At 37.3% G+C, this 60,948-nt stretch overlaps 5 protein-coding genes across 5 annotated transcripts in view; 4 read left to right on the plus strand and 1 right to left on the minus strand.

Annotated features, from left to right (window-relative positions):
• The window catches only part of tlcd4b (TLC domain containing 4b), a 19,404-nt gene extending 10,366 nt beyond the window's left edge, over window positions 1-9,038 (plus strand). The window contains exons 4-7 of the mRNA XM_053515391.1: window positions 4,940-4,998; window positions 5,082-5,176; window positions 5,303-5,376; window positions 5,454-9,038. Coding sequence (XP_053371366.1) covers window positions 4,940-4,998; window positions 5,082-5,176; window positions 5,303-5,376; window positions 5,454-5,793 — 568 coding nt within the window. The 3' untranslated portion in view covers window positions 5,794-9,038. The remainder of the gene's footprint in view (window positions 1-4,939; window positions 4,999-5,081; window positions 5,177-5,302; window positions 5,377-5,453) is intronic.
• Window positions 9,039-21,812: 12,774 nt separating this feature from the next.
• Window positions 21,813-39,210, plus strand: cnn1b (calponin 1, basic, smooth muscle, b). Its single transcript, XM_053514458.1, has 7 exons — window positions 21,813-22,075; window positions 25,286-25,407; window positions 25,871-25,937; window positions 28,838-28,975; window positions 33,584-33,700; window positions 33,965-34,111; window positions 34,736-39,210. Exons 1-7 carry the CDS (start codon window positions 22,016-22,018, stop codon window positions 34,973-34,975), a joined length of 891 nt encoding a protein of 296 aa, XP_053370433.1. The 5' UTR covers window positions 21,813-22,015; the 3' UTR covers window positions 34,976-39,210.
• Window positions 39,211-39,514: 304 nt separating this feature from the next.
• elof1 (elongation factor 1) lies at window positions 39,515-44,488 on the minus strand. The gene is made up of 4 exons (XM_053514459.1): window positions 44,397-44,488; window positions 42,740-42,870; window positions 40,184-40,254; window positions 39,515-39,959 (listed from the first exon to the last, which is right to left on the minus strand). Exons 2-4 carry the CDS (start codon window positions 42,853-42,855, stop codon window positions 39,895-39,897), a joined length of 252 nt encoding a protein of 83 aa, XP_053370434.1. The 5' UTR covers window positions 42,856-42,870; window positions 44,397-44,488; the 3' UTR covers window positions 39,515-39,894.
• Window positions 44,489-51,212: 6,724 nt separating this feature from the next.
• Window positions 51,213-54,557, plus strand: LOC128544978 (transmembrane protein 205-like). The gene is made up of 4 exons (XM_053515291.1): window positions 51,213-51,285; window positions 53,223-53,331; window positions 53,694-53,857; window positions 54,104-54,557. The coding sequence occupies exons 2-4, from the start codon at window positions 53,232-53,234 to the stop codon at window positions 54,404-54,406; spliced, it is 567 nt and encodes a 188-aa protein (XP_053371266.1). The 5' UTR covers window positions 51,213-51,285; window positions 53,223-53,231; the 3' UTR covers window positions 54,407-54,557.
• A 1,555-nt stretch (window positions 54,558-56,112) lies between these two features.
• Window positions 56,113-60,731, plus strand: LOC128544088 (transmembrane protein 205-like). Its single transcript, XM_053514048.1, has 4 exons — window positions 56,113-56,224; window positions 58,895-59,003; window positions 59,983-60,146; window positions 60,334-60,731. The coding sequence occupies exons 2-4, from the start codon at window positions 58,904-58,906 to the stop codon at window positions 60,634-60,636; spliced, it is 567 nt and encodes a 188-aa protein (XP_053370023.1). The 5' UTR covers window positions 56,113-56,224; window positions 58,895-58,903; the 3' UTR covers window positions 60,637-60,731.
• The last annotated feature ends 217 nt before the right edge of the window (window positions 60,732-60,948 follow it).

The following is a 60,948-nucleotide window of genomic DNA, read 5'->3' on the forward strand; positions in this document are numbered from 1 at the left end:
CATTTCCCCCTAACTTAGACTTGCCACCATAAAATTAATAATTAATATCCTATATCTTGCTTAGTGCAGCAGCGGGACTGTTTTAGACACCATGCTGAAGTCCTGCAGTGGTCCATCTTCAGTTAAACTGTAACCCTAAAGTACACTGATATTAAAACATGAATATTGGGTCACAGTCACCACACCTTCCCAGGAATTTGAAACCATTTTGACCTGATTATAGTTTAGTGCACTTGGATGCAGCTTTAAACAAATCCATTCCTACAGGTTTAGCACTTATGTCCACACTACCGCATGCTGTACAACATGGCTTACTGTCAGTTAATCTAAAATACAACTGTTAACTTACAGTGGGGCAAAAAAAGTATTTAGTTAGCCAACAATTGTGCAAGTTCTCTCACTTAAAAAGATGAGCAAGGCCTGTAATTTTCATCATAGGTATACCTCAACTATAAGAGACAAAATAAGAAGAAAAAAAAATCCAGAAAATCACATTGTTGGATTTTTTAAGGATTTATTTGCAAATTATTGTGGAAAATAAGTATTTGGTCTATAACAAAATTTCATCTTAATACTTTGTTATATACCCTATGTTGGCAATGACAAAGGTTAAATGTATTCTGTAAGCCTTTACAAGCCTTCTGTAAACCCAATCCTCTTCTGGATCATTCAAATGCTCTCTAGCAAACTTCAGACGGGCCTGGACATGTACTGACTTAAGCAGGGGGACACGTCTGGCATTGCATGATTTGAGTCCCTGGCGGCGCAGTGTGTTACTGATGGTTGCCTTTGTTACCTACAGGTCATTCAGTAGGTCTCCCCGTGTGGTTCTGGGATTTTTGCTCACAGTTCTTGTGAGGGTGAGATCTTGCGTGGAGCCCCAGATCGAGGGAGATTATCAGTGTCTTGTATGTCTTCCATTTTCTAATAATTGCTCCCACAGTTGATTTCTTCACACCAAGCTGCTTACCTGTTGTAGATTCAGTCTTCCCAGCCTGGTGCAGGTCTACAATTTTGTTTCTGGTGTCCTTTGACAGCTCTTTTGTCTTGGCCATAGTGGAGTTTGGAGTGTGACTGAGGTTGGGGACAGGTGTCTTTTATACTGATAACGAGTTGAAACAGATGCCATTAATACAGGTAACGAGTGGATGACAGAGGAGCCTCTTGAAGAAGTTAGAGGTCTGTAAGAGGCAGAAATCTTGCTTGTTTATAGGTAACCAAATAATTAATTAAAATTCCTACAATGTGATTTTTTGGATTTTTTTTCTTATTTTGTCTCTCATAGTTGAGGTATACCTATAATGAAAATTACAGGTCTCTCTCATCTTTTTAAGTGCACAATTGTTGGCTGACTAAATACTTTTTTGCTCCACTGTACATTTGTTGACAGGAGCACAACTGAAGAACACACTTTCAGTTTTATGAGCATGAGGCTGGCCTAGGAGGAAGCCATGCTTTAACATGTTCTAATGAAGATATTGCATGTAGGCAATCCTGTACGTAGCCAAATAGACTTTGGAACTTTAGAAAGAAATAAAATGCTGTACAACAGGTATATGAAAGATAGAGCTTTGTTCTTGTTCTGGAATATCACTGGCTGAGAAAAGCGGTTGTCTTTTAGCATGCTAGCATCTACTCAGATTCACCAAGAGTTTTGCAGCTACATTATATGTGATATTGTATCCAGATAAAACAGAGTTTTAGGGTTTTAGAGTTCTAGATTTTTTATCTATTTATGTTTGTCTTTAAAGTGGCAAAAGTTTTCTATTCCTCAGTAATCCTTCAGGTGACTAAACTATTCACACAGTAAACACATCCTGTGTGGTAGGAGTTTATAATTTTATTTATAATTATTACAAAATTTGAAGACAAAAAAAACTGAGTATCAAGTTGGAATATTTATAAAATTGCAATACAAATCGATTTGCACCTAGGTATTGTAATAATATCGTATTGGAAGGTTCCTGGTGATTCCCACCTCTAGGATCTAGTGTTAGGGTTGTGGTCGCATGGTACGTGGTTTCTTTAGGTTGGGACATTTAATTAAACATGTAAGTAGGCTTATGTAGAAAGAGATGACAGATCAGGTTGGCAAACCATCAGACATGAAATGTTTGTCCAGTAAAGTAAATTAATTTGGAAGGTGATGAGAAGAGGAGTATCTATTTAAACACTCTTTTATTGCCGGTACCTGGTGGCTTCACTTGGTGAAACAGAGAGCAGGTCCAATGTAGATTTCATGAATCGCAGACAGGAAGAGTGCGCCTCTTTCACTGGGGCAAAATGGTCAGTGAAGGTGATCACATAGCTCTCCACAGGTGTAACTGATCCTGGGGATCATTCTAGCATCTGGTTTCACACACATCCTCCACTGGACATCTGCTACTTACTGTATATCGATATCTGAGTCACTTTACTGTTAAGCGAACACATTTTATACTATACACATGAGCCACAGCATACAAAAACAAACCAACAGGCGAAGAGAATACTGTTAGAGTTTACACAAAAAAATATGTATTTAAGAAAAAAACACATGCAGTCTGACTCATATTTTACACAATATGACACAAGCACACATTCAGTAGTATTAAACCAAATGCTCTACTAACAGCATAATAGAAAAAGACAGATGGTGTATGGTGGGGTGTTTACAAATAACTTAGAATTTTACCATTTATTATAAAGCATCATTTATTTATATCTAGTATATAATAAAATCAAATGGTGATGTCATGCTTATTATACACTCAACTGTGGCTTATGCCGAAATTAGTTTTTAGTTTGTGAACGCTCTTTTTTTAATTTTGCTTTAAAACATTTTTTTACATGTATTTATTTCATTATTTCATTTTCTTCCTCATATAGTCATGTCTTATTCTCTCTAATCATGTTGGGGCACTCCCAGGCTGTTGAAAGCAACAGCTACAGTACCAACCAGGCAGGGCGTAGGTACTGTATCATGCAAAGCTGCCATCGCATGTAACACTGCTGACTGCATCTGTTTTAACTATCACTCAGGCACCATTAGGGAATGGCGTAATACACTTGATGGACAGTGTTATCCAATCCCTTTCACTTTTATTAGCGCACAGATGTCCAATATTGGCTAGTGTTGTTATGATTGATGTGGGAGTGAAGGTGTGCCATCCCTGCCCCCACGATAGAAAGAGCGCGGCCAGTCTGCTCTCTTTCTAGGCTCGGCTGCTGGTGGCTGGAGCATCACCTGGGAATCGAACCAACAACTGTAAAGGAATGCTGTTAATTGACAGATACACTGTGAGGCAGTGTTATATTGATTTTCTCATCTTTCTTGATGCTGTACAGTCATGTAGAAACACTCGCACTGCCCTATTTAAATCCATAGAGTTGTTGTTGAATCTACAGGGCAGATAATGGCTCAGTGAAAGCACTGTGTTGGTAGAGTCTTTGTGTCTGTCCAAGATTCTCACAATGTTTAGCACAATTTTTGTCTGAATATTTTGGTAAATGTATGTAGGATATATGTGGTATTGTTTTTGTAACCAAGAGATTAACTGATTAAATTTTTGGATTTATACAAACGGACAAGATTACAGTAAGGTCAAAAGTCTGAAATCGTTTTTTTTTTTTTTTTTCATGATCATGTTAACAAACTTCACACCATTTCTTACTATGAAGTTTTTTTGCCATCAATCCATCTGTTGCTCTGTCTGTCTGCGCATCCATTCGTCTGTCTCTGCATCTGTCTGAGATTCATCACAGTGTGATGTCTTAAGAACAAATGGTTAAATGTTTGTAGAATTTTTTATAGAATTATGATCTGAACCAGCAGAAGAACTAATAAGACTTATCACGATAAATGTCTGAACATGTTTTTCTCTTATTCAAAGTGACTTACAAAAGTGCTTAGCTTCTGTAGCTTCCTTCTGATTTAAAATATATTTTAAGCATTTTTTTCTGTCCAAGAAATGAGGGATAAGAAGGACTAGACTTGATGTCCCAATCAGTGCCAGTGGCATCACAATCTACAGTATGTCTCAGCAAATACGCGGTTCTATATGTAATGGTATTCTACAAACAGAAGGAAACTGTAAGTGCAGATAGTTTCCCTAAGATGCCCCAAACTATTTCTGTTGTAAAAGGAAAGAAAGTAGTATTATAGATTGGATGATGTCTGTACATCAGAAATGTGTGTGCGCACCACAGTGAACCTAGAGACTGAAATATGCAAGTGTTGAAAAACAGAAATAAAATATGACTGTAAATTTTCTCTCTTATCATTCATGATTAGTTCATTTTAAATAACAAAATTTGAAAAAAAAAAATTCTAACTTTTGTTAAGAGTAACTGCCATGTGTTGGTAAATCCTTACTTGCTGGAAAAGCATTAAAATCAGCTAAGGAATTATTACATCATCAGTTTTCTAGAAACATGCGGGGGCAAGAACTGAATCTAACGTGAAGAGCAGCTGACAGGCTGCAACACAATACACTCACACACCCTGCCTTCGTCTGGTAAAGAACTGTCAACAAGCTGCCTCAGCCCGAGGGGAGCTCAAGCAGCACACCAGTTAGCTGGTCATGTGCAGCTTAATGCTTGTCGTACTCTGACATCTGCAAGCAGGGATTAAGTTATGCTCGGTTTTATGCACGTTTTGCAAATAGCCAAATATTCACCTGTTTTTTTATTTTTGTTGTTCTTACAGTTATATTCTATTTGAGCAATTAAAAGTTCATTTTGTTAGTGAAAAGGCATAGAAATATAAATAAAGTGTTCAATCAATCAATCAATCAATGAACTGACACAATGGATTGTTATAGGTTTTGATATAGTTTTATCTGTGCTTTTGAAGAGGTTTTTTATTATTATTATTGTGAGACATACTGTATATTCCCCTTTAACTCCGTTCTGTTTGTGTTTTTATTGTTGTTTTTTTATTATTTTTTTTTTTTTATAGGGGAGATCCGAGTCTGGTAAAGCTCAATGTCGCCATTACCTGTGGATACCTGCTTTACGGTAAGGATTTCATTCGCGCCTTACAATTACATGGATGGAAATAATGTGTGTTTGCTGATCTCCACACCCCTCCCCTCTCTCAGACCTTTTGCTACTCGCCTGCAACTGGAGCACCATGGGAGACAGCTTTTTTGTGTGTCACCACTTGGCGGCACTCTATGCATACGGATATGTGCTGGTATGCATCGTCATCCAGTATGGAATGCCAATCGTGATTATAACCTGAATGTTTATTTTTACTAGAATTAATGTCCAACTATATTTTTTCTTTCATTTTTTTCTGCATTTTGGTCCAACATTATAGACACGAGGGGTGCTTCCGTATTTTGCAAACTTCCGACTTATTTCGGAATTATCCACTCCATTTGTGAACCAAAGGTGAGACATTCTCTGAAATAACTTTCAGTGTTTATTAGATTTTCAATTCTGCTCTTAACCACATTCTTTTTCTCCAGGTGGTTCTTTGAGTCGCTGGCATATCCTCGCTCTCACCGGCTGGTGGTGGCTAACGGTGTGGCTATGGCTGTTGCCTTTTTTCTGGTGCGTATCGCTGTGATGCCGCCATACTGGGCAAAAGTGTTTGGTACGTTTGGAACGCCAGCATTCAAAAGGCTCGGTCTTGGTGCACAGGTGGCCTGGATTGTTTCCTGTGTAGCTCTGGATGTGCTCAACATTGTATGGATGTACAAGATCGCCCGTGGCTGCTACAAGGTCATCACCGGAGCGAGTAGCAAGAAAAAGGGTGTCAAGGCGAGCTCAGATGAGGTCAACCATGTCAACAATCACGTGGACTAAACAACGTTGGTCGTAAGCAGGGGACGAGATTGAAATTGGCATACCGGACCACAGTTTTAAGATTTTTAGTCTTCCCTGCCAGACCAGGAACATGGTACAGTAGCTGCTGCTTATTTGAAATCTTGCTCCAAAAATATGAGACAGTTGAGTCTGCGATGTTCTCTGTTGCCTGGGTTGAAGGGATCATCAATAGAGGCATTGTGGAAATGAACATCAACAAGCATACAGTATAGACCCCGTTGCTTCAGCCACAAGTGCCTCAATACCCAAGGACCAGACGTTAAGGACAGACATAAATTCGAACTCTGAAAGGTACCTTGTAAAGATTTTCAGTTGTCTGACTGATGTACCACTTCTTGGGGTCTTCCTGTTTTTAGACACAGTGAGCATTCACACAAACACACCACTGTGCCTCTTACCTACAGGTCTCGGAGTATTTTTCTTTGAAACGATCACCACTGTTTTTTTGTTTTGTTTTTGAATGCTCATATTTTTGTGTCTACCGCATCATCCTTTTTTTGTGTGCAAAGCACTACAGGTACACTACTGCTCTCAATATCACACTATACTTGTAATTTACAGCCATCACTGTATTTTCAGATCAGATCCATCCATTGGTCAAAATGTCATCTCTACCTCTCTTTCTTGGCACCAAGACTCTTATTATTGACTGAAGTAGACACAGCAGGATCTCCACTCATGTTCAGTCATACATTTAAGATTCCCTGCTTTCAGTATTACTGTCCAAGCCTCCCCTTTTGTGTACCTTCACGACACAACAAGTCTCTGTTGCTGTGTCCTTACTTAGTGTGGTGTAAGAAACTAAATAAGAGGTCTAGCAGGTGCCTTCTTCAATGCCAGTGGAATACTCATTTCGTCGTCACCTCCCTCAGGCATGTTGGCATCATGTTTATACAAAGCCTGTATACACGTCCAATTAGGTGGTTACTTGATTTTCAGCCTAGTGCTGATATAATTTCTTTCGGTCTACTTCAGGGAAATCTGTCCTTCTCTGTTGGCTACCCCGCAATTTTATTAGTAGTTCTGTCTAGCCGCTAGAGAATCCTAGTTTCACCTTCACCACAATTTGTGTAATGTACTTTTTTTGTTTTGGTTTTTTTCTTCCCCGGATTGGTCTCAGTAGGTGACATTATTTTTAAATGTCAAACTTTGTGAGATTGTTGTTTGTCTCATAGTCTATGGTGCTTCCTACTACCAGCCGTTGTCTCTAAATCGTACATCTGCTTCAGCTGTCTGAACCGACGGCTCAAGCATGAAAAAGCTGACTGTGTCCTTTATTCAGAATGTATTCAGTCGGGATGTACATATAATTATTTTTTTTCCCCGTATGTTTAGGCTAATAGTGCAGTTTTAGCCCATATGTCCACTTTTAACTTAAGCACAAGTAATGGCAGTCATTTAAATTCAGCACCTTGGGTATAAAAATATAACAGTCTATAATGTTTTAACAACAATAACATTTTATTCACAGATATCATGCAATTAATTAACGCAAAATGGCACATGCTCTGGCACTGAGGTGCACAACTCCTCGATGGCCTGAATCCAGCAAGGCATTTCCTGCTTTAATACACCTCCTAAACCTGGTAATTAACCTGAAGGTTGAATTAGATGTCTTTAAGCAGGGAATAAGAGAACTTAACAGTATTCTGGCCTGGACTTGGGCTGTGCACTACTGTGTCTCTTCATCAATAGCTTTGACACATTAGCAAGCCAATTAATGCATTAACATGACAGTACATATGCTTTATGGTATATACTAAGGTCATTAGACATTTGAACACCAAGCATGACTGATAATTTTTCTGTAACGTTAGGAGTTACACACTACTCAACTAAGTATCTCTGATAAATTCATTCTGAGTAAATGAATTAATACCAGGTTATAATGTGGGGGGTTTGTTTGTCTTGTTGTTCAATGCTGTCCTTTTCTGTTTAGTATTACAAGATGCTTTAACCCATATAAGAATCAGTATTTTGCCTCAAACATGCATGCTTATCTCCCAAATCTTAGCTATTGATTGTTTGGAATCATAAATAGGCAATCAGAAATGTGGCCTGATAAAGTGATTTGTTAAAGGGGGGAATCATGGGGAGTGCAGTTTATTGCCTTGCAATATACTCTGTCAGTAAATACATTTTTCCTTGGTATTTAAAGCTGTGACAAGAATCAGACTATTGGTAGAAGAATCAGACCAGTACATTTACAATTCTGACCTGTGCGAGCGAATGCCAGGTATTTTCAATGTGATTATAGTGCAATTAAATCAGTGATGCTGTCTGACATAAGCTATGGGCGATGGTTCTGAACAAGTGGCGCTACTGTTGCACGCCGTAATATGTAGCTTTTTGTAGGATTTCTTTTGAGTGCACCTGTGTGGAGCTGCTTAGAATGAATAGCAAGCTTGTCCACTTTTGACTGGAAATCACTACTAGAGATTTTGTAAATTTCTTTACGAAAATAGACAATGCATTAATGAAACGGAACTTTATTGTATTCGGATTATAGTATTTTTAAGTTGTTATTTGCACAAGGCATGCGTTTTCAGTTCAGGTATGGGGAATTATTAGCTAATATGTGCATATGGATTCTCCAAGAACTATAATGTTAGAATAATTCTAACATTGCCATCTCACTGATTTAAATGATAAACATGGTACAGCTAGACTCCTACAGCTTTGACGTTAGCACAGGGCATTAGCATCTCTTCTTTTTTTTCTTTTCTTTTTTTTCTTTTGTATGTTTAAAAAGACAAGTCGATGAAATACTGTCATGCTGCATGCTTAGAATATACAAAGAATTATATCTTGATTGACTTGAGTTTCTCTCAATGATTTTCATGTTGTGCAATCATTTGGCCAGGCACATCCCAAGTAATCAGGTTATATATGGAATGTGAATAAAATGTAACTGTATTTCTGGAAAAATAGACTAAACCAGCAATAATAAATGAAAAAAAAAAGTAATAAGTGAGTAAAAGTAAGAATATAATGATAATGATTGTATGTCCTTTTGCATTTAACTCCCTTTTATTGTCTTTTATTGCAACTTGCATATTTCCCATTTGCTTTGAGTCTCGGGCTTTTAACATGAAAGTGTAAATTAAACTCGACACTTCAAGCCTCTGTCTTAGAATTTAAACAGCATGACTATGACAAAAGAGCGGTTGTGTCTTACTTAAAAGTTTTGCTTTTCAATAAATCCGAGGGCATTGAAAACTCAAGGTGTTTCCTTTCTGTCGTTATTTTACATGCTTTTTAACGGAACATGATTATGTGGGACATATATAAAATTCCTTCCTGCAGTCTGATTCTGAGCCATATTACACCTAACTGGACTAATTATGATCCATAGGCCACTGCATAGATTTACGTGTGAAAGTAGATTAGCTTTGATTGCAGCACACAATGTGGTGGGCAATGTGTGAAAAGTTTTTACAATATAAGTCCTGAAATAGAGTCCCCGTGCCATCAGAGAAGATGAACGTAATTGATATGATAACCTGGTCATTCAGTACATTCAGGTCATCAGCTGATTTCATTTTATTGACACATACCGTTGCTGGGTCTAGACCTGACCAACAGAAGCAACCCCAGATCATAACACTGCCTCCAGTGGCTTGTAAAGTGAGCACTCTTCACAAGAGGTGCATCATTCATGTGCTTCCCTTCTTACACTGACACGCCCATGGCTCTAGAATAGATTAAATCTGAACTTATCAGACCACGTTACCTTTTTCACTAAGTGGTTTTCTTATGGATGGCATCATAACGGCTATTTAGTCCCAATCCTGTGAGCTCTCATTATATTGTATGCATATGGAAATACTCTTACTGTCCTTAAACATAGCTATGGTTTTTACTGTACATTTTTTTATCAGGCAATTTCACCATGTGTTAAATGATCTCTATTCAAGATTTCTTCCACTAAGTTAACAGTTCAGCACTATCCTATTGACGATGTCTCCTTAACTGGTTTCTTTTTTTCTTTTAAAAATAATTTAACCCGTCTGAAATGGCAACCTTTTTTTGGCAGTATGATTACACTGTATTAATTACTTTAATGTTTCTTAGCTTTCTATATAGACCGACCAAAAAAAGAAAAAACATTTTGTAGAACTCTTCTTGGCTTTAATTATGGTGTGCATTTGATATGACGATATCATACAATGTTACAACATTTATCTGACTGATAGCTTGTTAAACCACTCCAGGTCTTAATGCGCTTCACTTCCTACCCTGACATGCTTATCACTCAGGAAAAGAGACCTGAATCTGAATTCATCAGACCACATGACCTTTTTCTATTGCTCCATAAAGTCCAATCCTTATGCTCCCTAGCATATGAAATATTTTCTGAAGGCACTGTCCCCATGCATCTCTAGAGTCCAGGTTCGGATGTGTGATTTTTTTTTTATTATTATTATTATTAGCTTCACCAACAAGTGCTTTTCTTATGTCCCCACAGCTGTTTACTTTCAATCCTATAAATTTTTGTTAAGTTTTGTGCTCGTACTAGTCATTTTTAATGATGCAACTTCACCAAGCGTTTAAGTGATCCAAGGTTATGATTGATTTTTATTATTTTTTTTGGACCATATTTTTCTGGTTAAGTTGACCGTGACTTCTTTCCAAGGACCATGGGGTATGTTTTCCATTAAAAAAATTCTCCCTAGCCCAAACATAATAATTACACCAGTATTTATTCAATCAAATGCCTTAGACTATTTGCGTATTTTAGTCCAAAAAACAACATTATTTGTCCCGAAATTGGACTTTAAAGCTCAATAGGATTCGCTGTATGCCTCTATAAATACCTATTTCCACAATAAAAGTGATTTAACAGCACTCTTAAACGGAAGTCAGTTGTTTACATGTATCTCCCATGATAGGAAAGGAAGCTTGAGAAAAATCGATTAAATAGATTTGAAGAAGCCAGTGACGCTGACCAGGATGAGCGTTCTGATGATGAGCAAATTCCATCATGAAATCTCGGCCTTATTTCTCCGTGCAGTGCCTATGATGGCCTATCTGATTTCTTCCAGCACTGCAAGGATTTACAGCAGGTATATTGAGAGGGGAAACTACCCTCTAGCCTATTTAGGACAAATGCTTTATCATTTGTTTATAAATGTTCTTGCGCTGCTTGTTAGCTTATGAATCAAAAGAAGACAATGATACATTGAACAGATGCAGAATGAGCACCAAGATCCCAGTGACATCATGCTTTCTCTTGGGAGCAATCCAAAAAGACAACCCCTTGATAGTCATGTCTCAGAAATCAGTTGTGCACACTATAAAATGTTTTAATCATGCATACCATTAAAACGGTTTTGGCCAGTTAGCTACATGTATAATCTAACGATTTTGAGCCGAATGAGAAGAATTTTAAGGCAGAAGTGGAGCAGGCGAAAAAAGATAGGAGGATAGGTAGAGAGAAGGAGAGGTAGAGAAGAGGCATGTGTGAGGTAGCGAACCAGGCTCTGATTGAATCCAGTCCTGCGTGTGCAGTCCTGGTCAATGGGGCTGGGTCAGAGTCTGCACAATTTTTACCAAACATGGTCACATACTGGATCACATTCTCAATGAAAATCAGGCCTGCCAAACACACACACACACACACACACATGTATACCGAGCTGCACGAAATCCTTCACATCATAGATTCCATAATACGTTTTCATTTACAACTGTTCCAAAAATGTTCTGTACACATACTGAAGTTGGTAGCTGCTTATGCAAACATGCCACTGTAGTTTTCATAACAATGATCTGCCCATAGATCTCATCTATAAAGCTTTCAATGGAGACAGATTTGATGACTATTTCACTCATACTGTACTACACTCTTTGAGCTGCAATAAAGTGATTAAACAACTGATTTATTTGATCTCTGCAGTGCATGAGAACGTTAACACTGCCCATCTATTCTACTCTATTGTATCAAGTGCATCATGGAAAAATATATCTTGACATCTGGTTGGTTTTTGATGATAATACAACCTTTAACAGAATATCTTAATATCCTGTGCATCTTTTCAGACACTCTTAGCCGTAATGAGAGTCTAAAGGCTGTTTAGTGTTATAATATATATATATATATATATATATATATATATATATATATATATATATAATATATATTGTGAAATAAGCATACATCCAAAACTATGGTGGTGGGGGTGAAATTTTTTGCCATCCACTGTATATCTCGTTATAGCTTACATTAAACAAATCTTATTCAACTTCCCTGACAATTTACTCAAACAGGGCTTTACTCAGTATTGTTTATACATCTTACAGTGTATGATATAAACACGTGAACTGCATGTATATGCAACCCAGAAGACATTTTCCAGAGCATATTTATTTATAATGCCAGATTACAGATACCAAAGCTACACTGAATTCTGTAAAGTCCTAAGTAGCTAGAAAAGTCCTTAAAGACTCCACCGAAAAAAATGTTTAGAACCCTTTCTCTTCAAAAGATTACAGTACATTGACTTTCGGATCCGCAGTTCGGACGAGCCGGTGGGAAATTCTCATTTTCCATGTAGCACATACAGTATGATTATTGTTTATCTGTGGCTGTTATCACCTTCTGAACACACAGTAAACTAGGGTTGGATGATTAGCGGCTTTGAACCAACCTACTGAATTCCTCTCTGCTTCGAAGGTTGAGGAAGCCTTCTACCATAAATAGCCAGGCAGCCTAGAAGTGCAGAACAGAGAGAGAGGAGGAGGAGGAGGAGGAGGAGGAGAGAGGAATCTCTGGAAAGGCCCTCTTCAGATGCTGCCACAGCAGTTCTCACTTTCTCTGCTAATCGGCATCTTTTATGACCTTTCTCTAGCACCGTGATATCCACAAAAACAATTTTTTTTTAACATTCCTCGCCAAATTGTACAACCCAAGGTTTCATGAAAATGAGCGTAACTGGATTTCTCTATAAGTTTCCGAGATTAATAAACGATTGTCTCTTTAGGTTTTACATTTAAATATTTGGCAGATGCCCTTATCCAGAGCGACTTACATTTTTATCTGATTATACATCTGAGCAGTTAACGGCCTTGCTCAAGGTGGTCATGGGATTTAAACCTGGGACTCCCCGAACTGGTGCCAATGCCTTAACCACTGAGCCTACCTTGGCCCAGGTTTTTAGTTCATAGTGGGCAGCATATAACCTACAATACATAGCAACATTTCCAGAAATTTTATTACGCCCAAAGTATTAAGACAACATGTGCCATGTATTGTACTTTTCATCCTGCACAAAATAGGTGATGTCACTAAGTAGTTCAAGCCTACTGTATCTGGCTGAAGAGTTGTGCTAATTAACGGAAAAAGTAAAAAAAAAAAACTGATATGGTATACAACTTCTGGAGCCGTGGCCTGGGTCATCTCCAGATCTAAACCCAGGAGAAAGCTGTTGGATGATGGTGAAGAAGGAAGTAGCAGTCAAGATACCATCTTCTGTACAATCATGGATTAAATGATTGACACCAGAGTCATGTAGATGTCTTTTTGACCATAAAAAGGATCCAGCAGATTTTGAAGATTAAAGGACTTAATATAGTGCAAGCAACGATGAGTGGGCCCAAGCGTCCTGCACCATCGCCACCCTGGTGCTCCAGAAAGACAATGGGCACACTGGGCACATGCATTTAAAGGGGACATACCAATTCCATTATGACATATTTTAGAAAAGGCAGAAATTTTATGTTTACATATCCAAAAAGCCCCAGATGCTAGAAAAAAACATCACATTATAATGTCACGCAATGTGATGTCAAAATATGATGTCACTCAATATAATGTCACTTAATATAATGCCACAGAAAGTTATTAACAACTTTTCAGCCTTAGTTTGGCATTGGCTGTTTGAGAAATCAAAAATCATTTGAGAAATCAAAAATCCCCCTACAATTTTGATCACATAGGCCTGGTTTGGTGGCCATCGTATAAATTCCCTCAAATTCCCCTGGTTGCGTTTTCCAAATGACCCAAATGCCTTTCTGTTGGGTTGAAACCATGACTTGCAATGTGAAAGTTCTTCGGCTTAATGAGCTCTAAATGTGTAACGGGTTTCTTGTGCATATGTGCAAGTGTGTAAGAGCTATATGTAAAAAATCTTGTGTGCCACGCCCGGGGCCCAGACTCTCAGGCACCCTAATGACCCTAAAGATCCCAACCTGTCTGCCAATTTTCATGAGTTTTTTAACATGTTAGGACACCCAAAAAGCCCCAAATCTTGGAAAGATTTTTATTATTATTATATTTTTTTTTAAGTAGGGCCCTTTACAGACTATGACGACATAGGACTGATGTCATAGTGCTTGGGCCTTAAATATTGATCGAAGTATAGCAATTTCATTGGAAAAAATAGCATGTTGATTGTCATTCATTTTGTCGCAATACATTTGGACACCAGTGTATGTTAGACGAGAACCTGAGATGAGAAAAAGGATTTAATAAATTAAGTTATAATTTATAAGTAACTCTAAGAGGTTTTGTTGCACGTGCAATGATACAACATGAATTCAAAGCTATAAAGGTGACCCTTCTCTTACAAAGAGTCAGCCTTTTCATACATAACACTACGGCTGCACAATAAAAGCTTGTTTTGGTTCTATTATTTTCTCAGGATTACAAGGTATCTGTCTGTGATAAGAGCCAAGTGTGTTGGCAAATCGTGATTACAAATTTTTCCCTTTGCAATAGCAGTCCTGCTGAGGCCCATCTCTCCAAGGGTAAGTTTTGGAGCAGATTTGGAGCTTTGACTGACTTTGAGTTTTACATTCTTTTCTTAGGACTGGAAAACATTTAGAAATTCTTTTCTGTGGTAATCATACATATTGTAAAGATGCACTTTATTTTTTAAATGGGGTTAGCGAGTATTTCCTTTGAAGCTCAGGAGAACTGTGAATAATGGTGCGATTTAAAAAATGATTAAACAAGTACTAAATGTAAATTAAAATGTTTAACATGTAATTTAAAAACGCAGTGATTGCTCTTGTTTTTGTGGTATTTCCTATTTGAATTACTGACTAGAGATTCATATGATTAACTACAGTGGGTTTATGGTTTTACTCTGCCCCATCTGTTTTTATTTTATATATTTTTTTTTCTGTTTGTTTTAGGACATGGTGCTATATTGGCCTTGAGATTAACTGGATTTACCGAGCTATCTCAATTTTCCAGTCTTGTATTTAGGCATACAGTGATCAGCAATGTAAAAAACTAAAAATGTGAAATAAAACATTTCTAAAAATAACCTACATAGTTAAACTACAGATGAGCTTTCCTCTTGATGAAATTCCTGCGTAACTCTCATCCAGGGCTGTTTAATGTACCATAGCCTAGCCACATTGACCCAATAAACCCACATCTGTTTTAAACCTCTCCGGCTGGATTCTTTATATCAAGGTTCACAATGTAACTAGCTTTCAGTCTCTTTTTGCCTCCCAGAGCAAGCGAAGGTTCGGCCTCAGCCATGACCAAATAAAGCGACCGAATTCCTCCGCTGCTTCATCTCTGTCCTCACAATGTTTACAAGAAGGCTAGATCCTGCTGCTCTCTGGTGCTACTGTACCAAAGATATGATGTAATAGCCTGCTCACACTCTCCTGTAGCCCAATATTGGAAAAATTCTTCAGAACTTGAACAAATCTGGGTGACATGAGCTATAAATCTCAGAATTTTACAGCTAAGTTTTTTTTCATACTTCTACAGCTGATTCCCGCACTTGAAAAAGCTTTTGTATATTATAGTCGATATAAAACAGTTTGCATAAACCTGTTAAAATTGTGGGGTTTTGTGATGTAAAAAATCAAATAAAGGTAGAAGGACAAGTAAATTAAAAGTAAAATAGTTTTTTTTTGTGTGTTTTTGCGAGTGGAAAAATAAGGAGGAGAATAACCTGGTTATTCCTAAAAATGCATTTTATAATTTGATAATCATGTGATAATGTGATTACATGTACTTGTTCTCAGAATAAGGTAATCACATTTAATCTCATGATGAAAGTAATTATCACACACCCATCATGAATCAAGTAATTATGATTATCCTCAAAGAAATGTCACCTGTCTAGGTCTAGGATTTTCTTGGCATCTTGGTTTCAGCTAGCTGCTAAAGCCATAGTGCATAAAAAGGCATAAAAAAACAAAAAAACAAATAGGATCTCATTGTTGAAAGGTATTGATCAGGAGAAGAGATTGTCAATACATTAGATGTACTTTATATACATTTGAAATAATTGTCATTTTCTACCTGTAAGAGCAATCTCTCAAGTTCTCAATTCTTGGCTTTGGGGTAGGGTGGCTAGACAGAAGCTCTTTCTCGCAGGAAACAAAATCACATTTTTGGCAAAATATAAATACAACCATAAAATATATGTCTGGCACAAAAACGAGACAGCTAATGATGAAAAACACCATACCTGGGTTGAAGCATGGTGGTGGCAGTATTATACTATGGGGCTCTGAACAAGAACGGTGGAACCATTGATAGCTTAAACCCTGCAGGTATCTGTTAGGAAGTTGAATATGAAAGAAAACCTCACCTTTAAGCATGATAATGACTCAAAGCATAAATCCAAGTAAACAAAGGAATAGCTTAAAAAGAAGCAGATCAATGGTTTGGAATGGCTCACTCTGAGCCCTGATCTAAAACCCACCAAAAACCTGCAAAGTGACTTGAAGAGATATGCGCATGATGGTCGCAGTTACTAAACTCGCAGTTTAATACATCAGGAGCATTTTTGCAAACAAGAGTGGTTTAAAATTGCTAAATCTTGATGTCAGGAACTGAGTCAGGAAACTCCTACCTAAAAAGACTGAGTGCTATAGTACAAACAAAAGATGATTTAACAAAGCTATTTATCTAGACTTAAAAAACCCTGTGGTTTTAACAAGAGTGTGTATTCAATGTGCTTAAGTAGAGTGAGCAATTTAATAAAGGGCAGCTTAATAAGAAATTTATTGTTTAATAATAAATTTATGTTTATACATTTTTAATCATCATCATCATCTTCTTTATCATAACTTAGTATTAATGTGTTTTTAGGCCTAAAGTCCTATATATGATTTTTTTTAATAACCAAAACTATACAAGATGTCAGATGATAGTAACCACGACTATATGACAAGAGTCTAGGTAATGGTATTAAAACCTTTTTTTTTTTTTTTTTTTATTACAGTATTTAAGGGCAACTCCAGAATTTTCCTCTACTGCATCTACCAATGCTTATTTAACACATCTGTAGTGCACAAAGAATAACCACGTTCAATAATTTGAATCCTCAAAAACCTCTGTTGACTAAAATCTTATTCTGGGAGTCTATGGACAGTTAAATTCCCTTAGTGAACATTTTAAGGATGGGAATATTTAGGAGAATCCAAAATCAACACATTACTGACTGAACGTAAAGGCTTTTGATCTTTTCTTTTAATGAACATGACAGATTCCTTTATAAAATCTGCTGGTATGTCATTTTATTAAACCTTCTGTACACAAATGCCTTTTTGTACACCAATAAAAACAATCAGTACAAATTAATTTTATAATTATAATGATTTTTTTTAAGTTATGTTGATTACTCACACGTCTCCTGTTTGGATTCTGAACCCCATACTGGTAACTATAAATGCTTTTTTTTTTTAAGTTTGTCCTCAAAAAGCACTCTGATTGCTCTGATTAAAGAAGACAGAGAGCCTTTATTTGTCACATACATAATACAGTACAGTGAAATTCCTTTCTTTGCATAGCCCAGCTTGTTAGGAAGTTGGGGCCAGATATTATACGCCACTAATGGAGCAAAGAGCATGTTAAGGTCTTTACTCAAGGGTCCAACAGCGACAACTGGAAGAAGCTGGGGCTTGAACCACAACCTTCTGATCAGCCACTCAGAGCCTTAAACACTGATCCACCACTACCACTGATAGACTAAGAGTAGAAGTACTGTAGATAGGAGCACAACATCAGACAATGTGGATTTAACTGATGCATTAGAATAATCAGTGCAGGATTCACAGAAAGCATGAACAATATTTTAAAAAACCATCACCTAGGCCTTTTAGCCTTGTACATTAAGCAATGGTTTTTTTTTGTCTGAAAGTTATTTCAACAAAAGCTAATAGCAAATAAGCCAGAGGAAATGAATCTTCATGTCATGCTATTTATGTATCTTACCTTTTATAAAGGTTTGAGTGAAGGCGAAGGAATTGCCATGAAGTGGGCTGTGTTTCCATTGGTGTTGTGCAGAACCCTTTCAGCATCTAGTATATGTATATGAGTTTCTAACTGATCCGGTCCCACTGCAATACCACTTTCTTTACATGCAGTACTGTATATGTTCACTGGCACATATTATGAAGCGCTCTGAGCTACAGACAGACTCTGGTTTAAGGCAGACTAATCAGAGTGTAATCAGACACTATGACTATCATCAGTTCCTTTTCAGAGTTGTCAGATGTGTACGATGTATGGGAATTTAATATTGACCACTTCTTTCTTAGCACGGTTGAGGAAATTATTCATTTGTCTAACTGTCAAAGCCGAAGAGTCTAGTCTACACCTGCTTCTTTATAACAGCTGTGTTTCAAACACAATGTGGCCAGGGGAATTTTTTTTTTTTTTTTTTTTTTTTTATAAACAGTGGAATTTAAGTTACTACAGAATAAGAACACTCTACAATGAAGGGATCAGAAAAAAATGACAACGTATTATAGCTCTAGTATCACTTTAGTCTATTATTTCCTGGACAAAATTCAGCAAACATAATATTGGCTGCTCTGTGTTGAGCTCCCGTGACCATAAAGAGAAATTCCTAACACAGAGACACATCAGCAGCATTGGACAGTCTTTCTCCAGGGTGATGTGTGAACCTGGATGATGTATTTGAGAATATCTGAACTTCAGAGCGCTCCAGCTCACTGGGTGACGTATCAGGGTAAAAGAAGAAACCGAGCTCACACTTTAGCAGTAATGAGAGGTAGCCTAACCCAACTATCAAGCCATTTTTGACATGAAGCTCATATCCAGTGGGAATTAATGACTGCTTGGTTTAGTCTATTGTTTCTATTTAAAGACCATTTTGTATTGTTCATCGGATTTCCAATGTCATATAATATAATCCAGTAATAACATATCACAACTGCTGTATTACAGTAATTTAATTCTTCACTAAATCATTGTTTGTTTATTCATTCATTCATTCATTTATTCATTTATTCACTTCCTTTTGACCCAGTACCGTGTTACGGGAGGTCTAGAACCTATCCCAGGAGCCTTTAGGGACAAGGGGTGCCAATCCATAATGTGGCTCAAATACACACACTCACTTACACACAATTTCAGCAATTTGAGAACGCCAATGCATGAGGAGAACATGCGTACCCTACATTCATAGACCCCAGACGGGACTTTAACCCTCAACCCTGAACATACAAAGCCACTGTACTAACCACTATGCAACCCTGCCACCTTGAATTATCGCACATGTACACTATGTAATATGGCTAAAGGTAGTGGACCCCTGCAGATACATTTATCACCCCTTTGATGTTATATTAACCTCCACTATTCTGGGAAGGCTTTCCACTAGATTTTGGAAAATGACTGTGAGGATTTGCTCATTCAGCCACAAGAGCATTAACAACGTCAGACACTAATATTGGACTAGATTGTCTCGAATCCAGTCAGCATTCCAGTTCATCCCAAAGGTCTTTAGTTGAGGTTAATGTCAGGGCTCTGTGTGGGTCACTCAAGCTCTTCCACTCTAACCTTGGCAAATTATGTCTTCATGGGTATCAAATGACAGGCTGAAAAATGTGTCGGCCTCCACTTTCCAGTGAAAAGAAATTAGAATATTTAGGGTATAAATTCCTAAGACAACTCATGACAAGCGTGTTCCTATATCCTTGTGGCAACAGTTATTGGTAAGCTAACACATAAGGGGCAGTGTCCAAAAAATTTTTTTTTTAAAAACCTCCACAATAAAATACATTAAACAGTGGCTTAGTGGTTAGCACAGTCGTATTGCACCTCCAGGGTTCGGGTTTGATTCCCATCTTGGGTCTGTGTGCATGGAGTTTGCAAGTTCTCCCTGTGCTTGGTGGGTTTCCTTCAGTTACTCCAGTTTCCTCCCACAGCCCAAAGACAGTATGTCCGAAGCTAATTGGTGTTCCCAAATTGCCCATATTGTGTGAATGTTCACCAGAGATCATATTACAGGATGAAAATAAATACAATGGCCACCATTGACCTCCATGGTCCCTAGTTAGACTACAGGGGTTCCTATATTGAATATTTTAATATTTGTAATGTGCTTACTAATTTTCATGCTAAATTAGTCTTTATTGTTTGTTGTGCAGCGTTTATGTCATAGGGTAACATTTCTAGCTCACTTATAATGGTGTTTAATAGGAGAACAATTTTTGATATATTTAGATATATGTAGGCTGCACAGTGGCTTAGTGATTAGCACTGTATCCTGGTACCTCCAGGTCCTGAGTTCGTTTTGTGCGTCAAGTCTGTGAGCATGGAGTTTGCATGCTTGGTGGGTTTCCTCTGGGTTCTCTAGTTTCCTCCCACAGTCCAAAGACATGTAGATTAGGCTAACTGGTGTTCCCAGAATTGCTCATAGTGTGTGAAAGCATGTGTGTGTGAATGTTGACTGTAGGCCCTATCACTATCATACAAACTGGGAAAAAATACAATGTTCCCCATTGTTCTCCACAGTCCCTAGTTGGACTACAGAGGTTCCTAGATGGATGAATAGTTGGATAAATATATGTAAAGCATTAATGTCATGTTTTGCTGTAACTTCCTAAAACATTAAATACAGTACTCTTTTACTCACTTAACATTTTCCAGTCATGTTCATCATTAATTATCCAACATAGAAGTTATTTAAAACAACAAACCATGGACTCAAAGCAATGCAATTTAGCTGTACATCAGAATTGCAGCTCTTGAGACAAAGATTTGACTCAGTTAGTAATTGATCTTCAAGACAACAAGCACTGGGGTGCTGACAGCAGTATTAATGAGGAAGTTAAAGCTGTTGATTGTAATCTTTTTAAATCAGAGCGTGCAAATGATCAGCTGTAAGATCTTGGAAGACACGAGGACTACATTCATTATTGATGGCACGGTGGTGTAGTGGTTAGCACTGTCGCCTTGCACCTTCAGGGTCCAGGCTCGATTCCCGTCTCTGTGTGCATAGAGTTTGCATGTTCTCCACGTGCTTGGTGGGTTTCCTCCCACAAAGACATGTTGATTGGTGTTCCCAAATTGCCCATAGCGTGTGAATGTGTGTGCCCTATGATGGATTGGAACCCTGTTCAGGGTGTACCCTGACTTGTGTCCTAAGCCTCCTGGGATAGACTGTAGGTCCCCGCGACCCTGAATACAGGATAAAGCGGTATAGAAGATGAGTGAGTGAATCATTATTCTTGACTCTGTGTTACTGTTGTCCTTGTGATGTCTTTAGGTAGACAAGAGCCAAATCCTGCTGGTGCCATTATCATGAGGTAGTTAAAGGGATTTGTGGGTCATGGAGAAATCTATTAAATATGGTGAAAATGGACGAAAAAAAATCCTGGACTCATTTGTAAAGTGTAATATGCAAGTAGTTGAGAATGGATTTTCCTTATTAACTTTATCCTTTCTCTGTAGAGATGCTGAATTTACTTGACTGTGTCTGCCAAAGCTAACAAAATAGCTTTTGTCTTTTTTATTTTTATTATTATTAATCCACTTATATCTGCGTCTACTGAAAGCAGCTTATGTAAACAGAAGTACAAGTGCAGCATATTTGCAGACAAATAAGGGGCATCCGTAAATTCTATTCAGGGCGGAAAAAATGACAGCAGCCGAGTTTTAATGCCATGCTGCTGACATCACCGGGAGGAAGACGTAACGCGCGGATTGGACGACGTCCCTGGCCAATGAGAGCGCACGGCGGACACGCGCAGACGGGAAGAGTTTAAAAAAGATTGGGGGAAAAGTGTGGCGTTGTGACGCTTCTGCTCTCCTAATGCGGGGAAAAACAGGATAGTAACCGAGGAAGCAAATCCCCCCAACATCAGCACCGGGCTCAGTTTTTTTTCCATCGATATCTGCTTGGGCAGGATAACTCTTCTTCAGGTTTTCCCCAACTAACGCATTTCTTCTACTTCTAAAAGTCTATTTAAAAAAATGTCACAGCATTTCAGAAGCGGTCCAGCTTTCGGACTTTCAGCGGAGGTGAAAAGTAAGGTAAGAGACGCGTTCTCGCGATAGCAGCGTGCACGGTGTGTAGCGGGAGCGCGCGCGGCGCACTGGGGCTTTAAATCAGGAGGCGGTGGCTGCTTGGGCTTTGACGCGCCTGAGTGCCAAAACATTTGACTCTGTCTTCAGGATAGGCGTAGTTTATATTGAGCCTGTGTGTAAAGAAATAAAACGTGTCCTTCTATAGTTCTCCTTTGTCTGCGCATGTTTAGGCCTTTGTGTGGAGCTGAAAAGACAAAATGTCCTCACAATGAAGGATATTGTCAAGTGTCCTCACTGTTTACTTCAGTTTTATTTTTATAGCGCGCTTAATAATCACAGTCAGGCAAAAATAAAAGTATACACATTCAGGAAAAGAAAGAAGTATGATGTATATTATATTTATATAATCTTAATTATATTATATTATTATTATCATAATATTATAATATATATTAATATAACGTATAGCAAGAAATCTAGTATTAAATTTTTTTAAAAAGTGGGTATACATATTTTGGCTGACTCTGTATATTTAGTGGTCATTGCCGCAACTAGCTTACAGAATCAAAATACTGGATTATTATAAACTGCTTTGCGACAATGACCATTGTTAAGTGCGCTATATAAATAAAACTGAATGATTTGTTAGGACACTTGTCAATATCCTTCATTGTGAGGATATTTAGTCCTTTCAGGTCCCCATAAAACCCGAAACATGCATACACAAAAAAGTGAACCATAGAAAGACTTATTTTATATACAGTATATATAATCATAATTATCAGTTTGTCCCTGATGAGCAAGCCGAGGGTGACAGTGGCAAGGAAAATCTCCCTAAGATGGCAGTGAGGAGAAACCTTGAGATTCAACTGGGAACCCATCCTCATTTGGGTGATATCAGATAGCAGGGATTGATCAGCAGTGTGTTAGGAGGTTGGAAGTTTAGTATAACAGGAAATGTGTTCAATTTAACATGGAGTCCAGTTTCATTATTGAAGGCTCAGGTACAAAAAACTGTTTGTGAGAATTTAGTTTCTGAACTATTGAGCAACCTCAGTCACAAGCCTTTGAAGAGATCACAAGGGCCTCACAAAATCATGAGGTTTTAATGCATTTATTAAGAAACTATGAAAGATAGAATGTTTTTTATTAGTTAATGAGGTTAATGCAAGAGTTTAGTGTAAGTTTGATATGGATAGCATTTTTTAGTGCAGTAATCATTATTGTGTGTGTATGTGTGCAGTTCTTTGTTCTTAGAGTATGTATATAATTTACATATATTTTTATATACTTTACAATTGAACCTAAGGTAAATAGTTGTATGACTCACACACCTTTAAAGCTTTACTCTAAAAACTAATTAATGTAACACACATGCACTACCCCAGGTAAAATACGCATACCAAACATTCAAAATGTACACATAGTGCTACCGCGCCAACAACATGGAAAAGTTCATTCATTTCTGACAGTGTGTATATGAGGATGTGTGCAAAGTCTGTGTGAAAGCCATGCATGAACACCATTGTTGGTTCTTTTTAAAGCAATTCTGATCCCTCTCAGTGGATTCTGTTTTGTGTTTCTTGTATTTCTGCGGTCAAGTGACAAAAAAAGACTGTGACTCTGTCATATTTCCCAGCATGCTCCATGTGTTTCAGCCCATCATGACGAGTGACCCAGTGGATGAGGGTGTATCCATGATATTAGGTCTCTGTGTCCATCTGAGTGACAGGCCTGTGACTTTCTGTTCCCCAAATAAGGAAGTACAGAGCTCGCTCTGAGTCCACAGCCTCAGGAAAGTGGCGTAGTGTAAACAGTTTGTGATTTAGGTAGAGCGCCACAGAATAGCCTAGCCTAAGAAATGAGAGGTTCCACAGAGAAACTTGTACCCTAAACTTAAATAAGCATTTGCTGCTTTTTGCACAATCATTGCCTCAGAACTTTGAAAACAAGTTTACAGAGGATTATAGCTCAGAGAGAAATACTCCAGTAATGGGCTCCTGAATTTTTTATACACAGTTATAATTTGCTCTTTGGACTGATACTTAAACGGTTCTGGATTCAGACAACCCACAACAGCATGCACACCGTTTAGAAAGAGAAACACAGGAGAGTAGCCAGTTTTGATAGCATTCCTCCATGTCCACAGTGAGGGAGAAAAACAACAAATGAAGGCCTGAGCAGAATTCCTTGGCTGGAGACGACGTCTGTCCGTCTTACAGCCCATAAACGGATGTGGTTAGCATGTGTAAGTGTTTCACTTTAAAAGGACAGCAGAGCATGAAGGTAGAGAGAGAGAGAGAGAGAGAGAGATGGTGGGAAGGTCAGCTGATGATGGATAGACATCTGTGTAGGGTGTGAGATACAGAGATAAGTGTATGTATATGTAATTATTATGGTGTGAGAGAGGGAGAGACAGAGCGAGAGAAAGAAAAGAGAGAGAAAAGCGGAGAGCGGTATGTTACTCCCAAGTTTGGTGTGCTGAAGTGGAAGCCAAGCAAACCCCTGCTGCTTTGAAATCAGTGTTATTGTTGGCACGCTTTCTTTCTCTCCTTTCTCTCGGTCTCTTTTCTCTCTCGGTCTTCAGACATAAGGAGCACAAACATTTCAGAAAAAGAGACACAAAAAAAATACTATTTTGAAGTATTTTGAAGTTGTTTATACAGAAATGCCTTTTTTCATATCCCTCTATCTCATGGCTGGAAGCCCTTTAAATGAAAGGAAGATAATTTATGGACATTAAACAGTGTTGACATTTGTGGACATTTATGGGCTGAAATGTCTTGATGGGATATTAGTTTATAAACTGTGGTCACTATAAATATTCATATGGTTAAACATTATAATGTAACAGAGTTTTTCATGTCTTGGAAATAAGAGTACTTGAAACTTTCCATGAAGGACTAGTGGATGATAGTTTTGCGAAGTCTAGAAGAACCAACAATTTTTGTCAGTTTATATTCTCTCTAGAACACTCATCATCCCGGTGCGATGTCTTTTTGCAGTTGCGATAACAGAAATTAATTGATTTGTAGCTATAATTAAGGTTAACCGTGTCGATTTTGTCTGTGAACATTTTATCAGTAAAAACAACATGAAACTAAGGTAAATTTCAGAGGAGCTCCATGCTTGTTGTCTTTTTAAAGACGCAGCTAGAAATGTAATAGAAATGTTTTAAAGGTGCTACAGTGACCCTGTTTGACATTTGACCTCCAGCTTGCACAGAAGTATGACCCCCAGAAGGAGGAAGAGCTCAAAATTTGGATCCATGAGCTCACTGGGCGCAAAGTTCCAGACAACTTCATGGAGGGCCTTAAAGATGGCGTCATCTTGTGCGAGTAAGTAACAGCTCCAGAATCACTGCAGTTACAGACAATGAGAACATTTTAGGGTCAGACATGGGATGGGCAGAATTTGTAGAAAGGTAATTTTTTTTTGCTATTAGGATTAAAAGTAAAAAAACTGAGGTTCTGTATTAGAGCCTTATTAAACTCTCTGTATTAAACTCTTACAAATAGCTTCATTATATCACTAATTCCTTAAACAGCAATAAATTTAATTCTTTGGTTATTTGTTCTAGAGCAGTTGCCATACAAACTCCTGTGAATTCATGGTTACAGCAGAAACATTAACGTATTGAAGTGCGATTTATAGAAAATTAACCAACACTTACTGATCGGTCATAGTTGAGGTATAATACAGCAATACCAGCATGGAAGTCATTTAAGCAATAATATAAATAAAAATAAATATCAATCTGTGCTGGTCGCCTCTTCTTTTTCTTTTTATTTGTTTAATCAGACTCATCAATGCTCTTCAGCCCGGCTCTGTGAGAAAGATCAACAACTCCACTCAGAACTGGCATCAGGTAAATTTCTTTTTCGAAAAAACTCAACATACGCTTTTCTACAATCATATAATAGTTCCTACTAAGATTACATTACACGGCACGGCTGCTAAACACACTGGACCTATTCATCCCTCTGAAAAATAACTCGGCGTAAAGCCAGTGGTGAACCAAATATCTAGATAAAACTTCTGCAAAATCCTTTAACGCAGGCTTAGATCGTCATCAAAGGAGATTTTCTCCATACGTATCTTAAACCTAAAGGACTCTATGCTCTGAATTAGTTTCACAGCCTTAAAAAATGTTCAGCTTATGCTAATTATTGTTGCTTTTGTAGTGGGTGGTGTAACCAAAATGCATATTATAGTATAGTTTAGAACATCTGTGTGTGTGTGTGTGTGTGTGAGACTCTTCTGAGCTTATTAAAATTAGTCAACAGTCTTATTATATATATATATATATATATATATATATATATATATTTCTTAAAAATCTGTTATCACAAATTCAATGATGTGGATACCAAAAATTAAACGATATATTGATCTATTATTTGTAAAAGGTAAGAACTGGAGGGTGCGTAGCATCTCTAGGCCATTTATACAAACTGTACCTGGCTGTGATGGTCAGGTGTGCACAAACCCTTGGCCATAGAATATATAATGGTATAGTTTGATGTTCCTTAGCCAAAGTTTTGTTATTCTTTGGGTCCCTATTGAACAGATGACAATACCAAATTGGTATTTCCTGATTTAGAAAATGTTTAATCAGTGAGTCAGTTTACAATAATATATTATAAAATAAAATAAAGTATGTAATAAAATAAAGAATATAGAATTTTTTGCATAATTTTCAGTGTAATCTATTTCCTGCTGCTGCTGCTATTTAAGCATCATGATCTTACCAGGAATAGTCCTTAGTGCAACAATAAAGCAGGATTACACAGTCATCAGCCTTCCATCAATATGAATTTATCCTTTTATCTTCAGTAGCCACTTTATTCTGGTCATGGTGTTATGGGATACTGAGTGGATCTCGGATGCAAAACAGAAACTCACAGGATGCAATGCCAGTTTTAAAGCACATTTCCGCACTCACTCACACCTAGAGGCAGTTTATATTTTTGGGTGGTGGATGGAAGCTGGAGCATCCATAGGAAACCTGTGCAGACATGGGAGAACATGCAAAAATTAAAGCTTAGGATCAAACCAGGGGTTTCTGGAGCTGTAAGGCTGTAAAGGAGCTTCACCCTGTACAGTGCTGAAAAAATGTTTTCACACTCCTTCAAGTTTTCCACATTTTATGTTCGAAACTCATGTGAAAATGGATCCAAATCCTTTTTTTTCTCATTACTATACACTCAGCCCTCCACAATGAGAAAGTAAAAACCGGTGTTCTTTGGTGGGAATTGGATTCAACTTAATTACCCCCCTTCAAAATATACCATTTATATAATTATTTAACTTTTTTTTTCATGACACTTGCTGTTGAGCTCTGGTGCACCCTACTCTTATCTGTGGTCCTTGAGATTCTTCTCCAACATGTCCACCTGTGCCTAATTGAATTAATTGAACATAAGTTCCCAGCAGTAATGAGGGAGGAAGGAACCTAACCAAGAACCTAAGAGTCATTATAAATGAGATTCTGAGTTCCCTTGTGGAGATGGGAGAGACTTACAGATGGACAGCCATCACTGCAGCACTCAACCAATTGGGCCTCTATGGTACAGTTGCCAGACAGAAGCTATTCCTCACATGCACTAGGTGCATGACAGCTGGCTGTATTTTGCCAGAAAAAGCACCTGAAGGAGCTAAATGTGCTCTAATGATACAAAGATCTATTAAAATCTATTTTATATCAGGAAATCAGACAGTGTAAATCACCTTGTTAAAACCATCCCTACAATCAAATGTAACTTTGGCAGTATTATACTGTGAGGATTTTTTTCTGTGACTGGGAGACGAGTCAGAATAATGGGGAAAAAATAGATCCAGAAAAATCAAGAGAATCCTGAGTAAAAAAAAAAAAAAAAGTCTCCAGAGTGCTCAGGATCTCAGAATAGGGAGACGGATTACATTTCAACAAGACAAAGACCCAAAGCATAACGCCAACGCTTCAGAACAACTCTGTGAAAGTCCTGGAGCGTCCCAGCCAGAGTCTGGACCTGAGCTCAATAGAGAATTTCTAAAGGGACCAGAAAACGGCTCTGTACTGACTCCGCTCTTTCAACCTGGTTGAGCCTGAACTATTCTTGGTGCTTTAAACCAAGTCTGAATACTTATGCAAATGTGATATTTCAGTCTTTATAAATTAGCAAAACACTCCACACATCTGTTGTTACTTTGCGTGGAATGGTGAGTAAAAATTTTATCTATTTTAACGTGAGTGTGAAAGATAACACATCTGAAAACTTTCTGTCCGCATGGTATACACACTTATTGTAATGTGCCTTGGGAAACTGTTCTGTGTTCTAGGATTGACTTAAATTCATGTGAAATTGATTGAATTATTCATTGGATAATTTTACACCAATGCTACAATTCATTTAAAACACCCACATTAACCTTAAGTCATGAATCCCTAAACAAAGTATTAAATAAATGGTTAAATGTTGGGTAACATTGCTGGGTTTTGTTAAACCAGTATTTTTTGTTTTGTCTTCTACTCTTCTACTCTATTAAGTTTTCTGTAAGCAGTTAAATACATGGTTTTCATATTTATTATTGTTTTTTTTATTTGCCGAGAACCAGATCAGATTGTAACACATGTTGTTCAGTTTCTCTCTCAAAAAAGTAAAGAGGAAACTGCTGATTGATGCCAGATTTAAACAGAATGTTTTGCAGCACAAATCTGTCTTTATATAGAATTCAATGTTCAAAAATGACTGTGCTTTAAACACAAACTGTCCTCTTTTATTACAGCTGGAAAACATAGGAAATTTCGTCCGAGCCATTCAGGATTACGGTCTGAGGCCACATGACATCTTTGAGGCAAATGACCTGTTTGAGAACGTCAACCACACGCAGGTTCAGAGCACTCTGATCACACTGGCTGGGATGGTGAGTGAATTACAAACGTTTCTTAGTGAGCGTGCATACATTCCTCCATTTATATCGCATTTTCATGCAGATGTATTTTCTGTAAGCACGCACATTTCTTAAAACACTGAATTGAATGCTCCACTCCACTCTCCTTCATTCTGCAGAAATGCTTGGGGAATAGAGTAAAGAATGAACAGTGATCTCATAGGCTCTGCTGGAGAATGCACGTGTGTAACAAATATTTTTTTGGAACCATCAGCGTTCACGTGACCCAAACAAATCAGAACTTTTTAGAGTTTTCTAAGCTGAAGGATTTTCTGGCAGTTTTTAAATGCTAATAATAGCGTTATTTGTGTAAGTGCTTTCGTGCATGCAAGCCAGTGATTTTCTAATCCCTTCATTTCTGTGCTCAAAAGTTCTGGCTAATATTTATGAGGTAGACAAAATAATGGAATGACCAGGAGAAATCAGACATTGCAATAAAACTCTGTTTAACTGTTTAATAAAACTCTAAACCAGTTTAACTGTCTTAAAGCAAAGAACATATAGAAAAAAGAAAAAAGATACTGTGTTAGTATGTTAAATATTAATAAAATGTACTGTAGTCCTCAACATCCTGTAAAAGCCAAAGTATTTCCTTCTACTGGCAGGTCCCAGTATCGGCTACAGCCTGCTTCAAGAATATATTTATTAATTAATCCAGACAAATAATCCATTATAAATAAATGATAAAATTGTAATAAACACATTGAGACATCAATTATTAATTTACCAATAAAAAGGATTAAATTGAAAGGATGAAATAAAAGGATTATATTCAGGTCTATGACGTAATTAACAAATATTATTAAAAAAAATTTAAGACAAGCTACCACAGGTTTTTCAAAACATCAACCAATCAACACAAGCTGGTCCAAAAATTTTTAACCGTAGCACAGTAAAATATGACCTAATTAAATGCTCTCTAGCTATTTATAGCTACTGTAGTTCAATTTTCAGTTCTATTTAACCCAGTCTTTGAACATCCCCTGCAAAAATGTTAATTCTTGTATGCAAGTTGAACAAAAATAAATAATGTCAAATAAAGGTACAAATTGGTATGTTTAGGTTAAACTCATTAAACAGAATTAAGTGAATTCACCAAAAATGACATGCTATCAATACAGTGTATGTGAAAAAATACACAAAAATGAAAAAAAAAAAAAAAAAAACGCAGGCCAGAATAGTTTTTATTATTTAGCAAGATTATCAATGTAACTAATGTACCATGTGCATTATAGTTGTAAAATAGTCAATATCAAAAATTCATTAATTAAAATGTTTCCGTATGTAAATAATTAAATTTCTAATTCCCTAAATGTTAAATTTCAAAGCTAATGTTTATGTTTCCGGTCTGGTTGCTGAGATATGGTCAGTGCGAATTTGCTTATGTAGATGGCCTAAAAAAAATAACAGTAGAAATCTTGTTTATAATATTTAAATTAGGATTCCATGACGTAATAAGAAAGAGGGAACCTCAGCCTCATTCTGACACCAGGATACTACACCGGCTAATCTTCTCTTTTTTTATGACAACTGGAGTAACCAGCTTGGATAGTGTTTATTAAAGTTTATTAAAACAATGTTTAGGATTAAAACTCTCAGTCCTGTTGAATGATCAGGAAGAAGATAAGGTATTTATTAACCATTTGTGGCCAAAAAATCTTCTACATTTTATCTACTGCACAACATTGTCCATGGTGCAAAACCAACCTGTGTGACTTAATACCTGACTTTGTATAATGGATCACATATAAATAAATGTCATTTCCCACATGAAGCTATGTATTGAACAAAAGACAGAACAAATGACAAATGTCAGAATTTAAAATTAAAATTAAGATGTAAACTCCATCAGTGAGCTAATTAGTGGGACAGCCCCTGTTTCTGTGAAAGGCCATATTCAAATTTAGAGAGAACGCTTAAAAATGGTAACTTTTTTATTTTATGTGTTATATTAGCCGGATTTTGTAATCAGTTTTTCCCCCACATAGGGTAGTTTCTAGTAAATGAATAAGAATACAGCTAGTGTACTAATGATTTTGGCATGATTTTATATTTGAACAAATTAATTGATAGGGTGGTTTATTTTTCAAACAGAATTTGCTATTCTTCTTGTACTACATTTGCTCTGATCAAATAAATTGCATAAATTTTATTAAAGAACATTATTCCACACCATTAAATGTAACTACGGAAGGATACAATTAACTATCCTTTTATACAGTAGTTACATTTAAATGACTGTAAAATGTTATCAGTAATATCACTCACTCACCGTCCAACCGCTTTATCCTGCATTCAGGGTCGCGGGGTCCTGGAGTCTAACCCAGAAGGCTTAGGGCACAAGGCGGGGTACACCCTGAACAGGGTGCCAATCAATCACAGGGCACACACACATAACAGTATACTCACACACTCATTTGTACACTACGGACAATTTGGGAACACCAATTAGCATAATCTGCAGGTCTTTCGACTGTGGTCATAGAGTGTGGGAGGAAACCCGGGTACCTGGAGAAAACCCACCAAGCACGGACAGAACATGCAAACTCCATACACACAGAGACGGGAATCGAGCCTGGCCGGGAATCGTACCCGAACCCCGGAGGTGCAAGGCGACAGGGCGGCATAGTTAAAAATGACAGTAAGCCTCCTTCTTAAGTGACACACTAATTTAAAAATTATCTTACATTGGTAAGCATGAGGCCAGACAGAAAGATATACACTGCCTGGCCAGAAAAATGCCCACATTTCTGAAGGGTCAGCATTGTTGGCCAGGATCAAGCAAAGAAAACATTACAATTACTGAGATTAGTTCAGAAGAATCAAAGACATTCTTAAAGCATGGACCAACATAGTGGTGAACTGTCAAGTTTGTGGAAGAAATAAAAAAATGAACATAAATGCCCATGATTGGAGATCACTTCAACTCTTAGTGAATTTGCAAATTTAAAAAATCAACAGAATAAATCTCAGCCGTGTTTAACTATGAAAAGTAAGAGCATTTACACAGGGTGATGTACACTGGACTAAACATCTGGCCATATAACTCCACTTGTTAGTAATACTAATTTGGAAAAATGAATCAGTTTGCAGGGATTGGGAAAAAATCCATGTGGTATGATGAGTCCTTATGCAGAGCGATGCAGCCATCATGCCTAGTGTCCACTGTACAAGTCTCTGGACACACTGTTTGATCTGGAGTAACTTCACTTGGTCAGGTCTAGACTCAGCAATGTTATGTGGAAATAAAATGAAGTCAGCTGATGACCTGAATGTACTGAATGATCAGGTTATTACATCAGTGGATATTTTTTTTTCCCTAATGACATGGATACATTCCAGGTCTCAAACTGTGGAAGAGTGGTTCTGGGAGCTTGAGGAATCATTTTCACACATCACCTGATTCCGTGCTGTAATCAAAGCTAAAGGCGGTCGAATGAAATATTAGTGTGTGCGACTTTTTTGGTCAGGCAGTGTACTTTACTGATCCCAAAGGAGGGGACATTTAAGGGGAAATATATTACCAATCCATGCAGTCACCCACGCTCAGGATTAAACCCAGAAGCTCGGGACTACAAGGTAGAAACTCGACACTACACCGGCTGTAGTGTTTTCTCTTTTTTTAGTACCTGATTAAAGTAAAAGGTATACATCATGGATGTCTTATAATGCATGGTGACATAATGAATAAACCAGACTACCTTTTTTTTTCATGCTCCTGAAATTTATACGTCAAAAAATGCATTGCTGGTTGGCTGAAATGGTGTTTTGTGGCGTGATCTGCAGCACTTTGTTTCTTTCCTGTTTACAGAGCAAGGACTGTGAACAAACACTGGATTATTTTTCAGCTAGTCCGCTAGCAATTTTATTTAGATAAGCCTGATTGGCTTACAGTATGTAAAGTGATTGAAAGTGATATCTGTTGCTAAATGACCTGCCATGGTCACCTCTAGTATCTCATCTTTGTATGATTATTAGTTATAGATGATGAGTATCTGCCATACAGGTGCCTTTGAATATGGTGTTACTATGGAAACAATGATGAATGTCATGAAATAGGCTGTGTAGATTTATTTAAAAAGAAGTAATTATCTCATTTTAGTGCCAACTTGGTCTAAAGTAAAGTAAGTACAGTATAGATATACTGTACTTTATAATGTGAATGGATAATGTGTAAATGAGCTTGTGCTGGGTCATGCCACACCAGAGAACAACAAAGCTGAGCAATGAATCACAGGAGGGGTATCTTCTTATATGAGGTCACATTAGGGGGGGAAATCTAATCAGCATGTTTAAACTCTGGCCAATACAAAAAAATTGAAAAGGACAAATCAGTGATTGTTTTTCTTCATGGGTTTATTTTATTTCTTTGTTTATACATGCATACTGAAGACCCATCCAAATGTCTAAAAAAATGTCTAAAGGTCCCCTTTATTACATATCAAGGATGAGCTTGTATGAGAAGATCCAATGGAAAAATTCAAATCATTCGGTGGCCTGCAAAACATTTGCAATACAGAACATAAACTACTCTTTTTATGTATTTTACTTATTTATTTTTTCCCATCTTACTGTGTCCAGGCTAAATCTAAAGGTGTCCATACTAAATCTGACATCGGGGTGAAGTATGCAGAGAAACAGCAGCGTAGGTTTGCACCTGAGAAACTGAAGGAGGGGCGCAACGTTATCGGCCTTCAGGTCAGTCTATGTTTCTCTATTATATATTTTGTCTATAGAAACTTCATAGGTTTAATATGCCTTGTGTGTACACTGTCTGGTACCACTAGGAATATGTTGAATCCAAATACATTTAGCAAAAACTGCAACAATATGATAGAGCGGCATATGTTGCACAAAATAAACACAAAATCAGGTTTACTCTCACTGGTTTATTACCTCTTGGCCCCTTGTATTAAGACTGATTAAGACATACAAATGCTTTTCTTATTTGGATTCTCTCAGATGGGGACCAACAAGTTCGCCAGCCAGAAGGGGATGACATCATACGGAACAAGGCGTCACCTCTATGACCCCAAAGCTGGCATGGAGAATCCTCTGGACCAGTCAACAATCAGCTTGCAAATGGGAACTAACAAAGGAGCCAATCAGGTGCTTATAAAGTGTAACATCACTGCTTCATATTTGGTCATGTTTAACCCAGTCCATGTATGATCTGTGATTATCTGCAGTGTTTTACACATTGGTTGTAGTTTAACTCAGCAGCTATGCCACGTTTCACTGGCTGTCAGAGTATTTACAACAGAATGCAAACTGTAAAGCTTTAGTTCCAAAATAAGCAGGAAATAATTTAATTATTACAAATTGTAGTTTTTTGTCATTACATTATTGTTCATGGCCATAAGTTTGTGGACACATCATGAACATGCAGTGGCTTTCCACTACATTCAGACACATAAAGATTTGTGAAGTTGGACAAGGAGACCTGTGGAATGATAAACATTCTGATTTGGCCCAAAGAGTTGAGGTCCGGATTCTGTGCACACTACTCAGGTGTGTCCATGGAGCTGACTATGTGCACACATACACTGTCATGGTGGAATAGGTTTGGGCCCTTTTGGTTCCAGTAAATAGAAAATGTAACGGTACAGCACACAAAGATAACAGCATGGGGAAGACACGGGTGTCCACAAACCTTTGTCTATACAGGCCTAAACTTACACGCATTAACAGTATTACCTTCTTTTATTTATTTATTTTTCCCTTGCTACTCAGTCCGGTATGACGGCACCGGGTACCAAGCGACAGATCTTCGAGAAGAAGCTGGACATGGAAAACTGTGACACTTCCATCGTCTCACTGCAAATGGGTACTAACAAGGTGGCATCGCAGTCCGGCATGACTGTGTACGGGCTCCCGCGTCAGGTCTACGACAAAAAGTACTGCACTTACGCTGAAGACTACATGGACAACGGCCAGGACATGCAGATTGACGGATACCAGTACTCTGACTAAGACGGCTACACACCACTGCTTTTTTAAATTCACTTATTTCTTGCCCACGGTTTTTAAAAAAAAAATGTAAACCTTATCCTGCAAGACCACGCAAACTCTTAACAGCAATCCGCCGAACCAGAACATTAGGTTTAATTTAAGATGGAATAAAATATATATATATATATATGTTTGTTATGTTTTCCTGCCACGGGCTGTCCCTGCTTCTCACTCAGAATCGATTATATTTGTATGTTTTTCGAGTGTAGCAGCTTCTTGTCACCACTTTGCATGACATTCTGTTTTTAACAAATGGACAAACTATGCTTTAAAAATGGCGGTGAAACAAAGAAAAAAATCTTGGTTTGGTTTGAAAATAGCCCTAAATGTCGACTGTTGCTGCTGATGATTGCAAGTCTTCAGATATGAAGTTTGGCTCAAAGGAAGTAACAAAAAAAAAAAAAGGTTTGACAAAGATGCTATTGTACTAACCAAGCACTACACCCACTAACGCCTAAGAATTCTATCCACCTTTACGAGACAAGCTTTGTCACCCAAAACACCTTAGAGAGCACGTTGTTTCAGTCAGACATCTAAAATCAAACCCATCCTTGTCTTGGTCCAATGTTTTGTTCTGTCTCTTTGACACCCGCGTAATATGAATTAGAAGACAGTATGCGGATGGACGTACCGTGTTGCCGCGAGGCTTTAAATCGAGCCAAAATCTACAGGTGCGGCACAAGATGACGCGAAGAATGTAATGTACACCACTCCAGTATTGCATGGCTTTTGGAAGTGTGTAACGTTTAATAGAATGTTTCCATTACAGCTAAATGCTAAAACATACTCTGTGCCTTGAATAATACATTCCTCCTGCATCACTTCTGTTCACATGCAGAAACACAACACAGTACAAAAATAATGAGTTTACTTTTTAAAAATGAAGTAAAGATTTGGGGAATTTTAAAAGGGGTTGGGTGAAGGGTTCCGATCTAGTTTTATAGGGCAAGAGTCCGGCAGTGTGTCTTCAAACATGAAAATCAAACCAAATGTTACAATGAAATGCTTAAAGAGGCAATCATGACACCAAGGAGGACATATTTTATCTTGTTCATAGAATTTAGTTGGAAAGTTATAATAAGAATTAAGTTATGTGTTAAGTTATATAAGTGTGTACACAAGTGTAAATTGGAACCTTCAAGGTCCTGAAATACAAAACATACAATACAGTGCAGAAAAGTAATTCATAGCCAGAGCATCTGAGGCTGAGATACTTGACTTTACATGGTCTTTACATGACCTGTTATCTGTGCCTATTATGCATTGTTAGAAAAATGCATTCCTTAAATAGTTCTTGGTTTCTGAAAGTGCTCCACATGGAAGCAATTTGGAAACCTTTAAACTATTCCACCTCTAGAGGGAAAATCCAAAATGTGCTGTAAAATCTGCCGGGTAAGTCTCCAGCATCACCTCATCCACCAGTAGAGAAGAATGAGATACAAAATGTACTTGAGAGTTCAATGGAGTCATGTCAAACAGGTCTTTCAAAATAAAATCAAGTCCTGATTAGATGGAAGGTGACGTTTGGGCAGACCGATCTGGTGCACATTGGGTTTCACCAAGGCATAGAAGTGCTTATTTCCAAATTAGTAAATCTAATTAGAAGTAAGCCATATACTTACACAAAGTTACTGAAGTGCACTACTTTTCTAGTAGAATGCAGCAAGTAATTGCAACTGTGCATGAGTGTGTAATGATATGCGCACATGCACTCCGAGCAAAGGTCTTGGTCATTATTAGATTATTATAGCAGGCAGTAATACGAATCTATGACCACCAGGACCAGCTCTAAAAATACCAAAAGACCGATTGCAGTTGAAATTGTATGTAATGTTATTTTACTTATTGTGGACAACTTTTGATCTGATGTTAGAAATGTTTTCATAAAAGATCAGGATAGACTTAAAGGGTCACCTGCTTACTAAATTACACAATACATTTAAAAGTCTTGAGGCACCCCCTTATTTCTTTATATTGTTGTTGGTCTTTCGGTTGTTCCCATCCAAGGGGGTCACCAGTGCGGACCATCCAATCCACACAACAAAATGGGACAGGTTTTATGCTGGATGCTATTCTTGACGCAACTCTCCCATTTTATCTGGCTTGAGACCAGCACTGCGTCCGGTGGCCTGGGTTTGAGCATTGCCCCAAACCCCAAACCCCCAAAAAAACAACCACTGATTATGATGTCGATTACATTTTAAGAAATAGGAACAAATATTTTACTGACAGGCTGCAAAATGCCTAAAAATAGATTTTTAAAAAAGGTTATGTAACCTCATCAGCAACCTCATTTCCCCTCTTGTCCGTTCCAACTGTTCAGCATTCAACATCATCAGTATACTAATCATTGGCCTCATCATCTGTTATCATCAGCACCTGTTTCTCGCTGGTTCATCCCTTAGGTTAGAAGGGGTTTTTTATGCTTGACTGATTTATAGGTCTCTGCGTGGTCCAAAAAGAACTGAAACTTTTAAAACTGCTCAGATACAGGGACTGGATGGAAAATGTGAGCCAAAAACATCCTTCAGGAAGCCTCGAGAATCCTTTAATACTATTATAATAAAAAATATGAGGAAGGTAATCTCTTTAAAAGTGAAATATAAAGAAATAAGTGGTGGATCAAGACTTTTGACTAGTACTGTACATACGCAAATAGTTTGTAAAAAGGCGTAATGTTCAAAACATTTCTAAGACCCTGAAAAAAGTAAAAATAATTACAAAACACTACAGCTTGTGGATATAGGGGAATAAAAAAATTGTGAAGTTATATATTTTACAATATAACACATCCCTAAATGTTTTATTCAAATTATACCTATAAGATGTTTGCCAAAGCACAGTTTATTTACTAAACAATAGCAAACTTTTTTATCCATTTATTGCTACATGAATCCATCGTGCTGTTAAAGAACCAGAACATTGACCAGAGCAGAAGTACAGCATTTATCTTATCCTGAAAAGGGAACATAGACAAGTGCAACACCACTTCTATTCTCCAGTACAGGGTAAACAGGCCACTGCTGACTTCTGTGACTTATGACTCTCACTGAACCCCAGAGGCAGGAGGGATATTAAGGCCTGTAGTAACAGCTGACACGACTTTATTAATCCATACCCACTGATGGTGCTGTACACAAATCAGCAAGGGAATCATATGATCTGTGCACTTCTAGTAAATATAAGCCTTCTCCAGTGCAGCACGTGGCAATGTATGTTCATTCCAGTGTTTCATGAGTGCCATCTTGTGGTCATATTTCAGTAAAACACGTAGGGCAGGGGAGAAACGTGGCTCGGTGACTCAGAAGGGTCACTTCAGAAGGGTCAGATTATTGGCCCAAATCTGGCAAAGAAAATAAACTAATGAGAATTTAAATGACCGGAACAGGGTTAATAACCCATTTTATGCATTATTAAAATCTGGACAAAAAAGTCCAGATAATGCTGAACTGAAAACTTGATGAAAGAAATGTTTTTTGGGAGGGAAAAAAAGAAGAATTGAGGTCAGAAACACTTAAAGTTGCATCATAAAAGAATCAACATCTGACATCACAACTTTTAATAGTGAAAGTAAAACAGAGCATTTACATACGCACACAATATGATGAGAACTCACTGGGATTGGGACTAAACTGCTCTGTGGCTAGAAGAAAACCACATCTCAGTGAGGCTAATAAAAAAAAAAAAACTTTGTTAGGGAGCACAAATAGAAAAAGATCTAATAGTCTGATGAGTCCAAATCGACCCTATTTCAAGAAGAGAAGCGCATTAAGCGATGCACCCATTCTGCCTACTGCTCACTGTACAAGCCTCTTGAGGCAGTGGGTGGCTTCCATTGGTCAGGTCTAGCCTCAACAACATTATGTGGCAATAAAATAAAGCCAGCAAATAACCTGAATGTGTTAAATTAATTAGCTCATCACATCAATGCATTGTTGTTTTTTTCTTTACATTAAGTCCAGGAATTTTCCAGTTCCAGTTTAAAAAGTGTAAAAGATTGTTCATTTCACACTTAAATTGGCTACCACTTTGTGCTCTGTAATCAAAAACTACATTTAAAACAAAATATTAGTGTGGGCAACTTGTTTTTGGCCAAGCAGTGCATTTTCCTTTGTGTTGCCTAGCAACCATAGTGACCATGTAATGACGAGTTTTTAAATGCCAAGGCTTTGCAATAAAATTACTATAAAAAGTCACATGTTTCTGTGTCAGGTGTGTAAGAAATTATGACGAACTGGCTCCAAAGCAATTAAGACTAATATTAATGTACATCTTCAAATGTTCTATTTTAATCCTGAGCTCAAGTTTCTGACTGCAAGTTCTCCTGGGGTCGGTGTGGGTTTCCATCAAACTCCAAGAAAGTGTGTGTGCGCATGGTGTAGGGATACACCATCATCAATCACAACCTACCCTTCATTGACATGCATCACTACATTCAGGGTGATATAAATAGTAGGGACGTGTTTCACACTTCGTGTGTAGAAATAACTGCAAATTGACTTATTTCACCACAAACTTCCTTAGAAGGAAGATACAATTTATTGACATTTAACTTGACTGATCATCAAACATATAAAAACCTAAACACTAACTAAGAAGTTCATAAACTAAAAGTTCACAAATTCTCAAATGAAAAACATGGGTCCAATCAGGTATTATCAAATGCACCACTTCCAAACTCACCGAATATTCCTTGGAGTTTCTACATAGTGTAACACCAATAAATGGCAACACCATGACTACATATGACTGAAAAAGATTCCTATCCTTCAGGAGACAAACTGGATCTTACAGGATACATTTCATCATAGAAAAATACACCTTGAAGTTTTGCACAGGGTCGTTTAAGTCTTCTATGACCTCTGACCCTAGGAGATAAGCTACTGATTGGCTGCTTCACAAGCATCGATCCAATCACTGTAGACGTCCACAGGTTCTGAGAGATCTGAGCCAGAGGTTAGGGAAGTATGACATTTGAGTTCCTGTAAAATACTACAAAACGGTTCTAAGAAGATCTGGATCCTTCATGCTTTTTAGTCTTTCCGGATGGTCGAACATGTTATTACCCATAATGCACAGTATATCTAATGACAAACGTCACTTTATAAATGACTCCGGCATTAAACAAACAGCACAAAGATGATTACTTAAAGCTGGTTTAGAGGATACAGGTGATGGGAGTCTGGAACTCCTCCAAGCACACGGTACAGGATATGATACCCGTGTTTCGACTTCTTTCCCTAAAAAGGAAAAAAATTATTATAATAAATGGATAAACAAAAAAAAAAGCCCAAAGTGCAAAGTCTTTTAAAAAAATGGGATTACTTTAGAATTACAGGGGTTAAAGCAGAAAAAAACACTAATTTTCTACATTTTCAAGACTTAATTTAAAGATTTGTTTTTGTTTATTCAGGAAAAGAGGACTAGGGTAACTATGCTGTTATAAAGTTTTATAATACTATTTAGCCCTCAACCCCAGCCACCGAATGCAGTGCCAGTTCCAAGCCCAGATGAAAATGGGAAGGTTGCGTCAGGAATATGGGCGTAAAACCTGTGTGTCGTCCCTATGATGGGAATAGTTGAAAGATCAATATCTCAGATACTAGAAAAAATATATATTTTCAGTTACCCATCATAATTTTTGTGTGGCATAAATACATCAAGCTGACTTAAATCAACTTTATATTAATGAATTTAAAATGTATAAATTAATTGAGGTGGTAAATTTTGCTGTTTTTGTATAATCCTACAGGTGGCACACTAAACAATTTACTTAGTGGGAGGAAGCACAGCATCCTGTGTAATAGAATCAAAATACTTGTGAAATTTGTTTTAAATTGTAATAATCTCTAAAAAAAAAAACTAAAATGGAATCTAAATATTTCTAAAATCATGAAACTAATAGAAACACAATATATATGGTTGCGCACCACTGAATATAATGTAATTATGGACCCAAGCATCCTGCGCCAACCCGGGTGCACAACACAACTTGCACATTTCAGATACTATACATTTGTAATGTGTGTGTATGTGTGTGTGTATTTGTGTGCATGCGTGTGTGTGTCTGTGCGTGCGTGTGCGTCTATGCACGCGTCCGTGTGTGTGTGCATCTGTGCATGCGTGCATCTGTGCGTGTGTGAGAGATGTGTGAGAATGTTAACATTTGTAATGTGTGTGTGATATAAGTGTTTGTGTGTGTGTTAACATTTGTGATGTGTACGTGTATACAATAGGCCGCGGTTGCTGGAAAAAAGCATCACACTATGATGTTCCTCAATGTGATGTCACTGAATATAATGTCACTCAATATAAGGCCACACAAGGTTATTAATAATTTTTCGGTGTAAGTTAATGTGTACTAAGTTTTGTGTGCCTACATGAAAGTGTGTATGAGCTGTCCAGAAAAATATTGTGGGGGGCCCTAGGTCACGCGACTCTCGGGCATCTTAATGGCAGCAGATTCCAACCTGTCTGCCAATTATCATGAGTTTTTGAGCATGTTAAGACCCCCAAAAAGTCCAAAAGTGTGGAAAAAAATCCTTAGGTAAACAAGAGGGTCCTGCTTGGGCCCTAATTAAACTGGTACTCAGGTATTGGGATATCATACCTGGTAGTCCTTGGTAATTCTAATCCCAAATATATACGTTGAATTGTTGCAACCCCAAAATAGTCCAGAACATGGCTGACCTATACCGAGCTTTACATAAACTGGAGCCGGTTAACGTAATAACATGATAAAGCTGGACAGAGACATAACACAAAGTCCAACCTCCATCGCCCGGTTATCTTTTTTTGGGCCTGGAAAACAATGTCTGAATTCCATGTTTTTTTGTTTTTTTCCAGGATTAGACCCATATAATAAACGCATAATAAAAAAAATGCTTCCTTTTTCTACAGAACGTTGAAGCAATACTGTCACCTACTGGGCTGGAGTATGGAGCAAAAAACCGGCAAGGAAAAAGAAAAATCTCTTTGCACAAGACATGGCATCTAAACAATGAACACAGGTTACACGGTTTTATTATTTATTAAATACTTTTCTGTAATATTTAAAATATTTTAAAAATATATGAAATACAGCAGCTAAAACATATCGAACTGAAACCTACCTGTAATTCACAACTCTATCAGCCACCCGGCCAGCACTAGACTATAACCTGAGAATCCAGCTAAAGCTGTGCAGATTTTACAACCCTATTTACAGAACTGATGTATTTGTCTCAATACAGAAGCTGTTACAAAACCGCTACATATGCAGTCATGGTTAATGGAGTTTTTAACAGGTTTATCTCAATTTCCTGAATGTGGCATGGAGCACCTGAAAGTGTTGCGAAAAACTCTTTAAACAAATACATTTAACATCGAGTTCAGTGCTAATCCATAAAAGAGAATCGGTCCGGGTCAGATTTTTCAATTAAGGTTGATTTCTGTATTTCCTACCTCAAGTGAGGAACTATAGCTTAAAATTTCTCTCACAAAAGCATCAGAGTTTTAATTATCCCTTGGTTGAACTTCATTACACCGTTCCTTCACCTCACATTTAGACACAAAATGCCAAAACTTGTTTTAAATGTCATTGATGATTGGCACGCTGTCCAGGGTGTACCCTGCCTCATGCCCTAAGGCTCTTGGGATAGGCTCCAGGCCCCCGTGACCCTGAATACAGGATTAAGCGGTATAGAAGATGTGTGAGTGAGTGAGTGAGTGAGTGATGAGCCTTACATTTTAACGTCGCAGGATTTCTCGTGGTTACAGAACGGGCAGGTAAACTGGGTGTCCAGGTTTCCCGTCATTTTCTTCTTGGGAGGAGGCTTTCGCTTTGACTTTCGGCGACCCATTGATACCAAATTACTCTGAAATAAAGAATATTGTACAGTAAGTACAAGTATTACAGAACTATTAACACCATAAAAAATGCAAATTGTACAGCACGTGTCAATAAGCCTAACATTTAAACAAATTTCATTTGTTTCGCAGGTAGGGCGTCATGTGGGAGACTAGTCTTGTGCAATAAAAAGACACACACACACGTGCAAAAGTTTGGAATAACTTAGTTTTCGTTTAGTGATTTTTTTTGTAAATTCTATGAAATAATACTTATGGAACTAGGTATTTATGTAACTGTAACAACAACAGGCAGTTGTTATTTTAAGACACAGAGGTCAACAGTACTGGAATAGTTCTTAAAAGAACAGTATTGTCAAGTGCATTTGCAAAACTCATTAAACACCATGATAAAACTGCCTCTCATGAAGACCGTCCCAAGAAAGCAAGGCCAAAACTTACTTCTGCTGCAGAGAAGTTCATTTAGAGTTACCAGCCTCAAAACTCACTAATTGACAGCCACTCTGATTAGAGCTGTTATAAAGGCTTTACAGAGCATGAGTAGCAGAATCATCTCAACCATAACTGTTCAGAGAAGATTATCGCATATAGAAAGTGATGTCGCAACTCTCCCATTTTACCCAGGCTACACCACATTGAACCCTAAAGCAAAGATCAAGAATCTGCTACTATGAATGCAGACTCACCTTAACTGGACAGTCAGACATTAGAAAAAGATTCAGCTGAATATGCTGACTTTGCTTCCTGTTGCTATAGAAACACTGACAGTAAACAAATCTCCACAGACAGACATGTAAACTTTGGATTTACACACAAGGGCCATGAATTTGGACAGGCCTTTGGTCGAAGACACTGGGAAGAGTATTTTATGAGAGGAGGAGGAGGAGGAGGAGGAGGAGGATGATGAAGATCAAGACCAGTAGATGGCGGTAATGTAACATGGTGGAGACAGGACACATACGAATCGATAACGTAGTACACGAGTCTTCTAAATTGTTGATTCTACGAAGTACAAATCAGTTACAATAAATATGGGCAAAAAGAAATATACCATTTTTTCTTTAATGTTCCCGATAGTTGTCACGTGACTACGAATCATTATTATAGGAATAAGATATTTAACGGTAAAAATATAAATTAAATTGTAACCGTTTTGTGGAGGTATATTTTGGCGCATAACCCATGAAAACAAGCAATTAACCCAACTTATTACCTCAAACCTCATGTTTTCAAGAAAACTCATACATAAAAACACTAAAATGTTTAAAAAACGGAACATTATAATTTTAAATTAAACTATTCTGAGCTTTTTATGAGCCAAACTGCCCCAAAAATAGACAAACGCTCGCAGATGTTTAGCTCCCCGGCTAAGCTAAACTAGACAACATACAGAAACTGCCGCGTTATAATATAGGAAACAGGATGCCTGGCTTATGCCAGCTAATAAATGAGTCAAACTTCTTTTTTTATTTACACCAGCTACTGCTAAATATTTTTTTTTAAATGTGCATTCTAACAACTCACAGTATCTTACCTTTTAGGAATTTACAAGGCGCACACAGACCGCAGGATAAACTTCCGGAAAAAAATCTTTCTCGGTTTAATAAATCCTGTTCAGACGTTTACAGTGTTGTATAGTGCCATCTAGCGTCTACCGCCACATCCGACCGCGGCTTCGTTCAAAATTGCTCTAATAAAAGTTAAGGGATATTAGACTTATACAAAAGACAACTTGATCTTTTTTTTTTTTTTTATCAAAACTGTAGGTCTGAGGGATGCACATACTTTGAAATAATGTTTTTTTCTTTCTTAAAACAATATGTCCACCGATAAGTAAATAAAGTGATAAAACAGACAAAATGGGAATAAATATACTGTAGTTAGCAGACTTTATCCAGAGCAACTGACATTTTTTAATTTCATTATGCAAAAGCAGCTGAGGGTTAAGGGCCTTGCTCAACAGCAACAACTCGGTGGTCACTAGTGGGATTTGAACCAGAAGCCTGGAACCTTCCAAACCATGGGCCTTTTAAGTTAACCACTGAGCTACTCCCGACCCTGAATACAGCCGTCACCATTGGCCTCCCCGGTCTCTATTGGACTACGAAGATGGATTGTTGGGATGTTACAGAAATTTAATAAACCCATTTTGGTCTAAGAATTCATGCAAGCTGTACTTTAATCAGTATTAATTACCAATGAATGTTTGCTTTTTAGTATTCATGACTGTAATGTAAACTGGAAGTGAGTTGTAGAGACAGCAAAAGCAGTTATATACATATAAAGAACCTTGGCATACAGTACACATGCCTTCCCTTACCAATTTTCACATTTTCAATTTAAGAATTGAAATTTTGCAAGAAATTTGCATCGACATGCAAAGCATTTTCAGCGAGTTGTATACGTCCAGGAGCCCTTCAAAACTTTCTGACATCAGTGGAAAGCCAAGTGAAGCGAGATCTAGTGAAGACATAGCATTATACACCTAAGAAAGTTAGTTTGAAAAGTCGATGAAGATGTGTCCAATGTATTATTATTTTCACCATTTTGTCCAAAAACTGAACTGATTATTCATTGATTTGTGAAAAACCAAATTATTGTGGTTCTTAAAACCAATATTGTGGTTTTACGTAAACACAATGACCTTGGAAGATAAAAGATAAGAGATTAGAGAGCTGGTTATGTTGTGTTACTGCCAACTGTACTTTAGTTCTTGTGGGAATGAGTTGCAGAGGACGCACATTTTCTACAAATTTATATATGAAATACACAGGATGCACATGACAAATTATCACTGTTTACAGTCACTAAAATAGTTAAATAATTAAATACTTAGATTATTTTTTGTAAATTCTGTAATGAATCAATTTTTCCATGCTGCAGTTGGATTCAAGTACTTTTTATATTTTTTATAGGCATGGGTGCAGGTAAGGAATGGTCAGGATGGGGTAATGCCACCCTAGTGTGAAATGCATTCTTCTTCTTTGATGGTGAAATTCGACAACTGTACTAATTTTTCCTCATCTTCCCTTAATGCCGATTTTCCAGACCAGCCTTCCCTAAAATGTCTAATGCATCCTTCCCTGATGTTGTCTTGACTTGTTTTGTGAACTTGTTTTTGAACTCTTCATCTGCTTTATCCAGTATTTCCACATACTCTTTCTTCTCGATACATTTCCTCTCAATATCACTCAGCATCTACTTGAAGTTCTGTTGGTTGCATCACTGCCACCTAAAAATCTTTCTCTCTCTCTCTCTCCTCAGTCTTAAAGTCCTGCACCTTCTTTACCTCCGCACCCTGTAGCCTCACCGTTCCTCTTGGGTCCCTCTCATTCACACACCGTCTATTCCGTCTTGTTGCGGCTAACCTTCATTTCTCTGCTCTCCAGGGCATACCTCCACCTCTCCAATATTTCCTCCAGAAAAGACTTCTGTCTAACCTTCTCTGTCATCCTGTCCATCACCAGAGCAAACAAAAAGTGGCTTAGAGCCGATCCTTGATGCAGACCCACTTCCACCTTAAACTCTTCTGTCACACCTACAGCACATCTCACGACTGTCTTACAGCTTTCATACATGTCCTGCACCACTCTAACATACTTCTCTGCCACTCCAGACTTCCTCATACAACACCACAGCTCCTCTCTCGGCACCTGGTCGTACACTTTCTCTAAATCTACAAAGACACAATGCAACTCTTTATTACCTTCTCTGTACTTCTCCACCAGCATCCTCAAAGCAAATATTTATTTATTTATTTGTTTGTTTATTTAACAGGGACAGTGCATGGTCCTCAGCCTTACCAGAATTAGCTACAAGCTAAATTTCTTCTGTAGTCCTCGGACAGGAAGAAGTAACATACAGTTAATCCAACAAACACATATAAATATGCCATAAAAGCATCATCACACAAGTAGCCTTTCAAACAACAACAAAGTTTCACACTCTTAAGAACACATTAAAACACAACAGCAGGACAAATAAACTAATAATAATAATAATAATAATAATAATAATAATAATAATAATAATTAAATATGTACTAGTACTTATGTACTCTTTCTAGGCATAAAACCATATTGCCTCTCACAAATGCTCACCTCTGCCCTTAACCTAGCTTCCACTACTCTTTCTCACAGGTTCATTGTCTGGCTCATCAGCTTTATACCTCTGTAACTGCCACAGCTTTGCACATCTCCCTTGTTCTTAAAAATTGGCACCAATAGATTTCTTCTCCATTCTTCTGGAATACTCTCCATACCTCCACAGGTATGTCATCAGGACCAACAGCCTTTCCACTCTTCATCCTCTTCAACGTCCTTCTCACCTCACTTTTACTAATATTTGCTACTTCCTGTTCCACAACAGTCACCTCTTCTACTCTTTGTTCTCTTTCGTTTTCCTCACTTATCAACTCTTTAAAGTACTCCTTCCATCTCCCCATCACCCTCCTGGCATATGTCAGTACATTTCCACCTCTATCTTTAATCACTCTAACCTGCTGCACATCCTTCCCATCTCTATCTCTCTGCCTCGCCAACCTGTACAGATCCACCTCACCCTCCTTACTATCCAATCTAGCATACAAGTTCTCATATGCTCTTTGTTTGGCCTTTGCCACCTCTACCTTCACCTTACGCTGCATCTCCCTGTACTTATATCTATTACCTTCAGTTCTCTTAGTGTCTAATTTCTTCTTTGCCAACCTCTTTCTCTGTATAAACTTCTGTACTTCCTTGTTCTCCTACCAAGTCTCCTTGTCCACTTTGACCTTTCCTGATAATACACCAAGTAACCTCCTTTCTGTCTCCCTGATTACATTGTCCAGTCAATAGACTGTCTCAACTCCACCCTGAAGACTACACATCATTTTTTTCTTTTTCAACTTCCACCACTTTGTCCTCTGTTCTGCCTTTGTCCTCTTCACCTTCCTCACCACCAGGGTTATTTTACACGCCACTTTTCTGTGTTGTCTGAGTACACTCCAACATTTTGCAGTCACTGATCTCTTTCAACAACGTTGACAAAAGATGTAGTCGACCTGAGTGCTTCTGCCTCCGTTTTATATATGTCACCCTATATTGCTGCCTCTTCTGGAAGAAAGTATTCACTACTGCCATTTCCATCCTCTTTCCACCACCATCTGTCCTTCTACATTCCTGTCCTGAAGACCAAACCTGCCCATCACATTTTCATCACCTCTGTTCCCTTCTCCAACATGTCCATTGAAGTCCACGCCAATCTCCACTCTCTCACCTCTGGGGATGCTCTGCATCACTTCATCTAACTCACTCCAGAATTTCTCCTTCTCTTTTAACTCACATCCTACCTGTGGGGCATTACCACTAACAACATTCAACATCACCCCTTCAATTTACTATCCACACCATGGTAAAACAATTTGAACCCTGCTCCTAAGCTTCTGGCGTGGCTACCTTTCCACCTGGTCTCCTGGACACACAGTATATCCACTTTCCTTCTCTCCATCAAATCAGCCAACTCTCCTCCCTTCCCTGTCATGGTCCCAACATTCAAGTCCCTACTATCACTTCTAAACTCTTGCCTATCCTTTTCTTTCTCTGCTTTCGAACACGCCTCCTCCTCCCCTTTTTCAACCAACAGTATCCCAATTTTCACCGGCACCCTGTAGATCAACAGCAACAGTGGTGGTCGATGTTAACCCGGGCCGCGACCGATCCGGTATACAGTCCAGCAAATCATTTATTCGGCAAATGTTTTACGTCGGATTTCCTTCCTGACACAACCCTCTGCATTTATCCAGACTTAGGACTGGCACAGGAAGACACTGGATTGCGCCCCCCCCCCGTGCATTTTTATTAATGATTTGGCCATATTTTTCTGGTCACTGCCCTGACTATTTAAACAAACATCCAGTCAAACAGTAGAGACCAGATACTGTATGGCACAGCTCCAAGAACTAGGGAGAGTACAAAGCAAGATTTAAGAATTGAGGCCCAAAAGCCATACTGTATGTTTGATGTGGAAATAAGATTAAATGACTCTACTGTGCAAAGAAACATAGGAATTTGGGTGCAGAAAAATGGCAGCACGTGCTCTAAACTGCTGAGTCAAAATATTAAACTGTAGCAAAAGGCAGGTTGTCTGCCAAACGGCTGGAGAGAGTAGTACAATAAGGGGTATCAAAAGGGAGGCACCTGATTGGCCCTACATTTATTCTGCAGCATGGTGACATTAAACAAACAGCCAAATAAAAATCAGTCAATAAGAACTATCTTCAGCATTGAGAAAAACAAGGACTAACACTTCTATTTTTAAAAGCAATCTTACTTTATAGCATTCTTTCACACCTGCCTAAAACCTTTGCACAGAACTGTACATAATGTCTTTGTGTACTAAAGCAAACTCAATGAACACATGGTTTGCAAGCCTGACCTCAGGTTCTCTGAAGACTTTGAGATAAACTGAAAAACAAACTTTATTCCAGAGTTCATTGCCCGAGATCAGCACCTCAGATCTCCCTCACACACTCACGCACTCTAATGCCCAACAATTTTATTGATAAATGTTCATGAAACTATGGGGCAATAAAAAGCTTTTTAACTTGTTAAACGTCCAATCATAGCTCGGGGTGGAGCTATAGTCAAACAGGAAGCAGCTTGTGTACAGACCATTCAAGGTCAGTGGCATAGCACTGGACGAACTTAATATTAAGGGTTGTGTTTTCATTTTAACATTAATTTAATAACAAAAATTAATTTGGCAAAAAACTTTTTAAAAAGAAAGTGGTCTACCATTTGGGTATATATTTTTTCTGGGTTGCTACAATATACAATATAGTAACTTCATTTACAAAAAAAACTTGCAAAGAGACAAAAAAAGTGACCAGTATCATTGACCATGCTGTCGACCACTAAGGGTTAATCAGCTTTTTTTAACCCCTGAGTATTCTTATGAATATAAACAGTGATACATTGTTTAGTTTATTATTAAACTCAATGCAAATATTGAAATTTTCTCTGTCCTCTATCCTGTGCAAATGATTTTACTGCCCTAAGGGGTGTGATAGTGGGGGGAGTGGGACTTTCCATCAAGGGCCCCAGTGATGGGAGGGCCCTTGTATATGGCTCTGGAATAAAATATGAAAGATATGGATTAAGAAAGAAAGGAGGACCATGAGAGTGCTTATTTACTGTATAGGGCCTGAAGTTCTGTGCTACGCTCCTGCTGCCCTACGTGGAGCTGTGTATGTACAGTATGTGATTTGGCTGGTGGATAAGGTGGGCTCTATTTCACTTTTTTGTTTGCTGATTTACTGTAATACTGCAACACTAAAATGTACCAAACCTGAGCCATGCATAATAAGGTTAATATTAGACAAAATGTCTGGAGTCATGTCCTCACTCCAAGCTTTTTTGAAAAGTTGCCAGTTATGCATTTAGTCTTTTATCACACTATCTTTGAATGGGCACAAAGTCAATTATGAAAGTTTATGAAACAACCTTAAATATATCATTCTTTTTGCATGAAAGATTATTTTTTGGGAAAAATTACTGTTTTAAAGACCCCATTTAGCCTCCTAGATGTAAACATTTTCAATTAATAGCCCAACAAATAACTTTTTTTTTGTGAAACATAAATAAATTGTAATTAAATGTAAAAAAGTGAAAAGAAAAACAAATTATAAAAGCTTTACTTTTTGTACATCCTCTGGAAATGTCACTAGAATGTGGTTTATTTAATAAATATCTAAGGAATTTTGCTGATCTTTCATTGCAACAGTGAAATACTTATTCACAACAGCAGTCATGACATTTTTAAATATGTCAGACTGCAATTAACCAATATTGGTGAATAACTTATCTGCTGCCCGTTCAAACAAGACAAATATCAACTGATGCTGATGTACAGACGGTAAATCAGTGCATTACTACTATTACTGTATTTCTCGCAGGTTCTATAGCTTATAACAAATTTGATAGTGTTTAATAGTGAACTTATAATTTTTTAATGTAATTGAATGTAAAAAGAATGATGATTTTATCACAGACTCTTAGGTTTCTGAGGAAGTGGAAATCCACTGCATAAAATTCTAAATAATTTTATCAGATACATATTATCTGAATTTACAGTTGCACCAAATTCATCCATATTGTCACTGTGGAGTGTAAAGTGTGTCGAAATAACCTGAAAACATTAATGGCCTTGGGCTTTTTCCCGGTGTCACACACAAGGGCAGGGCTTAGCACAGGGTTCAGTTCTTATAACCTATAGTCAAACAATATGTGTTGTGACTATTTTAAATAAGGTGTTTGATTGGAGGTTCTGATTTAAGAGGTGAGGCTAAATGAAAAGGAGCGTTACAAAATGAGGGAACTCTGGCTGTCAGATGAGCAAGCTGACAACACTGAACTTTATAACGTTGGTCTAAATAAACAAAACAGGTAAGCAATTTTTTGTCTTTTTTTAGTAACTGGCTGGTGCAACAAGCAGTGTATAAGGTTTTGGCATTGCTCAGTTTAATATTGTGCAGAGACACAGTGAAGTTAGCACGCTGGTCTATTTGCTGAGATTTCAGCAGTGGGATCACACGGAGGATCAGCAGATGGACAGCGTTCCGGGTTTTACATGTTTACATTGCAAACATAAGGTCATAATTTTAGAAGCGTCAAATTGGATCAAGCAAAATAGGCAACTATTGACTGTTTAATTTTTTTTTAAATTGAACAATTACTGAAATGATTACTCAATTAATTGGATTACAAATTACTCAATAGGTCTTATTCAGCTTTTAAATGAAGTTTAAGGTTGTTTTTTGTATTTAACTGACAATCAAGATAATAGATAAATTATTCCTTAATAAATTCATTCGTTCATTAAAATTAATCTTTTAGTGAACTTTCCGAATGAAACAAGCAAGTAAAAGCAATCTAACAGCAATTAAAATAATTAGTAATTAAGGCTTATAGATAAAGGATGGCAATTATTAGAGTAACATTGAAATGTTAAGAAACTTGAAATTAAATGTATAGTAAATAGGCTGCTTTGTTCGAGTTTGTTTGACTTTGTTCCCACACTTTTTTGCTCATGAAGGTGTTTGCCATTGCCATTACTCGCTCCACTCCATTAAACCTAAACCCCTAAATTTCAGAGAGTTTACAGTGTGGCATTAGAATCAGGCACAATGACACAATGAACAAATAGACAATTGGAATTAAATTCTTTCCTTGCTAATTTTAGATTATCAATTTAAGTCAACACTGATCACTTGCTGCTACAGCAACGAAAACAAGTAAGGTGATTTGAAATTGATGGAACTTGAGTTAAGAACTGAGTTAAAAACACATATACAAAACCTAGAAGGATAGAACTGTTAACTTTGTGGTAGAAATGTGGTAGGGGAAAAAATCATAAGCGGAGATTGTTTAAAAAAAATATTGGTGCATAGTAATATAAAATCAGCAGTAAAAAGCATAAGCATGCTTAATAGTGGAAGTGAGAGCATTTCCATACACACACAATGTGATGAGAACTGGATCAGGACAAAAAAGCTGTGTGGCCATAAGAAAACCATTTATTAGTAAGTTTAATTAGAGAAAATAACTCAATTGAATAGAAATAATCATCTGGTTTGATGAGTCCAGACTGACCCTATTCCAGAGTCATGTGTGCATGAGGGTAAGAAGAGAAGCACATGAAGTGATATGTATTCTGGCTTTTGTGCTGTAACAAGGAAGGTAATAAACACCAATATATATAACTGCGAGATTACCTCTTTTGGACATTTTAAGCAAAAGAACAACATCAGGGCACCAGATTAAAAAAGACAACTTGCAAAACCATGATCTGAAACAGTGTTATTTTTCTTTTGTCAGGAAAGTCAGGGTTCATGATGTCATGAGTGGGAGCAAGTAACAAGACAAGTGATGCATGATGAAGCTGTAGGCACTAGGCATGAAGGATGCATCACAGATGAATATGCATTGGCATATTCCAAGATGACAAAGCCATGATTGAAATTGAATTCAAATTATGAAAGAGTGATTTAGGGAGCATGATACATTATTTTCACATATGGATTGGCCACCAGAGTCCAGAAATTGACTCCACTGAGAATCTTTGGAATGTGCTAGAGAAGGTTTTATGCAGCGGTCTGACTATCATGTTATCAATACAAGCTCTTGAAGAGAAATTAATATGACTCTGGGTTGAAACTGGTGATACTGTTACAGTCTGCACAGGTCTTTTCCTTTTTCAATTAGTGAGCCCTGTAATAAATAAAAAGAACAGGCTCTCATAACGCCTTCTTATCTGATGTCTGAAGTATGTATGTTTACCGTGGTACTCTGGATTAATATTCTACATGACGTCGGTCTTTCAGAAGTTTACTATGGCCACTGAAGGAGGCCCAGCAGACCTGGTAAAGGTGCTTCACCTCTTGTTCATTTCATTCACATGGGGCATGCAGGTGTGGGTTTCGTTCATTGCAGGTAACACTATCTTCTCCATACAGTAACTGCCACTACATACATACTGTACTAGAACTAGATAATATGGACAACATACTAGATTATGATTAGATTGTTGTAGCTATAAATTGTGATTTACCTACAAATTTTAGATGAAGACATTTTATGATTTAAAATACCTTGGCCCATCATGTTGGAGCTGTTATTTGCCAGAAATAATGATCAGAAATGTCTGAATTTCATTATGATGCTCACTTAGAATAATAAAATGTCTGTTAGGGATATTTTTCTTTACTGCTCGCTTATACAATATGAATATGGCAAGGCCAGAATATGTAATGCAGTCCTAAGTGACAGTGATTTGATATGATTTTTTTTTTCAGGGCTTGTTTTGTTGTCCAAGGTCAGTCTTCACACATTTGGTTTAGTTCAGAGCAAACTCTTTCCCATGTATTTTTATTGTCTGCTGGCCAGTAACACAGTCAGCCTGGTTATATATACTGTGTATCACCCTAGAAAGCTTCTGGATGGCCATGAAACTATACAGGTGAGCTCAGATGTGGTTCTTAGAATGTCTGTGGATCTTTATCTATTTGTCAGTTTCAAGCCTTAGAATGCCATAAATACAAATTATATATTTTTTCCATAGTACTGTACAGTACTTATTTCTATCAAAATCGTAATGCTTTGTAATAATAATAATAATAATAATAATAATAATAATAATAATAATAATTTTTCCTAGATAATTTATTCCTATCACATGACTCCTAACTGCATGTTTTCTTGACAGATGGCTTTGTTTTTCATGGCAGTGATTATGTCAGGATTGAATGTGCAGTGGTTCACTCCAGCTGTCCTTAAGCACTCTCTGGTGATGAGGAAGATTGAGCAGGAGCATGGCCTTGGTGGAGAGATACGCTTTTTCACCACCAGGGAGCCCTACAAAAAACTCTGTGAGCAGGATCCAAAATACAAGGCCCACAGGAAAACTTTTTACCGCTACCATGGCATGTCCATCCTGACCAATATCACTGGCTTCGCCTGCACTACCGTCATTCTCATCTACCTGGCACTTCACTTGGCTACAATATAATATACAGCAGTATAAGTATTGCTAAACAGATGTTCATTTGTGAGGGTCAGAGTGATACGTTCAGGAGTTGGTATTAAAATTCCAACATTACAAAAAATAAATAAATAAATGATTTGATTTGGTTTAGCCCTTTTTAATCAAATCTTCAAAAATATTTTATACAGAGAAACAAGCAAAATTATCTACCAGTAGTATAAGATAGATTTACGCTTGTGTCTAAGAATTATGTTTAGAAATAGGCATAATAGTTTTATAATTTTTACATACTTACATCATAATGTGAAATATTAAAGAATTACTTTGATCAAAATATTTTCACTTAAAAACTGTGCAGACATTAAAAATGTTTTTTTTCTTTTCAGGTTTTCTTGCAGTGTCTTTTACACTGATCAGACAGCCATAGCATTAATCTTTCTTGCAGTGTCTATTACACTGATCAGACATCACAAAACATTAACACAGATTATTAATTATATACCAGTAAACAGGATGGCAGAATCATCATAACCAAAAGCGCACCCAAGCCTGCAGTGACCAAAGGCCAGTCCGTACGGTCCGATCCCACAGAAATGCCAATGCAGCACAAATCACAGAAAAAAGGGAACGCTGAACACGATAGAAAGATACCAGATCACCTAGTGCACCACAGCCTAGTAGGCACAGTGGCATGGAAACCCCACTAAGAGTTTGGCTGCGTAATTGCAGAGCGACACAAACACACCAATGCACAGGTTTAAATGCTTGTAAGCACTAAGTACACTTGACACAGAATCATCATAAATCATCCTGCCCAAAAGCATATGCACAGTAGTGTCTAGTAGTCTGCTGACCCAAAGTTGACCAAGCTGAGATGTTTGATGAGCTGAGAGAATAGAGCACTACACATCAGAAGATCCACCAACGTTATCAGACGTGCTGCACTGAGACTGATGTCGGTGATAAGTGGGTGTGCTGGTTAAATATTCCATAAAGTTTGCGTAAATCACTATTAATTCAGTATAATAACCATGTATCCTTTAGTCTAGTTGAGTACATGCAACCACAATCGTGAGGAAAACTGCTGACTTGACAGACCTTTAAAATTATTTTATTTAACAGAGACGGTTTGGCCAGCATGGGTGTGATGGTCACGTGTCCACAATCTTTTGGCTATACAGGGTCTGTTCACAAGTGATATGGGAGTCTTTAATCTGTAATAGAAATATAAGTAATACAATATTGACCAGGGGCCAGGGGTAGCTCAGTGGTTAAGGCATTGGACTACGGTTCAGAAGATCCCAGGTTCAACCACCAAGTTGCCGCTGTTGGGCTCTTAAGCAAGGCCCTTAACCCTCAACTGCTCAAATGTGTAATGAGATCAAAAATGTAAGTCGCTCTGGATAAGAGCGTCTGCCAAATGCCTAAATGTAATATTGACATAATGTTAAAAATCCTACATTTTAAAAAAATCAGACATTTATTAATCATACAAAATAATACATATTATCTGAATTTACATTTGCAACAAATTAAGCCATATTGTTAATGTGGAATGAACAGTGTGACAAAATAACCTGAAAACACAACCGCCTTTACTGGACTTTGGCATTTCTACGGTGTCACCACACCAGGGCGGGGCTTCGCACAGGCTTCAGTTCTTCTAACCAATTGTCAAACAATATGTGTCGTCACTATTTAAATAGAGGTGTCTGATTGGTGTTTCTGAATTTAGAGGCGGGCTAATCAAAAGAGAACGTTACACAACAAGGAAACGTTTGGTTGCCAGATTAGCAAGTTGACAACTGAACTTGAAAACGTTGGTCCAAATAAACCAAACGGGTAAGCGGTTTTTAATGTGTGTGTGTGTGTTTTTTTTTTTTTAGTAAATGGCTGTTACAACAAGCTGTGTGTATGGAGATGACGGAATTGTATGGTTTAATATTGTGCCGAGACACAGTGAAGTTAGCACGCTGGTCTGTTTGAGTCAGTAAACGGTGGGATCAGCAGATGGACAGCGCTTCGGGTTTTACACGTTCACGTTACAAACTTGAATTATATCAATTGTACAATGTCTATAAGCGAGCGCAAAAGCACAAAACGGAGTACAGTAAATGCACTTTCTATAAGCTTCTATAACAGGAAGGCAATAAAAAACATAACTCCAACCTCTGTTGGACCTTTTGGGGAACACCAGGGCACCAGGTTTTGCCCTAACCCTTGTTGTTGTTAAGACAATTTGCATCCAAACCATGACCTGAAACTATTTTTTAAAATTATGTCAGAGGTTATAATATTCCTTCCTAAGTCTGGTGTCATTACGTCATGAGGAGAGTTGGAGCATGGCCTTTTATCTTAAATGCCCCAAAAAATTATCTTGAGTGTCACACACATCTACAGTGTGGTCAAAAGTGAAATTCAATGTTTTAATCAGTATAATACTAATAGCTTGTTATTTTATGCAATGAAATTACTATACAACAATAAACATTTAGTTTGAGGTTTTTTTTTTTTTGTTTTTTTTTCAAAAACCCTCTGGATCCGGCTGGCATAGAGTCCAAGAATGCATCTGATGCACTCTGGTGTCATTTGCTCAATCTTTGCCTGCTTCCTGAATCATGTATAAAAGACGGTTTCTTGACTTGAACAGTTTTCTATTGGGTTTAGGTCTGGAGATGACCCAGGCCATGGCTCCAGAAGCTGAATATGCTGTAACATGGCCAGTTTTTCAGTTACTTAGCACAACTTTTCAGCAGATAGGCTTAGTGACATCACCGGTTTTGTGCACAGGGAGAACTATAATATGTTGTTCTATTACTTTACATAGATAGATAATACTATGTAATACAATAGTAGATCACTCAATACAAATCTTGTGTTGATTGAATTATTGATTGAATGAAATATTGTTTTGTTTAAGTATTTTCAAACACCATTTTTCATAAGATGTACAGTAATGTATGTTGTCTCTACAGCAAATATTACTGGAGAAAATATGATTAATCACATGGTCATTTTAAAGTGACTTGAAATAAAGAACTGAATTATTATTATTATCAACATCATTATTATTATTATTATTATCTTAAATCTCTTTGCGTCCTGTATTGATTTGATATTTCTTGATAAGCTTTTTGATTTTGCCGTTTTCCTCCATTCAGATTTTTAAATGACTTTTATTGGTTTACAGTATTACAGATTGTTCAGGCCATGCACAAGATTTTTAATTAATTAAAGATGATAATCTCTGATGATTACCCTTCATGCCTAAGCAGTAAGTTTGGTCTGATCTGGTTTGTCCCAGACACTTTGAAAAACAATGTTTTAATGAGACTTTCCATCGCCTTTTTCTTCTAAGTACTTCATCTTGAAACCTCACTGGAAATTCCTTGGTCTTTATGTCAGCTGCCATTTTAAATGTGCGATTTAGAATATTACAGATATTTTTATAAGCATGCAGTTGGACACAGTAAATTTAAAATTAACACTGGTGCACCTTGTTTACCATATTTAGTTTAAGCAGTTGTAAGCAAAATAAAGGGCAGACGGGGTAGCCTGGTGGTTAAGGTGTTGAACAAGGTCCTTCACCTACAACTGCTTGGATACAATCAGCCATCTAGCTAGAGACCCGGCTGACTAAAAAACTGCCAGAGAAACAAAGGATATTTTTTCAGGAATATGGAGTATCCAGTGTCTGATACACCTACAGTACGCGGGATGAAAGAAAGAAAGAAAAGGAGTATAATAGAGTGCCATACAAAACCGTAGCTGTTTCTTAATTATTACTTGTATATGGATAATTTACTGGCACAAATGCTCTTGATGAGGTTGTTTTCTTTATTTGTCCAGCAGGGCGTGACAATAGCAGCATATATTCTTCTTTAATCTCAGAACTTTCAGCTGCATTGTGATTCCCAGTTTCCTACTGACCATAACCACAAAGTAAAAATAACAATAAAATAAGAAAATTAAAAGCACAGAATCTCACAACACCCACTTACAGTACCAGCCAGAAGTTTAAACACAAGTTTAGATGTATTTTCTATGTTCAAAACAATACCTAATTTTTTAAACTATGAAAAAATACCAACAGGTTATTTTAAGACATGAAAGTCAGCTGTTCTGGAATAGTTCTTGCAAGAACAGTATTGTCAAGTGCATTTGCAAAACCCATCAACCACCATGATGAAACTGGCTCTTAGGCTCTCAGATCAACTCTGGAAAGTAAGACCAAAACTAACCTTTGGTACAGAGGAGAAGTTAATTTACAGTTACCACCCTTTAAAAATGACCAATTAACCAAATAAGTAGCAGAAACATCTCGATAAAGGAGGTTATTGTATATTTTGGATCCCATTAGCATTGTTTTGTCTTTGAACCATGGAATAAGAAAGTCTTTCCAAACTTTTGATTGGTAGTGTATCTAGTGCCCAAGATGTCAAAGATGAAAACATTCAAGCCATGTTTTAGTAATACTTTTGATTAATATTCTATGTGATAACTTTCTTTCAGAAGTTAACTATGGTCACTGAAGGAAACCCAGCAGACCTGGTGAAGGTGCTTCACCTCTTGTTCATTTCGTTCACATGGGGCATGCAGGTGTGGGTGTCGTTCATTGCAGGTAACAATATTCCCCTCCTCCATAATTGTTACTAGGGCTAGATAATATGGACAACATACTAGATTATGATTATATTCTTGTAGTTATTAATTGGGATTTGCTTTGTAAATTGTACATAAAAACTCTGAACATAACTTGTCGTATCACATTCAACCTGTTAATCACTAAAAGTTATCATTCAGAAAAATTATTATCCAGTGTTAATTTCATCAACAAAAATAATGCCAAAAAATATTCATGACAATCTTTTTTTCCTGCAACTAAGACGAGACAATGACCAATGAACAATGACGGTAACAAAATCAGAATGCAATATAGTTAACAAAAAATGATGGAAAAAAATAGAAGTGAATGATAAAAAAAGCCAATGTGTAGTAATATCGGAGGGGAAACCGTGTGGTCACACAATTAGTGAGAAAAATACCACAAACCTAAAGTGACGCGTCAAGGCGCATACCATAAAAATCAAACAGTATTACAGCCTCTTTGTGGTAATAATGTTACTGCATGGTAACATAATTATGTTCTGATTTATTTTATAGCATTGGTAAGCGATTGATTGTGACCCATAGGAGCTATCCCTACAACAGTCTTAAGTGTGTAAAATATATATATAAAAAAAAAAAGTTTCACAACACTGTATTTTCCATACTGCTCCTATTGTTTTGTAGTTAAAGAAAATACTAAAATACTTAAGGGTTCCTCTGACTAAAACTAGACTAAAATGTCCAGATTTTTAGTTGACTAGAACTTGACTAAAAATTATAAAAACCAGGAATTAAGACTAAAATTTAAAATAGCTGACAAAATGAACACTGGAATTTTGGAAATGAGTGATTTTATTATTCTTAAAAAAAATTCTGTGATTCATAGGGACATTTTTCTTAACTGCTTTAATATGAATATGGCAAGGCTGGAATATTTTGTGAAGTCCTAATTGACAGTGGTTTGATATGTTTTTGTTTTTTTTTCCCTCCAGCGTATGTTTTGTTGTCCAATGTCAGTCTTCACACGTTTGGTTTAGTTCAGAGCAAACTCTTCCCTGTGTATTTTTACTGCCTGCTGGGTAGTAACACAGTCAGCCTGGCTATATATGCTGTGTACCACCCTAGAGAGCTTCTGGATGGCCATGAAACTATACAGGTGAGCTCAGATGTGGTCCTCAGAATGTCTGTGGATTTTTAAAATGTTTATAATTATGTCAGATTATAATAATTATATCTAAATAATATTTTCCTTATCCTTGATGCATTCTTAATGCTTTGTAATAAGATATTTATTTAGATAATTTAGTCCTAACACATGACTCTTTTTCTTGTTTTCTTGACAGATGGCTCTGTTTTTCGTGGCCGTGATCATGGCAGGGTTGAATGCCCAGTGGTTCACTCCAGCTGTCGTTGAGAACTCGCTGGTGATGAGGGAGATCGAGAAAGAACATGGCCTTGGTGAAGAGATTGGCTTTTCCACCACCAGGGAGCGCTACATCAAACTCCGTGAGCAAGATCCAAAATACAAGGCCCACAGGCAAACTTTTTATCGTTACCATGGCATGTCCAGCCTGTGCAATCTCATCAGCTTCGCCTGCAACACAGTTAATCTCATTTACCTGGCACTTCACTTGGCTTCAATATAATGTTTTGGGCCTATAAAATTGAACAGATTTGTACAAGCAACATTTCTCTGGTTTAGATTGTTTTAAGTGAATAAATGAATGAATGAATAAATGAATGAATGAGTAAATAATAAACCTTTTCTAAACATTTTTCAATTTCAATCTTAAAAAATATTTTATTCAGAGAAACAAGCTAAATTATCTGCCAGTAATATAAGGCCGTAGATAGTTTAAGCTTGCTTCTGGTGAATATGTTTAGAAATAGGCATAAGGATTTTATATTTGTTACATAATAACACCATAATCTAAAAAAATATTAAAATTTATAATAAT

Source organism: Clarias gariepinus, chromosome 16 (genome assembly GCF_024256425.1).
Source record: "Clarias gariepinus isolate MV-2021 ecotype Netherlands chromosome 16, CGAR_prim_01v2, whole genome shotgun sequence".
Classification (NCBI taxonomy): Eukaryota; Metazoa; Chordata; class Actinopteri; order Siluriformes; family Clariidae; genus Clarias; species Clarias gariepinus.

What these genes read in the sequence shown, in the direction of transcription:
- cnn1b (XM_053514458.1), top strand. Translation starts at nt 22,016, where the DNA reads ATGTCACAGCATTTCAGAAGCGGTCCAGCTTTCGGACTTTCAGCGGAG. An exon ending in GATGGCGTCATCTTGTGCGA is followed by an intron (nt 25,408 to 25,870) that starts GTAAGTAACAGC and finishes TTGTTTAATCAG; the next exon opens with ACTCATCAATGCTCTTCAGC. An exon ending in CTAACAAAGGAGCCAATCAG is followed by an intron (nt 34,112 to 34,735) that starts GTGCTTATAAAG and finishes CTTGCTACTCAG; the next exon opens with TCCGGTATGACGGCACCGGG.
- elof1 (XM_053514459.1), bottom strand. Translation starts at nt 42,855, where the DNA reads ATGGGTCGCCGAAAGTCAAAGCGAAAGCCTCCTCCCAAGAAGAAAATG. An exon ending in AAATCCTGCGACGTTAAAAT is followed by an intron (nt 40,255 to 42,739) that starts GTAAGGCTCATC and finishes TTTCCTTTTTAG; the next exon opens with GGAAAGAAGTCGAAACACGG. An exon ending in GTTCCAGACTCCCATCACCT is followed by an intron (nt 39,960 to 40,183) that starts GTATCCTCTAAA and finishes CCTCTGGCTCAG; the next exon opens with ATCTCTCAGAACCTGTGGAC.
- LOC128544978 (XM_053515291.1), top strand. Translation starts at nt 53,232, where the DNA reads ATGGCCACTGAAGGAGGCCCAGCAGACCTGGTAAAGGTGCTTCACCTC. An exon ending in GTGGGTTTCGTTCATTGCAG is followed by an intron (nt 53,332 to 53,693) that starts GTAACACTATCT and finishes TTTTTTTTTCAG; the next exon opens with GGCTTGTTTTGTTGTCCAAG. An exon ending in ATGGCCATGAAACTATACAG is followed by an intron (nt 53,858 to 54,103) that starts GTGAGCTCAGAT and finishes TTTTCTTGACAG; the next exon opens with ATGGCTTTGTTTTTCATGGC.
- LOC128544088 (XM_053514048.1), top strand. Translation starts at nt 58,904, where the DNA reads ATGGTCACTGAAGGAAACCCAGCAGACCTGGTGAAGGTGCTTCACCTC. An exon ending in GTGGGTGTCGTTCATTGCAG is followed by an intron (nt 59,004 to 59,982) that starts GTAACAATATTC and finishes TTTTCCCTCCAG; the next exon opens with CGTATGTTTTGTTGTCCAAT. An exon ending in ATGGCCATGAAACTATACAG is followed by an intron (nt 60,147 to 60,333) that starts GTGAGCTCAGAT and finishes TTTTCTTGACAG; the next exon opens with ATGGCTCTGTTTTTCGTGGC.